Genomic DNA, 56,767 nt, shown 5'->3' with positions numbered 1-56,767 from the left:
GGCATCACAAGGGTTGGTGTCACTCCCATTAACTTTATCAATTTAAATACTATATAACAGTACAGGTCACCCAACAAATCAGTAACCAAAAAAAAGTGACCAATTTGATGACATTCACTCACTTGATGAATAAGAGTTCTAATATTAGATCTGATACATGGAAATAAGATAGCTCTTATTTCCATGTATCAGATCTAATATTAGAACTCTTATTCATCAAGTGAGTGAATGTCTCATACTAACACCTGATTGGTTCCCTGCTGTGTCATAACAGCACCTCATTGGCTCTTTTAAGTCAGTTTTGAGTTAAGAAAACTTTTCTGGTTATAACTTTTTCTGGTTATTTGTCCATAGCTTTTGACAGAAACACATGTGTGCCACTTAACAACAGGGATACAATCTCCAATTCCCATCATTAATCCATTTCTGCCCAATCCACAGGTACACATTTGTACACATGTGTACACATTTGATCCCTGTTGCGTGTATGCAACGTTGTGCGAAAATGGTTTAAGTGAACATTCCGCCCAATTTAGTGCCTTTGTTGTCTAGACAGACACTCCCTACCAGACACTAACTGGCTGCACAGGCTATTGGAGCTAGATTGCCTCATCTTTGATTAAGAGCCTCTTTGTTGTGTAAACAGACACTCTGCTGCAGGCTATGGGGACCTGACTGCCTCTTTGTTGTGCTTTGACCACCATCATATATGCGGTCTGTCATTAAGTGGAAGGTTGTTAAGTGGCACACACCTGTACAGATATTTCAACTTGGTTTGTTTTATTGCATTCTGCATGGAATTCTGCATCAAATTATTCTGCATCAAATTAAATTATATAAGTATTTTGAATAACTATTCAAAAATCCAAGAGTTCTCAATTTTGACCAGTAGTGGTGTCACACACACCCCTGATTGCATCACCCAGTACTGTCCACACCCTTGCACTCCCCTTCTGACACCACTGGATGAGAGACTAAGGCTGAGAAAGGGAAGGTTTGGCTTGCTGACAACTAGCCAGTGAGTCCAGTGTGGCAGAGGTAAGATTTGGACTAGGGGTTCTTGATCAATAACTCAGTTCCCTTGCATTCTTAAAGGCCTCTGCTCTTGTCCAACATAGTTACGATCACAACACAGAGGCTTTGCAGGAATCTAGTAGGCACCCTTTTGCCTTCCAGGAGGAACAGGCAAACAGATTATGAAGGGTTGGTGGGGGCAGGGGGAAGAGACCATGAAGCTGCATACCAGCCGCCAGACATAAAGTAAGTACCATCGCTTTTGAGGTTGCAGTCAAGGCACTCTTGGGTCTGCCATAATTCTGATCTCTGCATTTTTCACCTTGGAGTGACAGGAAATGCTATTGGCAGAATCTCTTGTTTCTATGGAGACAGGTATCCTCCAGGAGATGAGACTGGGATTGAGCCATGGTGAAGGGGGGCAGAGAGACACAGAGGTGAGACAGATGGCTGCTGTTTTATGGAAAGAAGTGCATTGGCACCACTTTGTCTTTCATACATGGTCCAGCACATGATGTTGCTCTTGCACACTGGCTCTAGTTGTGCAGTACTTGTTTCAGATGCCCAAAGAGGCCTGAGAACTATTCACATGACACGGCATCCATGCATGAATGCCCTCCCCTTCTGCTTCCTAAAAGTGGGTTGACCCCAATTTCTCCCTGGGGAATGTGCAGAAATAGGGAAAACAGAAAGGTTTTGAAGTTGTGGCATCATTTTTTCCTAAGAGTTTCCAGTCAGAACAGTGGTCCAGTTAGCTCAGAATTTGTCCTACCAATGGTAGTCAATTAGATTCCTCAGGGAGGTTCACAAGTAAGGCATGATGGGAATATCCCTAATCTGCTGTTAATCCCCAGCAAAGGAGAAAACGAAAGTCGCAGCATTGCACATCAAGGCTACAATTGACACCAGTGTACCATATCTTCATATTCATCTAATTTTCTAAAATCCTATTTGGGGAATGTTGCTGTGGCTGCATCCAGTGCTAGCAAGTTCCATTGAGCAGTTATGACCTGTCTGCAGAAAGTCTTCCTGTTGTTTGCCTTAAACTGCCTGTTATTCCCAATGGTTTTATAGAACTCTATCATCCTCTTCCCCTGCCCCTGAGCCCCGTCAGACATTTTACCAATAGGCAGAGATTAGACGATTGAAAATGGCATCCCCTTCTCAAATCTACTTCCCAAAGTGACTGTACTTTGTTAGTATCTGCACATCTGTTTTATCAGCCACCATCTTTGAAGAGGCATTCCCACCTATGTGCGAGAGGAGGTATGCCTCCTCTAAGATGGTACGTATGAATATCTTATGTTCTTATATTCTTAATATCACAGTAGATACCAGTTTGGAAGAGGCATTCTGTGGGGGAGGAGGATGCCTTTTCTAAGATGGTGCATTGTCACCTGCATTTTAAAAATCAGTATTAAAATTAATACTTTGGAATCTGTTGTTTGATTAATCAGGCCAGCTTTTCAGTTGATTAAAGTGCTTTTAAAATCAATCTAATTGATTTATTAACTTCCCTAACAGCCCAATCCTACCTAACCCCTGTGCAGCAATGCAGTGAGGCCAGTGTGGCTTCTGCTGCACCCTGCAGAGGACTCGCAGTTGCAGGAGGTCTCCTTGGGGTAAGCCTCAGCAAGCGCTATGGGGAAACTTGGACCTGCTCCAGCAACATCACTGGTGCAAGTCTGCATTGCTCCATGGAAGAGGATCAGCCCTGGGAAGGGGGTTAGGATTCAGTGTCGCTGAACCCATTCCCATCCTGGGCCTAATCAACCCATCCCCACCCCATCTCCTTCCCATTCCACCCCTCCCTGGCCCCATTCCACCCTCTACACTGAGCTTACCCACTCCAGCAGACTGCCCAACATCAGTTGGCATGTGTAGGTAGGCTTTGGCCTTCCTAGTGGCATGCCAGCTGCTTGCGCTGCTGCAAAGTGTTTTACTGCTGCTGTGCAGCAGCCTGCACCAGTGGAATGCATTTTCTGCCAGTGCTAGCACTCGTTAGAATCGGGCCATAGATCTTGCATCCATTCGTGGTAATGGACCCCCTGAAGCCCACCATGGACCTCTGGGTTCAGAACCCCTGCTCTAGGCAATGAAAGACACAAGAAACAAGGTCACAATGTTGTGAACTGTGGAGTTTAATGCAAACACAACATCATCATGATGTGTGAGAGGGAGGAAACACTGCACCAGCGCACAGGACACATGAAGGGAACAGTCCCACACACAGACGTCCAAGTAAACATGTGACAAAGATGGCGAGAACAGCTGGAAGAAGGGAAGGGAGACAACTATCAGGCCAGGGATAGTGAAGAATCAAGCCCAAAATTTGTATTAGGTCCTTGCATGGTTGATGCTGAATGAAGTGGCCCCAGATCTCCTCTGCCTCTTCTCTGGCACATGCAGTGCCAATGGAAGCTTCCATTTTCAACAAGGATGGTCTAGATTGAGTTGATGGCAAAAGCAAAGTGTAAAATCTTCCCTCCCCTCACACTAAGGCTCTGATCCAACTTGACCCCACCCCATAACTGCTGTTAAGTGCGTGTGCACACTGAGGGCCATATAATATGTTCAATGTCACACTTAGCAGGCTGACCCATTCATGAGGCCAACTGAGTTATTGACTCAGGCAGTCAGTAACCACCACTCTCCTGCCCATCTTGGCCACTCCCTCTTCTCCTCTTCCCACTTCCTTAATTTTAAAAAGAAGGGGAGAATGAGGTGGAAGAGGAAATGTGGAGGAGAGTAGTAGGCTAGAAGGGAAGGAGCAGCAGGTCGTTTGCCACTGAGGTGGCACTTGACACCCTGGCTTGGGTGCCAGTGCATCTTTGGTTGGTACTGATGTGGAGGCCCAGCCCACTTCCTCTGCCTCCTGCTCTGCCTGCTGCTTCTTCAGAACAGGCCGGATGGGACAAGTCTAGGCGTGAAAGTGGAAGCTCCCAGGATCTTGCCAGCCTTTTGAAAAACCAGAGGGCAGAAGACAGGGTGGTAATGGTGAGGGGCACTGTTGTGTTAGATCAGTGGTGTCCAAAGTTTTTGGCAGGAGGGCCACATCGTTTCTCTGACACTGTGTCGGGGGGCCGGGGCGGGGGAAGAATTAATTTACATTTAAAATTTGAATAAATTTACATAAGTTTACATAAATGAATATATTAAAGATGAACTTATATGAATGAATGAAGCTCTATAAAAGGCCTTGCACAAAGCAAGGCTGGCCTTTCCTTTGCTGCTGCTACTGCATCACAGACGTGAAACAACAAGCAGTGGAGGGAGCCCTCATCCCACAGCTCACGCGAGAGGTCAAACAGTCGTCCTCATGCTGAGAGCAGTTGCGTCGGGCCAGTGCGGACTCCAACAAATCTCTGGAGGGCCAGAGGCTCATTGGAGACTGGGGGCTCCCTGAGGGCCGCAAGTGGCCCCAGGGCCGGGGTTTGGGCAAATATAAGCAAATATAAGCAAAGTGGTAGCAGGCCAGAGGAAGTGGACAAGAGCAGGGCACAAGGGACTCTTGCCTGTCTGCCGCCCCCTCTGGCCACTGCTCAAAGTAGCTGCTTATGGCTGTGCTTGCCAGGCTGGTGCTCACTTGGCCCTTAAATAGAGAAAATGCATGTTCTGCCACCACAGTATTGCAAAATTGTGTACCCCTGCTCCATTTCATCAGATGCTGCCTTGCATTATGAGAACAACACATTGGGGGAGAGGAGAAATAGATAGGGAAAAATACTTCTGGTGTTTTTAGAAGAAAATACTTCTGTACCCAATTCACACAAAAGCTGGATTGGGTACTTTTTACTCCAGTGTGGACACTTCTGGGTGGAAATCAACAGCACTTCCAGGACTTGTCTTCTTCCCCCTACCCCAGTTGTATTTTATGCAAAACAAGGGTTGATTAAGAGGGATACTATGCATTGTGCAGGGGAGACTATACAAACTGCCCTCTGTTCAATCTTGATTAGCCAGGCTGTCCCCAGATAACTGAACACAGAGCTAAGGGGAAATAGCAACTATGGGGAGAAAGGGGTAAGTTGACCCAATCTGGAGCATTGGACAAGAGCTCTGTAAATCCAGATCAGAAAGATAAGCTGAGCAGATTATCTGAGGGGGGAGCTGTGGACTGCACATCTGTAGGGTAGGATATGTGTGCAGATAACAGAATATGCATGCCCTAGGGCAGTATGAGAGAGGGGACTTGGTCAGGAGTTTGAAATCTGGAATAAATCAGGATCAAATGAAGGGGGAACCTCAAATGTGAGGAGGATTGGTAACACTATGAAAGGCTAAGAGCCCAATCCTATCCATCTTTTCAATGATGGTGCAGCCATAATGCAGCCCTGAGGTAAGGGAACAAATGTTGCCATACCTTGAGGAGGCCTCTGTGACAGCCTCCCCACCACAGGATGCAGTGCATGCCCCACTGGCACGGCTACACCTGCACTGGAAAATTGGATAGGATTGGGCCCTCAATGCCTCTTCCCAACCTCCTTGCAAGACCCAGTTCCTCTACAGATGGAAAAAAGGAATATCATCGTTGCAAGAACTGAGCTGCTAGGGCAACCTGGTAGTATCTGCGCAAACCCACTATGAGGTCTGAACCCCTGGCTTATTCTGGAGCTCTTTGCAAAAGCTCTGCCCTTCCATCAGTTCAAACAGACAGGATAAACTTTGCAAGAAAAGAGCTGCCAGAGCATCCTAGAATGCTTCCTCAGTTCTTCAGCGAGCTGAGGGGAAAGAGTGGATAACCCCATAAGAGTCATTGCCTGCCTCTGGAGATGTTGCAAATGAGGAATGACAGCCTGGCAAGGGGGTGTCAGGTGGCAGATTGGCCGTTGGAAGCCAATTGGTACCATTATTGCTTGAAAACAGGAGAGCGCAACATTTGCTTCCCTCTATCAAAATGAGAACCCCAAAGGAACAGGAAAAGATTGTCTGTGAGTTATCCCAGCTAGACCTCTCCTGCAGTCCAGACAATCATCACATCCAGACAGTCTCTTTGGATCAAAAACTGCCCCTCTTTTTCCTTCATGGTCAGCAGCTGCAGTTTGCATTACAAAGTCTGAACAGCAACTGGGTAAAGCAAGGAGAGGTGCTCAGCACCCTTGATGGGTAACTCTTGGGCTGTGTAGTGATGGATGACTTCTGGGATGCTGTCAAAGGGAGCGCTGTTTTGGCCCAAAACATACTTGTTCTCCTTGGTCCGGGTGAACTTCATGTGCATGAATCCTTGGCTGCTTCTGAGGACAAAAGACAGGGTGGAGTCAGAGAGGCAGAGTGTCCCATGCTGTCCAAGCAAAACATCCAACATCTCAATACCTCTGATTTTATTTAACAGAGAAATACCCATCTCGCCAAGTTTTTTAGAGCCAAATCCTATGCATGTCTACTCAGAAGTAAGTCTCATTATAATCAATGGGACTTACTCCCAGGTAAGTCTGCTTGGGATTGCAGAAACTTTCACTCTAAGGGCGCAATCCTAACCAACTTTCCAGCACTGACATAGCTGCGCCAATGCGGTGTGCATTGCATCCTGCTGTGGGGAGGTAGTCAAGGAGGCCTCCTCAAGGTAAGGGCATGTTTGCTACCTTACCTTGGGGCTGCATTGTGGCTAGGTCAGTGATGATGGAAAGTTGGTTTGGATTGCACCCTAAGTTTCTCAGAGCAGGCAACTGTATTCTTGTGACTGTGTCAAGAGCTATGCATGTTTGCAGCATGTGATTCATATTCATAGCAACTAAGAGTGTAGTGTTCATGGATTTTGGTGGAAAGCGTAAAATAGCTGAAAAGTGCTTAGCAAAGGCAGAGCCCAGTGCTTTTCAAACTGGGGCATTACGATGCCCAGCCTGAGAGCCCTGGCCTCTGCCCCCTTAATGGGGGGGAAGGCAGTGATGCGATCCCAAGGATCTGCGGGGAGCCCTCCAGAGCACTCTGCAGGGCTCCCCACAGCTTGCACAAAGTGAAAATAGCTATTGTGACTCATGTCCAACCCACTTCCGCACTACCCAGATCCCAGCAGTAAGTAAGATGTATTTTTTAAAAGCCCCCCCCCCTGCCCCTGCAGTGGTGCGATCTTGGGGATCAAGTCATTGCCATTTTTCTCCGCTTCCTGAGGTTTACTCCTGAGAAGTTTGAGAACCCCTGGCAGAGCCTATTGCACTGATTTCCAGAGGCATTCAAGGAGCGCTTGCAAATCTGAGTGAAAATTACCAGCCCAAATTTCAGTGTCAGATAGAAAATAATATTGTCCAGGTTCTGTGTACTGAAGGAGCAGGGGAGAGAGATGATTACTGAGCTGTGAATCAGAACCACCCCAGTTTTGAATGTTGTCCCTGCCATTAATTCACAAGCTGGCAAATCTCAGGCAAGCCTCAGTCTTCCGACAGGGATAATGATACTTAACATACCTGGCAGGTTTATTGTATGAATTTGAACAAGCTAATGCAAGTGATACATTTTCCATCCTCAGAAAATGTTATATAATTGCTAAAAAAAGTCAGACATAAAAATTATAGCGGTATATAAATTGAAAAGCGGTATATAAATACTGTTATTATTATTATTATTATTATAGCACACGCGCTCTTTCACACACACACACACACACACACACTCAATGTGCTCTACAGTTCAAAATGAACCTTGCCAGCTGCCGTATGCAAGATTGAGGCCCAAATCCTAACTAACTTTCCCGCACAGACATAGCTGTGCCAATGGGGCATTTGCTGTATCCTGCAGTTGGGTGGCAGTCACTGAGGCCTCCTCAAGGTAACAGGATGTTTGTTCTCTTACAACATTGCTGGAAAGTTGGTTAGGATTTTACCCTAAAAGTTATAAATTACCCGGTGCCTTAAGCCCTGTTCAGTCATTCACAAAGCATGGTCAGCTGCAGGGGCTTTAGCAGATATCTGTATGGCTTTGTGGTTAGCATCTGAAGGTGCTGTGCCTGGTATGGTACCCATGTTTTACAAAATAGGACTTTAGTCTTTATGTGTATACATTGATATGCATATGCACTAATAAGGGGGTGCATCTGTCTCTCCTCAGACATGTAAGAGACCCAAGGAAGACACATGAAACCAGGGAGTAGCTACTCTCTAGCAGCAATTTTCAACCTTTTTCATCTCATGGCACTAAACTTTTCAGGGCACGCCATCAGTTTTTTGACAATTGGCAAGGCACACCACACTGCCGATGGGGTGCTCACATCTCCCATTGGCCTTATTAATAAATGACCCTTTCCCAAACTGCCACAGCACACCTGCAGAAAATCAGCACACTGGTTGAAAATCGCTGCTATAGAGCAGCAGTGTCAAACATCAGGCCTGTGTGCCGAATGTGCCCCTAGAAGCAATTTATCCTGTCCCTGTTCTAATTGGGCTCTCTCATATCTTGAAAATATGAACAAGATTTGCATATTTTCTCCTCTATCATTTGCAGCAAATGAGTTTCTATCTGAGAACAAACTGCTTATTTCTGGCCATCACCTGTTTAATGATGTCACTTCCAGCCCTCAGCAGACATCATGAATGCTGACTTCGGCTCTGTGCATGAAAGGAGTTTGATATCCCTGCTCTAGAGCACATGTGCTCATATGGCATTTGTTTGAAAAAACACCTCCCCCTCTCAAACCACAACCAACATCGCTTTATCAGCAACAGATACCAGCCTTGGTCAATAAGGAGAGTGGGAGTTTATGTAATAATGAGCCACATAATTCTGAGCTGGGCACAGAATTCTTCTGTGCCCAGGGATCTTGCATCTCCTGCTATCTGACAGAGGCTTTCTATGCCAGAGAGAGAGAGAGAGAGAGAGAGAGAGAGAGAGAGAAGATTGGTGGCTCAGGAAGGGAGGAGGCCAGGATTGGTGTGTGGTAGGAGCAGCTGTTGAAATGCCACAGGCCTAAGGCTGCAAGAAGGAGATGAAAGGCCAGATCATGGCAGCCGGATGTGTACTGGTGTGATCAAAACACCTGACACCTCAGAGGGGAAGGGGAGGGGTGCAAAGAAGCTTTGACCTTTTCATTAAAGGTTTTAATTCAGTTGATTTTCTATTTTTCTTCCTCCCTGCTGTGGTGTGTGAAGCAGGAATTTGCACTAGAAGAACAAGCCAAGGGGGGGGGGGGTGTTTAGATGCATCACCTTGAGCCTTGGTTATGCACATGGGTTTTGAGTGCTTGCACACCTCACACAGTGGTGGCAGCGCTTTTTGAAGGACTACCGTGGGGAGGCTCTGCCTCACCTGACTCCCTTGCCTCCCACTTTTTCTCTTCCTCTCTGTCACCCTCTTCCTTTTCTGATTCAGGGAATGAAAGGAGGAGGACCAGCAATGGATGCAAGTAGGGGGGTAGAGATGGATACTCTCCACCTCAATCTGCTGCCTGAGGCTTTAGTTTTGCCTTGTGGATGGCCTGGCCCTGCCATAGACATCCTCCAAATCCATGGCTTGCAACATTTATTAAAACTATATTTTTAAAACTCTGTCCTTTCTCAGCACATAACTTTTTATCCTCACAACAGCAGTAATCCAGTGAAATAAGCCAGGCTAAGAGAAAGTGGCTAGCTCAAGATCACCTAGTCAGCTGAGCGGGAATCCCCTTTTTCCCTTCCAAGTTGTGATTTTGTATATATCATACAGGCCAAGCAAACAAGTCCAATTCCAAAAACCTGGTAAAGGTCACAAGTTGTGATTGCATCCCCTCCTCCAGTCTAGGAATGTCTCCTGATTATGCAAAACAAGACTGCACCTCCAGAGGAAAAGGTCTATTGTTCTTTTGTTGTACTCTTAAGCACCTTATGCAGACTGCCCCTCCCCCAGAGTCAGGCTTTGCTGATAGCTGATTTCTGGACCCTTCCACCTTTCTTTCACCTGGGTGTATACTGAGCATGTGCACAGCTCTGGGATACTTCCGGTCAGTTTAGGTCAACTTCCAGGTCAAAGACAACTCTTATAAGAGAGAACTCAGAGCACATGTCGCTCTCTCTCTGATTGCCCTCCTGCAGGAGTGGTCCTACATGGGACTCTTCCTCCAACTGCCCCCCCCGGACAGGTAAATATATCTTGCGTCTAAACTCCCTTCCTTCTTCCCTATCTATTCCTCCCTTCTCCCCCATCTTTAGTCAGCAACTGGGTTTAGCAGATTAATGGAACCCCTAAATACTTCCCTACACCCTATCCGTTTCTGATTCCTTTTCAGATGCACCCAAATACATAGCACATGCAGCCACCACTAGCTAGGTACACTATACACAAGTACTAGACAATTCTCCATGTGTATTATGTTTACCTTTGTGTGTTTTTGCAATAAAAATATAATCCTTTGAAAGTTACCTTTCTCCCAGTCTCCTCATTAAGCTAGGCAAGGGATCTCTTTGCTTTATGCTGTCTTGTTATCCAGCCTATGGTCCCAAAAGTTTCCAAAAGGTTAATATACTAATTCCCCTAAACAAAACAGCCTTTTTGGTAACAGGATTCCCTGAGGCTGAGCTCATTACACCAAGCATCTTATCATGATGGCCTCAGAGCCAATGCCACCCACATGAAAGGACTGGATTTGTAGACATGTTGCTTATACATGTTGCACCATTGCTATGGCAATGGTGGCCCAGAGGCAGCTGTGATGAATATTTGATCAAAGTGATGTGCAGTTCAGAGACATGGATCTCTCTGGCTGGCTCTCTTGCTCTGGTGTCAGAGCTGATGATCAAATACCTATACTGGTGCAAGCAGGTGAGAGAAGGCTTGCTGACTTGCTCTGAGCTCTGCCTTCAGGGCGCAAAGGAACCCAGTTTCCTCACTTTTGTCCTTTGTTCTTCCATCTTGCATGACCTGAGATCAGCAGCATGGATGTAACTTGGCTCCTGCAGGGAGATTAGAGCTACAAGAGGCCAGGCAGAATCAGGGGAGATCTACATGGGAATCTATGATCAAAACCACTTTTTAATTCTAGGAGGATGGTCTGACTACGCCTGTCCAGCAGTGAGGAAAATACACTTTAGACATGCTCAAAGGCACACACTATTATTATTATTATTATTATTATTATTATTATTATTATTATTAAGGTCTCTGATGTTCTTCTGGCAGTGAGGTTGCCAGCTGTCAGCTATTTTACCTCCCCATATGGGACTTGTGCCTCCAGTTCAGCACTGGGTATTCCATGGCATAAACTGTGTACTTTTGTTACTTATTTCAACATGTATACTGCCTTTCAACCACAAGGTCTTCAACGGAGGGGACAGTGGACACTTTTTTAAAAATATTGACACCATACCTTGATTCACAGGTCTCCACCCACTGACCTCCCAAAACACACCAAGCCACCAAAACGTACCAGGTTGAACCCCTTAACCCACCAGTAAGGGCATGGGATGGTAATTCGGTGGCAGAGCTCCTGCGTGCATGCAGAAAGTCCCATGTTCTCTCAGTGGCAGCATCTACAGGTAGGGCTGGGAAGGATCCATCAGAAACCCTGGAGAACTACTGTACTGCCACTTGGAGTAGACAATACTGGGCTAAATGGAGCAATGGACTGAATCAGGATAAGGGATTATTGTGTCCAATACTTGTCAGGATCCAGCCCCTGGCTCTGCACACTGGCCAGAAATGGCCAAGACCATAATTTGGAAACCTACCAAAAAAAGAGGGGGAAATCGGGGGCAGGGGTGCCTCCTCACCTGAGGGAGAGGGAGTAGTCATTGCGGCTGGTCTCGCTGTTCCGTACCAGGTAACTGCCTTCCTTGCAGAGAGTCAGGAGGGCTTCGGCGTCAGCTCGGCTGATTGTGCCATGAAACCACCTGTGGGGAGGGGACAAAGGCCAGTCAGGATGACCTCTTTCACATACCTGTCCTTGCATTTATACGCTTGGAGCCACAGGGGCTCCAGCAGATCCCTCTGTCTTGCCTGAATAAGACCAGGCCTTCACTTTAGCCTGATGGTCCAACTGCAAACATGTTACTATATCTATTTCTTTGGATGTTTTTATCCCACCTTCCCACCTAAAAATAAACAACGAAAAGTATCTGGTGTGGCTAACACAATTGGCTAACATATCTGCTTGGGTCAGATGGCAGGCCTCTTTGGGGATGCAGTAGGAGCCCATCCCCTCCTATGGGCCCCTTAGGTTCACCCCATTGGCTGTCATGGAATTTGCAGTCAAAAAGTGCACTTTCAAAAACCAGAGTCACCATTACAAAGCTTAAAAGCACACATTTTAACTGCTGACAGTTTTGCAACAACCAATAAGGTCCTCCCAGGGGCTCTAGTTTAGAGGGCCCCTGGAAACAACCCCCATTAGTGGCTAGGAAGGGGAGGGAGGAAGAAACGCACATTTTCCTCCCACTCCTGCCAAGGACCAAGTTCTCTCAGGTGGTGATCCTGCCCCCTGAAGCATTGCAGGACAGGAAGGCAGGAGGCGGAGAAACTGACCCAGGTCGCACATGAAGAACCTGCCACCCAATCATCTCCCAGATCAGATGGGGGGAGGTAAGGAGAAGCTGAGCTGGGTAGTGTGTTCCATACAGGGTTCCATACAGCCTTGCAAGATAGACTCACTAATGTTCACAAATTCAATTTTTATTATTGTGATATTTCTATTCCACCTTTCCATTAGCACCATTCAGGTGACTAGCGAACCAGAAATACTGAGCAAAGCCATTGTGGAAGAAAATCAATGCCAAATGATTGTGACAAACACCAGACTCCTAATATTAACGTGTGGGAGGGGCATCTTAGCCTCTCCCCTCAATCCATCAGTTGAGGTTTTCTATAGTGGCAAAATGACAATTTACTGAATCCCATTCATATACCACTTTTTCAATAAGTTGGTCAATACGGCAGCTAATGAGAAAAATTACATGGACAGAAATCATTCTAGCATCAACCATTTCTAGGTGACATGACAGTGAAAGAAAGAAAGAAAGAAAGAAAGAAAGAAAGAAAGAAAGAAAGAAAGAAAGAAAGAAAGAAAGAAAGAAAGAAAGAAAGAAAGAAAGAAAGAAAGAAAGAAAGAAAGAAAGAAAGAAAGAAGAAAGTTTGCCATGTTAAGTGGGGGACATGTTTGGAAAACCTGAGTTCAGTGCCATGAGCCCTGACAGCGCTTGTTCTGGTTCCAAGTGTTGCAAATGCGCTGCAAATCACATCTACATGACAGCTCAGTTGTGGAATTATTTGGATCCTGTCCTGTCTAGGGCAAGTGAAGTACAGAGGTGAATACAGGGAGTAGGGAGGTTGAGGGAGGGGGTGAATCCTCAGACTTGAGCCAGCTAAGAGTGAAAGGATATGGGGAGGCTTGAAAAAGAGGTGATAAGATCTGGCGTATGCCATTGCCACTGGATTCACCCCCTCCCACAACCTTCCCCCTCCCACCCATTTTTGCTCTCTTCCCACCTCCTCCACTGCCTGACCTGTTCTGGAGGCTCCAGGGAGGTCTACTAATGGACAGGGAGGACTGCCACCTCTTTGCAGCAGCACTCCCAAAATGGCAGCTCCCAACTGCATTCTACTGTTGTAGAGCTGGCGCACGTTTGAGGAGACCCATTGTGGAGCGGGAGGCTTACAGAAGGCTAAAGGGATTTAAATCCCCTTTCCCTTCTGAAGCCTTCCAGTCCCCCCCTCCACTGGGTACAGCATGCTTGCTTGTTTGCAGTGTGGCTGCACCAGTGGGGGGAGGAGAATAGGACTGGGCCACAAGGCCACAAGTTTTGAGCCCTTATGGAAAGATATGCTTTAAAGTGCTTTGGACAATGCCTTCTGAACTGTCAGAAGCTGGAGACAGTACTGAACGAAGTCACATTTAAGCAAATCAAGCAAATGCTTGACTTGCATAACCTGTGTGCAAGGTTGCACAATCCATTTGTTCATGACATGGAATTTTATTTGCATTGGAGCTGAATTTTGATTGCATGTTTTAAAATGCAAAGGACATGCATCCTTCCAAAATGACAGCAGCATCTGGAGGTGGCTGAACCCCATTTTGCCCCCACCAGGCTATCAATGTGTGTGCCGAGTGCAATGTGGATGCTGGTGGATAGGCAAAAGCCATGACCCACCTGCCCACCACCAGGGATTCCACTGCATTAGCAGAAAAAGAGAGAGAGAGAGAGAGAGAGAGAGAGAGAGATCATGGCTGATTTCCTTAATTCATAGGCGCTCCCAGCAATTCTCTGGTCCTCCTTATACAATAAGACATGCCTGTGATACTGTAACTAAGACCCTCACTGTTTTGATTGCTTGCCTTGTACAGCCTTGTACAAAGAGCAGCCCTTTCCAATTCCAATTCTCTCTCCTAGAATGCCACAGAGGAAATTGAGACTGTTGGCACAAGGCCCTGCTCTCACCAATGCATTCAGAAAGAGCTTCCATTTGGAAACAAAAAGAAAGTGCAGCGAGATATCCAATGCTAGGAACACAGTTTTCCCTCTTAAAATGTACAACAAAAAAATCCATAACAAATCTGAGGAAGAGCTCTGTGTACTCCAAAAGTATGTACCACACTCTGAACCTTGATGCCCTCATATCTTGTTCTAATGTCCCTACCAATGAAATTCACGCCCCCCCCCAACTGTACCACCCTGAACAAGTGGAAGGTCTCCTCTGCCCTTAAACAACTCTACCTGCTCTGTTTGTGGAATGTGCTGTGTGGGTTTCTGATTACCTTTCCTTTGCTTCTGCCATGACTGTTACTGGCCAGGCATGCAAAAGATGATTTTGCCCTTGTACTGTTGTTTCCTGTCACAAGGTTCCTGTAATAAACTACCAGGATTTGCTGTTGTATGAGTGTAGTTAGTGCTGGCCTATCAATTAGGCCAACTGAAACTATCACCTCAGGCAGCAGATGGGTGGGGGAAGGCCCATCTCTGTTGACCTAAATGCCTCCACTGTTCCTCTTTCTCCTTCCACTCCCTGAACTGGAAAAGGAAGAGGGGGACAGAAAGGGAAATGTGGAAGGGAGGAGAGTGCTCAGCGGTGGGAGGAGCAGAGGCTGGCGCATCATTGGGAAGAGGGCAGCACTTAGCATTTCGCTCCAGGAGGTCTTGGGCCAGTCTTGTACATTTGTGGCTTCACTTGTTACTGGTTGTAGTCCCTCCCCAGTAAAAGGGACAACAGGTCCTTTCTATCAAAAACTTGAACCTTTGTCCCAGGGAAGTTTGGGATACACTAAAGTTAGTCTTCTTCCAAGGATCTCAGGGTGGTGTACAAGTTTTCACCAAACTTCATGCAGTTTGTCTTCACAACTATGGCACTGAGTCATGAGCCTACACTTGTAACACTGGCAGCGTCTGATCTCAGAAGCTAAGCAGAATCAGGCCTGGTTAGTACTTGGATGGGAGACTGCCTAGGAATACCAGGTGCTGTAGGCTTATACCATAGTCTTTTGAGACAAGGTTGCCAACCAACCAACGTAGGGCTGTGAAATCTGTCTTTCCTTGCAGCCATCTCCTTACTGGGGCCATGTTAATGATCCATACATCAGGAGGCAGCATTGCATGAGGCTTATGGGTAATAAAATGGCCACCACAAGAAGGTGGCTGCATCGAGGACATCCTGCAAAGAGCGACTGTGACACATGAGTGACATTTTATCTTTTTTAAAACTCTAAATTAAATGGAACCCCCCATTCATTGCCAGGGTGCATCTGTTCTCAGAATGAATGAAAATGGGTATGAATGAACCCCTTTCATATCTGGTTCCATTTGTTCCCAAAATCACATTGTACTGGCATCAGCAGACCATAGGATAGCTCTCTGAAAGTCTTTGGCATATGCTCTACACAGCTGTTGCTATGTAACACAGCTGGCTAACTCATTGTGTCAGTCCTTGCCTATCAAAGACTCTTCTCCAGGCCCCCAACACTTACGCCTGCTGATCAAGCGGCAGTGATGGGTCCACACACTCCGCAGCTGGGAGGCTGTGCTCAGGGCTGTGCGACCGGCTATACTTGGAATTCCCCACCAGGTGCTTTGGCTGGCACCAGCGTTCTTTGTGCCCAGAAGAGGAGGTCAAAGACGTCCGTTCCCACTCAGGTGTCTCAAACTGCACTGTGTAGGGAGGGAAGAGGAGAAGGGACGAAAGATTGATGGTGAGATTAGACACAAACAGATGACTGAAGAGTTCAGTCCAAGTCAGAGAACACCCAAGATGTTTAGGTGCCTGCAGCAGGAAATCCAAATTTACTCCCTCCGCCCAGATCAATATTTGGCTACTCTCTAAGGGCACCCTGACATCTGCTACAAAGACAGTTTTGCTGAATGTTTTTTTAAGCAGTATTTTACCTCCCCTGCAAGCATTATTTTCAACCTGCATATTGGAACAGTTGGGCCTGGTTGGGCCTGGTTTTCAACCTGCATATTGGCCCAACCTGCATATTGGGCCTGGTTGTAATATTTCTACACTGTTACAAAGATTTTTTTCCAACTTCTCTGAAAAATGAATGCAAAATAATGTTTCTCCTATCAAGCCACACCCATTGGAAACAAAGCAAATGAGAATGTCTATGGGTGCAATCCTAACCTCTTATGTCAGTACTTTCCCGCACTGACATAAGGGCAATGCAAGATCTGAGGTAAGGGAACAAACATTCCCTTACTTTGAGGAGGCCTCTGTGAGTGACACCCAACTGCAGGAAGCAGCACATGTCCCATTGGCTGGAAAGCACTGACATAAGGGGTTAGGATTGCGCCCTACATCATACGATGCAGTTGTTACCCCTGTGATGTTGCTACAATCATATTAGTCATACTTAACTATAAAGGGGGAATTCTGAGGCTGGGGTAGAGGAAGGCTGTGAGGAGGTGGAAGATAGATAGGGGTCAACAGTGCATGAGACATGCTATGCTAAGTAGCCACATGCAAGCCAGCTGTCATGAAAAATGGAAACTGTCATGGAAAATGCAACATCAGCAAGGAGGAAAAACCAAAAAAAGGAAAGATGAAAGAAAGAGAGAGAAGAACAGGAGCCAGAAGGAACACAAAGTGTCAAGACACAATGTTTGTGGTGGGGCGTAAGGATTTGCTGAAGCAATGCTAGTAAGACTTCAGAGGCTCCTCCACCTCAGCCCTCCAACGCTCAAGTGTGCAACTCTTGATTCCTGTTCTGAGTTCAAATACTGTCACATTCACCTCTTGTTTGTCTTGCCCATCAAAGTTTTATAAAGAACCTGCTATCTTCCATTATCCAGATGTGCTGGGTAATGGGTCCCGTTTTCCTGCACCCTGCTTCTTGAAGACCTCAGAGGCAGGGTGACCAGATGCCCCCTTTTTCCAGGACATGTACTCTTCTTTAGCCTCATGTCCTGGAAAATAACTTAAATGTCCTCCTTTTTCCTGTGAACAGGCCCCAGCAGGTAGCACATAGCATTCTTGTAATTAATAACTTATATGTAATAATAACCCCTGGGGGCTGGGGGATAAGAATAGGCCCTTAGCTGTACTTGTCATAAGAGGCAACTAAACAGCCACTGGGTAGATGGGACTCGTCAGCCTGGGAAGGCAGCTCATCTGAGAGAAGGAAAACTCTGATCCCAAACCTCCACTGCCTTGTGGCTACATCCAGTTATGGAAAAGGCTTCAGGAGTCAACCTCGAGGCAAAAACCGGAGCTGGAGTCCCTGAGGTAGTTCATGGCTGAACACAGTCACATTCTGGCAACTCCTGCAACGCCGCTGGAACCAACTGTACTGGCTTCTGCCTTTCCATTGGACCATTTCAGCAACATGGAAAGGGGGATTTGCTGCATGGGTAACAGTCTGTCCTCCATACCTACTTTACCCAGGCTTCACGCACTAGAGAGGACACTCTGTATCAGAACCACCACCACAGAGCGTGATACCATAGTCTTCTGAGACTGAAGGATGCCAACAACATGTAATAATATTTAATATAGTTTTAAATTAATAATAAGTAATATAGTGTTTAAATTAACCACATGAAATATACGTTTTTAGCTTTTATTTTGTCATGTTCTACATTTTTCTTGGATGTCCTACATTTTGAAGTGCCCTGTCCTCTTCTGCACTTATGACATCTGGTCACCCTGCTCAGAGGGCTCACATATGAATGCACATTCCTTTCCACCCATGTGGGCAGCAGATGCAATATGAGAGACACACATACTCCTCCATAGGAAGAATGTTCCCTAAAAAGAAGAAAAAAACCTGAACACACCATAAAAGTTGGCATAGATCTGGGTGATTTCAAACCACAGCTTTTTCCCAGAAACATGAGAACTAGTTGCTTTCAGAAGTGAATGCCGGGGTTTATAGAATGCCAAACGTCATACCAGTTTTTGCACATAGGTAGACATATCATCTCCCACTCACCAACAGGGGTCTTGCACTTCAATTAATACCCACTTCCATTAATATCCTTTCTTACAAATACTCTATGGGTCATAGACTATGGCTTTAACAATTGCATCACATATAGAAATTCAGCAGGTGTGACATGTCCCAAGGACAGAAATGTACTGATGGGAAAACCACACATTTGGAATGTCTGACTGTCATCTTAAAGCTTCTGTCTTTTAAAACAAACAAAACCCTGCCACAACCCCCCACCCCAAGCTGAAAGCCAGCAACTGTGGCTCCACAAAAGATTGCCACAGCTATGCCCCATGCCACTAAAGAGAAAGAATGGGGAGGAGATCTTCTGATAGAGAGAGGGTGGATTGGTGGCAAACTGGGAGGAGGGGAAGAGGTTAAGACAAGACATCACCTTCTGGATCTAGGGGTTCCTCTGTCCCTGTGAGTTGTCCCACCGGCGGTGGCCAGGGCAAACCTTTAGTCTCCTTAATGTCTACTGCAGTGGGAAGGGGTATTGTGGAGGAAGGGAAAGGATGGAAGAGAATGGGGAGGGGGAAGAGAGGAGCAAAGACCAAGGGGAGAAGAGTTCATGGAAAGGGGGAAGGTGGGAGGAAGAAAGAGGAAAAGAGGTAATGCAGAAGGAGAGAGGAGAAAGGGAGGAACAGTGGGAGGGAAAGGAAAAAAGAGGATTATGGGAAGGGGCAGTAGAGTAAATACAGGGGAGAAGATAGTGGCAAGAGCAAGATAGGTGAGGAGAAAGCAAAGGGAAGGAGAGAAGAAAGTGGGAAAGGGTAGGAGACAAAACAGACATGATAAAAAAGAAAAGACCTAATGACAGACAGACAAGGGAAGACAGGCAACAGTCCCCCACCCCTCCTCCCTCCTCCTGTTGCACAAGGGCCATTAAAGCCATTATATGACAGATTTAGAAGGTGCTCCTCTCCTCCACATCCAGAGCCTTCATGTCAGGTTGGTGGCCTGACACAGAAGCTTTTGATTCTACAGTGACCCAAGGGTTCCTCCTTACCCGGGGGAATGAGACAAAAGTCCCTTCCCCGTGGAGCTGCCGTTGGCTGCCCTGTTGCGTGCAGGATGCTGCGGCAGTACCGGCGCAATGGGCAGCTCAGGATTGGGCTGCTCAGACCTTACCCTGTATCCCAGATGCTTGCTAGCTATCTGTTCCTATGAAGTGGCAAGAGAAAGGTAGTTGTCAGATGCTGAGACCCCACGCCATCTTATTTCCTAAGATCCAGGAGTGAATTGTACTGTGAACAACATTCTGAAATGGAGTCCCCTGCTCATTGATATTCCAAACTTCAGATAGCAAAGTCACTATTGTATTCTGAATTAGAACTGGACATATGCTTGACTCTAACTCTTAAGAAGCTTTACTTTTAAAGAGAAAAAGTGTAAGAATTGCTTGCCTACAGGGGAGGCCACCGTTTGCATTTCTAGGTCTCATTTGGAAGGAGGCAAGGTCAACAATGACTCCTGCAGAGATGCATCAGGCAGCCGGACCTTGTCTCTGTGCTGGAGGTGCTTTGATCCAACCACAGCCAATGCAGAGATGGAACTGAGGTACCCATCCCTCCAATGAGGGGGCAGTGCAGTGACTTATGCAGAGATGCAATTGGCAGCCTCTTCTGAGGGTGAATACAGTAATTCTGTTACATCTTTGTATAGGGAATGATTGGTTGAATAGTCTAGTCAGGCCCGGTGCAGACAAGCAGTAGAATGTGTGAAGGTAGATTGGAAGACACCAAGGCAAAAACATATCTTCTCTATTCTTCTGAATGATACAATCAGAAGAACAATCCATTCATATATTATGTATAAAAGCCAGATGAATGTTAAAAGCATAAAATCAACACAATCAGGAAACACAGAGCAGCACTAAAAGCTCAATACAGCCTGCAGAAATATATAACCCCACAGCCCCCAGTATGTCAGGACCCCACCCCAAGTAACGACTCTCAGTCTGAACCCAAGGGGGGAAGACCAGCACTATACCCGCTCACAGCCCCTGCTGATCCAGAACCTGAAGAACCCCCCAATCAGTTGACCTTAGACCTAGCAGCCTTGGAGTTTGAGCCCCCCAAATCTCCTGAGGAAGTGGCCTCTCCATGCCAAGAACCTTGTACTTCCTGGCGCCTTGATGTCAGCTCTGTCATCAGCACTGGTGAGATGAGATTGAGAGAAGGCAAAGTGCAAGGCTCCAGATCAAAAGGTTGCCCCCTTATGGTCACCACTTTCCAGGCAGGGAGGTGGAGTCCATGAGGGGTAGTCTGGAGGAAAGCACTGGAGGCCAAAGGGCACTTTGGGCCCATGTTGTTGCTTAATTGGTTCCCTTTCAGTTGTGACTCTGGCCTGCCTTTTCTAATTTTCCCATTTCAGACTGAGCTTGCCTTTGTGAGCTTCGCTCATGGTACAAATCCAACACAGTATAGCTTCTCAAATGGTCCCAAATGCCTTTAGAAAGAAAACAAGTTTTATTTGTTGTGTAGCAGCCAGGGTGAAGGGGTCATAACACACATCCTTCGGGAGGGAGTTTCAGATCCTTGAGGTCTCCACGAAAAGTTCCTGCCTTGGATAATTCCTCACTCAGGGGCAGCGTGACTCAGAATGTGGCCTGATGCTGTCTCAGATCTGCTGCCTCTGTGCTAAAAAACAAAAACCCCAAACCCTTACCATGCTCCTTGCACATTGCCTTGAAATCTAGAAGTGTGGGGTATCCTGTTTCTTTTAGTGACAGCTCAATCCTCCTGTAAATGAAACAAGAAGTGCTGCACTTCCAGGTTTCACAGCAGCACACAAAGGGGGGTGTTGATCTGCTTCTTGCTCAAGTGAGCAAGAGGTGGATCATTTTGCACTGGCAGCAGGTTGGAGGGAGCCAGAGGCAGCAGACACTGGGTGAAAGTGGATCCACTGCCCCCTCTGACCCCTTGCAATCTGCTACCGATGCAACCTGCATCAGGTGGCTATGTGAAAGGGCTGGCACTATGCCCACTATGCAAAATATGGGGAAAAGGGAACAGCATAATTTCTGCCACTTGCCACTGGTTTTCATTCGCTTTCCATTTTACTGTATCATAGCCCATTCCATTGTAAAAAGAGCCCAGTATCGATGTTGGCATCCTAGATCAGGGCCAAGGGCCCCCGGTCATTTCCTGAGCTCCTGTGCCCATTGCTTCCACAACCAGGAACAAGAGAGACATTCCACCATCACTTCCTTTCTCCAGACCACATGCAAGTGGGAGCATTTCCCCCTGACACAAGGACCTATGAAGGGAAATCCCATTTGTGGATGAGCAGTGAGGTGCTTAGAGGAGGCAGTGATGGAGCCCCAATATTGCCAATATTGCCTCCTCCAAACACAGCAACCCTGCCAATGACAAGTTAAGCCACCCCACAAGCTTTGGGGAGTGCCCAGGTAGGATGTAGCTCATAGAGGACAGTTTTTTGAGAGTCCCCTCCAATTTTAAGCCCCTCCTGGCCAGCTCCTTTAGTCTTTGTGGGCCCAAATCCTATCCAACTTTCCAGCACAGGTGCAGCTGACCATGCCAACAGGGTGTGCTCTGCATCCTGCAGTGGGGGGGCACTCATAGAAGCTTCCTCAAGTCAAAGGAACGTTTGCAACCTTGTGGCTGCATCAGTGCTGGAAAGTTGGACAGGATCGGGTGCTCGGTTTCACATTGCTCTTAGGGTCAGGTGTGGTCTAAATGATATAATCACCTTGTGATGAGTAGATAATTCATGGGATATTGGGGTTCCTTAGACTTCATGATCATGTGAGATTTCTTCCACCTCTGTTCCCTCTTGATTCATTCCTGTGTTACAATAATGGTGTAGCATTCATGGCATTTGTACTATTTAGCCCACTTCTGATTCTACCATGAGGCAAAGTCCAAAGGAAACTGGGTGATCAGGTGGAAAGTGTTCTGCTCTCACTACTCAGCATGAAGGGAGAGGGAAGAGTTGCAGAGCTCCCCCCACTCCTCAAGAAGATCCACTGCTGCCGCCGCTTCCTGGCACTCAAGGGTGGCACCCATGAGTCCCAGGTGCTCACCTACGTGGATTACTTTATTAACTGGTGTTTACACTTCTCTGAGCAACAGCCTGAGCAAAATCGATCATCAGTTGCCATGATAAAGTCACAAGGAGGGAGGAGGGGAAGAGGCTGAGGAGAGACACAAAAGGGAGGGAGAGCAAGAGAACAGGGATGCATTCCAAGGTATGGTTTTGAGATGGAGGGAGGGAGGGAGGTGGGAAGGAGGAAGCCATCCCCTTCTTACCACTCAGAGTGCATTCTGGAAGATGGCAATGTGGCATTTGGGGATGGAGGACACTGGCAGAGTCCCACTGCCCTAACTGGAGGGCCAGCACTTAGGCTCTTCGAACAGAGCAACCAACAAAGTCATGACACAAAGTTGTGCAAATGAGATGTTTTCTTCTGTTATTCCAGTGGTTTCAGTTTTCAATTAAATCCATATTAAATTGTCCATTTTCTTACTAATGTGTTTTGCAATGAATGCCATCCATTTTTGCCACCCCCAATTCATTTTTGTGATGGGGTCAGGCTGTAGTGCAGCAGTGTGGTGGTTGTATTTATTTTGTTAAAGTATTTAGAGTTTGGAGGGAGTGCAGAGGTCCTTTTGGTGGTAGGCTCTGGCAGCCACCATTTTCTTTCTCACAATGACCCAGAACCAGGCTTCTTCCAGGGAAGTACGTTTGGGGAAAAAATAGTGGCTTTCAGGAGATCACCACTGATGCTCCTATTAACTTTAATGTTTTTATAAAATAGCAGAAAAGGTTGTCAGCCTGCAGTGTTACAGTCAAGCCCCCCTTACAAAACCAACAGAGATCCAGCATGAAATGAATGGCATAGATGCCATTCATTCCATTTGCAGTCTCTCAGCATTCATTTCACAATGAATGAAAAAGGTCCAATTTGGTTCAAAGAGCCCAATTTGCCCAATCTCTTATATGGCATCTAAGTCATTCTATAATTTTTGTCCTTTTCCATAATTTATTCTGGTTTTACTATTGGTGGGGAGAGGCAAGGAGCTCTGTGACATGCTGACAACCCATCTCAAAGCCACTGAAAATCATATTCAGCCACCTTTCTGGCATCTAAGCAGGTCTTACTGACTTGCTTTCAATCCTCACTTTGTAGTCAGGACTAGAACTTTGCTTTTCTAAAGAGAGAGATAGAGAAATTCTCAAGAAGCTGAATTCTATAGCCAAGTGCCACATTCAGTGTTTTTTTTTCTAAAGCTCCTGTAGAATCACTGGATACACATAATGCTGGGCTTTCAACAGGATTGTCCACACACTTTCAAGACTCAGTTAATAAGAACTAGATAAGAAATGTCAAGAAATAGTTAAGAAACTTTTTTATTTTTTAAGATTTGTTGATTCTCAGAAAGTTGAATGGATTATTGTGCCTCCCCCAGATCTGCCATTCTCAGATTCTGTATGCTCAGGAACACCAGTGTGCAGGAGACTCACCTGCAAAAGCCCGGGAGATGTGATTCTTTTTCCACTCCCAGGGCTGGTCATATTCATCAGCTGGCCGCTCATCATCCTGTGGCAGGCGGCTTTCACGTGGCTTGAGAGCCATGGAGCCCTCCAGGTCAACTTCAGGGTCCTTCTCCTCATAGGGGGTGTCATACAGCTGGAGTCCTTTCCGGGATTTTTTTTCCCTTCGCTCATCCCGGTCACACTTGCGTTGGAGGTCTAGAAGCCAGACCCAAATGAATGTTGACAAAGGGTAAAGTTATATTTATTTAGAATATTTTTATAGCATGCTTTTTTAAAAAAAACAAAACAACACTTTAAACAGAGTGATTTACAAGGTAAAACAAAGCCATACAAAGAAAGTCAAAGATTAAAAGAAAATACTGATTAAAAGAGCAGACAACAAAACAGCAGGATTAAAACAGTAATGCCATGTAAAATGTGAAAACTGCAGAAAGAAAAGAGTTAAACATCAAATAAAAGTAGGGTAGAATAAATACATTTTAAGAGCCCACTTAAGCACTGTGGTTGACTATCTAGCTGTAATCAGAATAATGGAAATGTAGGGTACACGTTTGACAAATATTGCAGGCAGTTATTGATGATGGTATTTTGGCACATACGAAATTTGTATTTTTCCCAATGGCAGCTGCTCCTCCTGACCCCCAAGGAATGGGCATATGCCCTTATGAGGGAGCAATCCTTTTAAAACTTATTTTTAAATTCATACACTACGCTGGAGTGTAGTTGAGGGGAAGTGGAGGGAAGGGGAGCCCTGGGACTTCTCCTATAACAGAAAGAGTGACATCATCAGCAGGGGTGCTCAGGTGCTGCAGGAATAATTAAGCAGGAAGTGATGTAATTAAGAAGGTGATGACCAGAAATGAGTGTTTTTGTTCTCACATGGTCTCATTAGCTGCAAATGACAGAAAATGTAAGCAAATTTTGATCATACAGTATTTTCAAAATATGGGAGAGCCCAACTATCACAGGAGCCAGATAGAGAGCTTTTGCAGGCCATGTCTGTCCCATAAGCCTTATGTTTGTCACCCTCATCTAGCCCATCCTCTTACTCAGAGGCTATTTGAGAGACAGAATGTAGTTTAATTTATCTGGAATTAATTCTTACTGCACAGAGTAGAACTCCATTATTCTATCCATCTCAGATGCTGTGCCTGGCTCCATAATGACTACTGCTTTGATTTACCATTTCTCCTTTCTCCCATCTTTGCCAACCCAAACTTGGAAGTATCTTACTTACCAACCACCACCTTCTGGGCATCATAGGGCTCCATATAGCCATTATTTTCCATTCCTACTTCCTCACCCACATCTTCTTTTGGTTCCCGGTGGGCATCAAAAGGATCTGAGTACTCGCTTTCTCCAGGGGGCTGTTGGCAAGCAAAAGTGCGTATTAATTCACTGGTTTGATACAATACCCCGCTTTTCAATCATCAGATCAGTAAAGCAGTTTACCACATATATATGAATATTTATAAACATATATAAATATTCATGATAAATTCAAAAACAGCCTTAAGTTCCTCTTATACCTCCCCATAATGCTTTAGCCTTTGCACAGTTCTGCTGTAGAAAGTTGTGTCCTTTCCCAGTACCTTAATATAACCTGTTCCTGCTTCACCGTTCTGTGGTAGATTAAAGAAAGCTGACACTGCTATAGTCTCAACTCCCAAACATAAAAACAGGTGGGGGTCAGCAAAAAAAATAAAACAATCATTATACAGGAAATGCATCATACATTTGCATGTATGCTCAATACATGTATGCACAGGAGGCTCAATATATCCAAACGTACATCACCCAAATGTTTGATGAAACAAAAATATTTTGAGCCCTCACTGAAAAGCCATGAAAGAAGGTGCAGTTCTTGAACACCCTTGGAAGTTCTTAAGGGAGATAGTCCTATAGAAGGGAATTCTATAGTTGTGGTGCTACTACAGAAAAATCCTGCCCTTGCACCACCATTCTCCTAATTTGAGTCAGAAGAGGCACTTGTAGGAGAGCAGCCCCTTTTCACTGTCCCATGATTTAAGGCAGGGAGGATCCTGGCGTTTGTTCTGCTTTAGGTATATTCTGTTAGTAGGTTTGGAATAGCAGTTGCCTGGATTATGTGCTCACTACTCCCTTCCTCCCTGGGCTGCAGCATTATGGGTTATGATGAGTTCAAGGATAACACAGAACAACAATGGGATGATCACAACTTTTGGTATACTTTTCACCAGAACAAGCACTCCTGAGTCGGGCAAAAATTGCAAAGTACCAAATTTGGGCAGGGAGAGATGCAGAAGCATTTCATAAGGATGATTGAGGATATTGTGTTGTTAACAGGTTGATGAGGGGCACGTGCTTCTGTCCACCTAACTGCCGCCACCACTTCCAGGATTTGAAGAGAAAAATGGGAAGGAAGTGGAAGAGGAATAACGAAAGAGAAGTGAGTTATAGGCTAGAGTGCTTGCTCATCTCTCCTCCACACTTCCTCTTTCACTTCATTCCCTTCTTACTTTTGGAATCCAGGGAACAGGATGCGGCATGGCAGAGGCAGTAGCTGGCATGCCACTGGGTAAGGGATGGCAGCATTTGGCATGCCATCTCAGGCACTGGGAGGTCTTGTGCCAGCCCTGAACAGGTGCAAGTTATAGGCAACATAAAAAAAAAAATGAAACAGAAAACCTGTAGAAATTACACCTCCCTAAAAAAAAATTTTTTTTTTACAAGAAACTGAGACTGAGAGTTCTAACAGCGTCACTCTGAAGTCATGCCTAGCTCAGCCCCAAAGTAAATGTTTTTGGGGTGCAAAAGTGAAGTGGCCTCTCCAGTTCTGCTTCAGTTCACAAGTGTGTTTCAGTAGTCAGAAAGCTGGGGAACACTGCTGTAAGTCCAAGGGTCGAACCATGTGAAGTATTACTGTATCTTTGCAGTGTGTGGTAGTAGAGTGGGGATTTGCCCACCTAGGCATCGAATGAAGGCCAGCGCTGCTGAGCTGATGAAGCAGGACAAGGTCCCAGCAGGAGATGCTGTGACTGCAGGTGGATTCTGCAAAGCAGGACCATTTCCCAATCAATCCAAATTCCTGGCCATTTGTCCTTGAGAACAATCAGTGAGTTTCTTTTGCTGACGAGAACGTCTGCAAGGTTGAATAGGTTCTCGCTCTCTTTTCCCCATCAGGCTGCCAGTGCCTCCCAGGAGGACTCCCTCCCCTCTTTTTTCCCTCTCTCTCATACTACTTTTGCGCCTAATTGCTGTTGTCCCCCATTCCCTCCAATAGTGCATTAGATGTGCTCAAATAGCCTGCAGAAAGGAAATGTTTTGAGAAGCTGCAAGAAAGCAAAGGAGACAGACATATGAAAATAAGCGATCAGCCTCTCCTCAAAGCAATTACCCTGTTTCTACCCTTTGGTGAGTGCCAATTGAGTGCTGCAGAAAGGTACTCGATTGACGGGGAGTCAATTCCCCCTCCCCCTTCCATGCGTGCTCCGGTGCTTAATGCGTAATGTTTAGACTGCAAAATGACATCCAATTGTTCTTCGGTGCTCATCTGCCCACATGCACTTCTGAACGACATCACAGGATATCAGACAAGCCAGTGAGGCATTCTGTGGCAGTCAAAAGCTTGTGTACAGTCCTAAACTGACCTAGATTGCATCCGAGTAAGATACTCTCTAGGAGTCTCTCAATTAAGAGTTCTTAGATGATGAATCATACATATTTTGATCAAAGAATTAATCCACATACGTTGGACAATTAATAAAATAATAGTTCTGAAAGAAAAAAGGATTTCTTCCCTTTGTTTTTAGATGATGGAACACAGCAGGAAATGTTTCAGAAGAGGTATTCCCACCTAACTGAAAGAGAAGGAGTTACATTTCCAAAGATGGTATTAGAAGACTCAATCTCTGTCAAGTGAGAGAGGAGAGGAATGCTTATTCCCTCCTGTATGAGAGAGGACGAATACCTTTCCAAGATAGTATTAGAAGAGGCATTCCAGCCCATATGAGAGAAGGAGGAATGTCTCGTCTACGAACACACTACCCATGGATTTATAAGTACTCATATGCAAAATAATTAACAACTTCAAAACAACTGCTGCCTAATTAATCAAAGCACCCATTTAATTAATCAAAACATTTGTTGCCCTAATCTAATCAATCAATCAATTTAACATTGCCATCCTAATATTCTCCCTTCTTTGCAGCACCTAAAAAGAGAGCTGTTAGGAACCACAATAAGTCATGGGCTGGACGAAGATGGTAGGGGATTGTTTTGGAGGTGATGTGAAAGCAGGATTCCTGGGACATATGCTCATCCTCTGTTTCAGGGCTGGCAGAATCATGAGGTGACCTAGTGACAAGTTGTCTCCCTCCAGCCTGCTGCAGACACAAGCCACACCGATCCCCTTTCTGCTCCCTAAAAGCAAGCGAGAAACAGACTGTCCGCTTCGCTAACCCCTCACTCCTTCTTGGCATGGTTGGACTGCATGAGGATGTGAGGGGGAAAAAACCATGCAGCGAATTGAAAGCCATTTCACTACTCCCTTCCCTCATTCCTTCCTCACATTGTCCATTTAAACTTAAACCGCTCAAGGAAGGTGAGGGGAAGTAGCCACTTACCTGGCTCTTTCTTGCCATGCCTTTAAGTAAAACAGAAAGTACAATGCACACTGGGAGTTCTCAGCATGACCTGCACTTCCAGTTTTATCAAGAAGAGTGTGTGAGAAGGAGCTCAGGTAAGTAGCAGCCTTGTTTTCCTGGGTTTGGGGGGAATCATCAGGCGGTACCATTGGTTTGGCTATCCCTGTTCCTTTTGCCTACTGTAAGCAGGTTTCATAGGTTTTTGCCTTGTCTCAAAATCCTGTTTGGTGAAAGGCAACACTGCAACAAAGGACACGTATGCCTCCTTCAGGGAAAGTGATGCCATTTTCAAACTTCAAATTCTTGAACCTCTTTCAAACTCTCCACAAAATGCATTTCAGCTCTCTTATGAAATGAATGCCTGTCTCTAGTCACAGATTCTCCTGCCATCACTTTAGTCTGAGAATACCTGGAATACTCCTACAAAGAAGAAAAGACTAGTAAAAGGAAGAAAAGGTTAAAGACAAGTCATTGGCTGCTTGATTGGGTAGGGCATTTCCATCCTCCATCCTTTCTCTGCCTGATCAAATTTCATGTTCGCTTTCCCTGCTGATGACTTCTCCCTTCTCCACTCTTCCTTCCCGCCCCCAACCAGGATATGCTTGCTTGACTTAGCCTTGGAGAACACATTCATCACAATTTATAGAAGGTTTTTTGATCTATGATCACAAACAAAGCATGGGGGGTATGAATCCTCTGCTGGTGTTAATTAGAATTGGGTGGAGAGGCAAGGATGTGTCTGGGCCTCAGAATGGTTTCTGCAGTCTCAGAAACATGCACACTCAGGATGACAATTTGCTTCCAGAGTGTTTCCCTGGGGAAGAAAATTCACAGGCACAAAGATCACAGCAATGCATTTGGACAAGGTGTGAATGAAGTCATTTTCTTGTGTGCCATGTAAGGCAGGAGACAATCCTTGGAACTGGGTCTTTTCCCCAGGCACAATAAGCATTTCAGGCTTGCATAGATGCAACAACAGTTCCTGATTCTAATACAAAATTTGACCACAGCAGTGCAGCCTGACTTATGGCACTGCAAAACACAACACCATAGCGAGCTACCAGGCCCCTGCCAGAAATAGCGAGCAGTGCCAGCGGTGTGGTAGTAGCCTTCTCCAAACCCCCTCTTGTGCCGATAAGTCAGTAGCAGGGTGAGACATGGGCAGGCAAGGCAGAAAGGAACCAAGGTGGGAAGGAGGAGGGAGGGATGGATCTGGTTGTAGTCATGCATCTATCCCCTCTTTCCAACACCTTCCAGCCCCTTTTCTTTCTTAGACAGAAATCACAAAAATGGCTGGTGTATGACCAAGGAGACCCATAGGTGGCCTGAGAGCTTATCTGGAGATAAGTAAAAATATTTTTTGCTTACCTCCTACTTACTTTCTGTCCATCCCCCAAAGCATGTAGCACACACCTATTTTGCATGGCTGCCTGCACGGGCTCTAAGTCTTAAACATAATATTTTTTGTAATACTGAGTATAAACATTCAATAACATCAAGTTTTAAATGTTGTTAATACTGGCTGGACTGGCCCTGGGAAAGTTGCAAATAAGACTGGCCCACCCATGAGGTGGACTAAAGTACCTGTTCCAAGTGGACGGCTGGGGGAGGTCATGAACCAGTCAGTGCACCTCGCACCCAGTATTTGCCACTTCCCCAGTCCTCCACCTGTTCGGCCACTGTCCCATCCTCTTCTCTCTCATTTTCCTTGTAGAGAGAATAAAAAGAGGTTGGCGGGGCTTACCTTCCCTCCAGTACCATGGTCAAAGAACACAGTGGTGGAGCAGGAGGAGATAGGGGTGGCTGCTGAAATTCTGTTCTCAGCTGCTCTCCAATTATCAGGAAGAAGATCATAAGCCCTCTGCATCTCTCAAGGTCCTCCCTGCCTAGCCAGTTTTGAAAATGTGATGGGTGGAGAAGGTGGAGGCAATGGTGGAACTGGAGGAGGAGGAGGTCAAAGTGGTGGCTGTGATTCTTCCCTCTGCCTCCTTCTCACATCTTCACTAGCCAGACAGGGAGGAGCTTGAGAGCTCCGGTCCCACGTTCCTTTCCACCTGGCCAAGTGGGCAGAGGAAGATGGCAGCAAGGTGGAGGCAGTAGTGCAAAAGTGTATGCATGCCCCCCCCCCCAAAAGGATGGAATCTGGGCACCACTTTGGCTTAAGCCAATCGATGCAGCAATCTATGGCATTGGAAAATTATTCTATATTTATAATATTTATCTAGTAACTGTAAAGGAATGAGGTTGCTGCCTCCCCCACCTCCTCGAAGAGACACAAGAGACACATCAGCAGACAACCACTAGGCTGGAATGAACAGCAGCATTTACTCACCCGCCTCCCCTCCCCCCCAATAAATATGAGAGCCATCATTTTAAAAGGAGCTTCTTTGCCCATTACCAGAAGATAGTAGGGGACTATCGGTCTTTGGTCTGCTTCTTGCCTGCCTCTCCAAAGCACTTGGCCCCCAGCTTCAACCTGACATCCAATAAAGCTTCCAACCAACTCTGGCGCTCTACATCACGCTAAGAATATGCTAAGCTAAGACATTTGAATGGAGCAAAAAGATGTCCTCAGGGGGCTGTACTCAATGGAAGAACATTTGCTTTGCTTGCATAAGGACTCAGATTCAATTCCTGGCATCTCTGGTTAGGACAGAGAAATATTCCTGATTGAAGCCTTGAAAAGCCACTGCCAATCAGTGTCAAGCATCCTGAGTTAGAAGCAATGGCCTGGCTCAGTATGAAACAACTGCCTATGTTCTGGATGTCTGCTTGCATAGTTGTAGGAGAAATTTGCTGGAGAATTCCACACATACATCTGCCTCAGTACATCTGCTGTCTTATGACCCAGTATGTGGTCATTGGCTTGTTCCACATTGGGATTTGTTAAAATTAGCAAAAACTGGCACTAGAAATGCATAGGCAGAAGGTTTGAAAAGCAACCTGTGATCTTGTTACCAGGGTGCAAAAGTCTTTGTAAAATATCAGCCTCTGCCTATACCAAAGGTGTAGAGATTTATGGAAGGGGGGAGGGAGGGAGGCTGGCAGGGAAAATCTCTGCGGGGCAATTAACACCTCCATGTGGATCACTGCTATTCAAAGGAATGAGTGAGAAGAGGGGGAGAGAACCGACAAATGGGCTCAGCGGATCAGCTAAGCTGAAAATATTCACCTGGGAAAAAGATAAATCAAATTCTGGTCTAATTGGTGATGTCTTTCCCTCACACTTATCCATGTACAGCTGCACATCTCTCCTGGGATTAGACCTGGCCAACAGCATTGTCTTATCTAAGTGGTGTATGTGTCAGAGTTGAGCTGAAAAGATTCACTCTGCTGCACTCTGGATGGGAGACTATGAGCATGTATCCTAGGCATGTATACTCAGAAGTAAGTTCCATGGAGTAAAAAGGGACTTACTCCCATGTAAGTGTGCACAAGATTCCAGCCTTAGTGAATTCGGTCCCTGGCCTGTGTACATGCATGGTGCAACAGCTGCATCTTGAATGTTTCAGAATCTCGGATCTGCTTGTCAACATGGCCACCATGGAGCAGGAGAAATGAGGAAACCCATAGTTCTCATTGCATTGACATTGCCACCAAATTGGGAAACTGACCTCACTTATTTTCCCAAGTCAATCCAAATTCACACCCCCTAACCTTCTTCTCACCCAGTCCCAAAGATACCATTGTCAACTAGGGATCATGGACGTTTACAAATCAAATGACAGCTGTCAACCCACAGAGAGGACCTGGTGAGTCAACTCCCTCACTGAAGACCTTGGAAGCAAAGGGTTTTCAACAAGGGGGGGGATTGTTTGTCCCCACCAGACTTTCTGGGGCCACTAATTCTTTCTGTCTCCCTACATAATTCAATTTGCACACATCAAAGGGGGAGCAATAGCTCCATAGAAGAGCATGGCCTTTCATGCAGAAAGTCCCAGGTTTAGTCCCTGGCAACATCTTCAGGTGGGGCTGGGAAGAACCCTTCTCTCTTGGAAACCCTGGAGAGCACCTGCCAGTACCTATACCAAGGTTATGACTTGGCCAAGCCTTCAGGAGCAAAACTATATTGCTATGGTCTTCTGTTGTCCCTCTGGCTAAAAGGAGAGCACATGCTTTCCCAGCAAATGCAACTGTGTCTTTAAGAAATAAATAAATCAATAAAACTTGAGAGTCCTTAATCAAATGTTTAATTTCACAATGGATCTGGCTGTTCTGGGATAGCTGTGACTCAAATGGCAAACACAATGTTTACTCTTTGGAGAGGATGAGAGATATGGATAGTGGAAGCAACACCATGGCATGGTGGGCAACTCCTGTTACATGCATGCAGAGGAGTCAAGAGGCCCTTCCCCTTCCCATTCAGACATTCCACTGTAAGAGACCCTGTAGCAGAGGCTGAAACTTGAAGTGATTCATGTGTGCAATAATATATTAAAAGGGAAAAGAGAGACAATAGTTTGTCAAGAAGTACCAGAAAAAAGAGACTGTCTTTACTAAACAGGAACCACTGGAGTGAATTGTACATGATATGGTCCTTCCCATCTAAGGTTATGAAGTCAAATGAGATCCAAATCTCCTAAATCCTGAGACTTCTAAAGCCCTGATGTAACAAGACTGCTGACCTCTGAAAAAAGGGTGGGGGAAACATGGCCTACCCAAGACTACCTTATTCCAGAGGCAGCACACTCAATGCTGTTCCCTTTATCCAACAATGATGTGTCAACCATTGCTTCTTCCACCCTCCAATGTTCTAACTCAGGACTCTCTTCCCCTCCTCATTTCCTTTTCCTCTCAGTCCCTCACTTCCTTTTCAAATCCAGGAAGAAGGAGGAACAGTAAATGCAAGTAGGTGGACATAGACTGGCACCCTCCATTAATCTGCTGTCCAAAGTGACACAAAAATGGCCTCAGATTAACCCAGCATTTCTCAAACTGTGGGTTGGGATCCACCAGGTGGGTCACAAACCAATTTCAGGTGGGTCGCATAGCACCTAGCACAGCCACCTTTGAAAATACAGAACTGAAAATACAGGGTACAGAGCTGCTGGGCAGGATGGGTTGCCAGCAGGAGGGCTGAGTGGTTGGAGAAGGATTCAAGTCTGCATTCTGCTTTGACTTCCAAGCTGGAATGTTCAAATTCTGAGCTATGCAAAACTGGAATGGGAACTCAAGTTAGATGACTTGAACTAGAGTTGCAAAAATGCATGTTTTTTGCTGACTTGTGGACTCATTAGTTGCGCGTGTGGAAGACTCAGAAAATCACTTGAATTGGGGCCCCTGACTCATGACTTGCATTTCACTCTGACAACGAGTCGCATGCTAACAGAAACAGGTTGCACCACCTCCCTCTCACACCAAAAACCTCTTGCATCCATCCAAGAATCTGGTGAGCCTCAGCACCAGCAGCTATGTTCAGAGATGGGCTGGAGGGGTGGAGTGAAAGAGTTAACTTTTTTGTTTGTGCTCCAAAAATTTGGTTGGATCTCATGATGCTGCACCTGTTGCAGTTTCTCTGCAAAATGTATCCATTTGAGCCAGATGCTGCAAACAACCCAGTCAGAGAGGCACCTGCAGGAGCCTTCTCTGCATCCATTGGATGAAGGATGTGTCTCTCGGAGAAGGAGGGGAACAGGTGGAGCTATTTTTCCCAACAGGAACAAGTGGGTTTTGCAAGGAGAAGGAGGGGCTGCAGGAGGTGGGGACAGCGAGGGGTGACTTATACCACCTACACCAGTGGTTCTCACACATTTAACACCTGGACCTACTTTTTATCTGTCAGGACCCACCGAAAGTGATGTCATGACCAGAAGTGACATCATCAAGCAGGAAAAATTTTCATGGTCCTAGGCTGCAATCCTACCAACACTTACCCAGGAGTAAGTCCCATTGACTATCATTGTTAAAATAATATATATATAGTAGCTTGTTAAAAGTACGAGTCTGTAACATTTCCCCAGATGCAGTCACATACCATGGTAGCATAAAGTCTAACATACTAAAAATAAAATATTGAAAAGAATGGGGACCCACCTAGTTGGTCCCGACCCACAGTTTGAGAAACACTGACCTACACTTTTCTCCAAGTCTCTCCTGGCAGAGTTTTCTTGTAATCCTTCTGCTGTTCTTTCAGCTTCATTTTCTGTTGCAGAAGGGGTGGGCACGTTCTGCTCTGCTGCCTGACAAGTGGGATGGAGGTGGGGACAGCGAGGGAATGTTTAAAGGGACCACTGAGACATGCCTACAGCCTGGCACAGCCCTGTTCTCCTCTGCGAAGCCACGCTGGGCTTTTTCTCGCTTGCTCAGCTCATGCTGCTCCCACCCCACACCCTCGCACCTGTCCAAGCTGGGATGCACCCTCACTCCCTGCCATGCCCATGAAGGGGGGTTTCCTTCATAGTGGCTGGGGTGGGATTGCACAAGGGAAGGAAAGGGAAGGGGTGGGCATGTTCCACGTGCTGCCAGGCATTGGGGTGGGCAGAGATAGCAGGGAAATGGAAGTGGGGGAAATGGAAGTGGGGTTGGAAGGGAACCCCAAAGCATGTACACAACCTGGCAGCAACCCCATTTCCCTCCGCGGAGTTGCAGCAGGCCTTTTAAAGGGGGCACCTAACTTGAGTCCTATCAAATTGCGAAAGGGTGACTTGGCAACTTGGAAAGTGCCCCCATTAGGACTTGTTTTTGAGTCTCAATTTGAGTCACACTCCACTGGACTTTCCCATCGCTGATACAAAAGAACAGCAAAAGTGCTCTGTTTAGTGGGACATTTGGCTGATTGCAGCTTAGGTTTAAATTCTAAATTATGTTACTTTCAGCAATGACATCACTTCCAGGTTAATAGCATCAGTCTTTCAGCAGATTGTCTTTCTAAAAAGTGGGTCCCAGTACTAAAAAGCTTGAGAACCACTGACCTACTCTCAGGGCTGGGCTTAGGGCAATGTGGCCTATGTTGTGACATTGAAACCCGCTCTCTGGGGGCCCCAGCACTGGGGTAGCACGTGAATCTCCCACTGCTACAGCCAGCATCTGGCAGACTGCGAGGGCAGTGAAGCAAGCAGAGTGTGGGCTGTCTCACCCTCCCCTGGGTCTGTTTGGTCTGAAATGGGCCTCCTTGAAGTAGTTGGCGGTGATGTTATGTCACTGCCAACTATTTTTGGGTGCCATGCTCTGGCTTGCTGTGGCTGCAGTTGCCATGACTGCCTGGTAAGTGGAGGGGTGTGCATGTGCCCTGCTTTGGACCCTGCTGGTCCTGGGGCCAGCCCTACCTAATCTATTGGAGAAAAAATACAAATCTGGAGAAGTAAGGTCATTGAGGACAAACAGGCAACCCTGTTCATAACTCCTTTCCCCAACTGCACACATGATGGTGGTTGGGGGTTGAAGTGCACCCTTTGGCTGTGGGCCCCTGATGCTGCTACTTTGCCAAAATTAAGCAAGCTGGTTAACACATGAATGAGAGGTCACCTAGGAACACCTTGATTTCATGCATGAAAGGTGGGGTACAAATGTCATAAATAAATACAACACATAGCCACCATACACACATGTGCTATCCCACACCAGCTCCCCATGGCTGGGAAAGCCCAGGCTGGCTGGCTAGGATTCATAGCTGCTTCATTTACACTTGATTGGGGAGATGTGCCAAGCAAAGATTGCTGAATGAACACAACCAAGACTTCTCCTCAAAAGCCCAGCACATTCTGACTCTCTTCACTACACTGTTTCAGACACTGGCTCCTCCCCTTTCTGCATAATTATAGGATTCTTCATGCACAGCTACACTCCAAATGTCAAGTCCTTCGAAATCTATGGAACCCTGTGATCTGTAGTTCCTTGACAGGCTGAGGACTCAAAGAACTACAGGTCCCATGGATCTCTGAGAGAAGCCAATCTCCGTATTATTTGAATGGGCCCTTTAGACCTCTCAAGATGGGAGGGACCCACATTCCCATTTTACGTAATCCCATTTTACATAAAATAGCATTAAACTCCAGAATTTGCAACGGGTTTTGGGGCTCAGCTCTGGCAGGTTTGATTTAAACCTGGCTATTTTTGGTTTCTCAGACTAGAAATCATCCTTCCCTGCAGTGGTGTCGCTAAGGGAGTGTGGGCTGCACCGGGTGACGCACAAGGAGGGGTGATGCGCTAAAATTGCAGTGGTTAGGAATAATACCATCATGTTATATGCCATTGGATGTGGAATTTCTAGCTGAATGCAGTGAAAAAAACCCAGAATGAAATATCTCCTTTCTATCAAAAGTTATTGCCAAAAAACCAGAAAACAAAAAAATGCATGGAGCCCTACGGAAAGTGAAACCAAGCCATACCACATACTTACTCACGAGTAGGCAAACTTGCCTTAGTCCATCGGAAAGGGCAGGCCAAGAGGAATCCAATGATACCAGAATGGTCATGATCCAATGAATGCAGCCCAAAAAAAACACCAGAGAAGGAGGGAGAAACACCTCCCTCCAAGCTGGCGAATGTAAGTAGCCCTATGGAAAGCAAAACAAAGCCACATGGTTGCATTTACTCACAAGTAAGCAAACGTGCCTTGGTCAGGCCCTGGTCAGGCCAGGCAAAGGGGAATGTGAGGCCACCAGAATGGTCCTGATCTGATGGTCCTTCCTCCCCACATAAAAAGAATGAAAGCAGAGGCTTCACTGGTAAGGTGAACTTTTTTCTTTTTGAGACTTGCAAAGCCAGGTGGATCCTGACAGTGATGTGTTTTAAGCAGAAGTTCTTAAATTGAACTGGGCACTGGGTAGGGCTGAAAACCTTACTGATTTTTTTCAGGGGGGGGGGGGTGTTGCAGGCAGGCTACAGAGAAAATTCACTTGGTGGAACAGGGCTGGCTTCCCCTTATTTAATTATTTGTTTTACCTTTAATTTAATTATTTTAAATTATAAATTTGCTTTATGATGTCACTTCTAGTCAAGACATCACTTCTGGCAGGTCCTGGACAGACTGTCATTCTAAAAAGTGGGTCCCAGTGCTAAAAGTTTGAGAACTGCTACAATAAGGTGCTAATTGGGTAAGAGGCACTTTTTCAAGTGGGTGCTCCTTTTTTTTAGCAGGGGAAGAGTAACTGGTCCACTTCACCGCAGCAGTGTCTGTTCTAGTGGTTATCTGCTGGTGTTCTTTTGCATCTTTTTAGATTGTGAGTCCTTTTGGGACAGGGAGCCGTTGGTTATTTGATTTTTCCCTGTAAACCGCTTTGTGAACTTCAGTTGAAAAGCGGTATATAAATACTGTTAATAATAATAATAATAATAATACTAATAATACTAATAATAATAATAATAATAATAAGTTGACACCCGGTGTGTGTGTGTGTGTGTGTGTGTGTGTGTGTGTGTGTGTGTGATACCACTAGTGACCAAAATCACTAAAATCACCTTTTGTAAGAATAATATATCATGTTATCTGTCAATCAATGCGTAATTTCATGCAGAATGCAATGAAACAAACTGCGTTGAAATAGCTTTGTTCTGTCAAAAGGTAAAGTCAAAAAACCAGTGGGGGTGGGCAATGGTACATCACCATACTCACCACCTAGGCCAGAGGTGTCAAACTCATATCATACAGAGGGCCGAATAGCATTCATGATGCCTGCTGAGGGCCAGAGGCGATGTCATTACACAGGAAGTGATGTCACTAAATAGGTCAAAACCAGAAATAAACACTCTGTTCTTGTATAGGAACCCATTAGCTGCTAATGACAGGAAAGAAAATGCACAAATCTTGATCATATTTCAACATATGGGAGAGTCCAATTATCATGTGGGCCACCCTTTCAGCAGTGTCACCTCAGCATTGCTCAGCAGCTGAGAGCCCGTGGGCCAGATAAAAAGCCTCTGTAGGCTGCATCTGGCCCCCAGGCCTTATGTTTGACATCCCTGACCTCCGGTGTTGCTCCACCAACTGCACAGGGGTGACGCACTGGCCTCCCGCACCAGGTGACGCAAACCCTAGTGACGCCACTGCTTTCCTGCAGTTTCAAACTTTCAATAGCAATTACAATGAAGACTAGAATCAGCTTATAAACCAGTCACCATCTCAGTTACCTATTTTAGGGCTAGTTCTATCATAGTCTTAGGGCTAGTTCCATCACTGACTGGAGTATCAAATGGCATGTGTATCAATAGAACTACACAGATCAAATTCCACTGATGAAACGTTTGTCATCTCCTCAGATGTAAAGCTTTTTAATGGACTTGATTCATATACAGTATTCACATGTCAGTCATCAAGTGTACAGGAATCAAAGGATGTTCATACATGTGTGAACGGACTCATAGATACACCCTTAAGTCACCCTTAGGCATTTCTCCACCTATTCATTACTTCATGAGGGCTAGAAACTCAATATTTAAAAAATGGACAGCTCAATTCTAGCCTGGGCCAGCCCAGAATTTGCAACTGTGCTGGTGCAGCCTCTGCTGTATGCTATGAGCAGGTTAGAGACCAAGTAGAGATGGAAAGGTAATTTTCTTGCCTACTCTGCCGCTGCCTGGTCCTCAATGGGCCTACTTGAATAGGCCCTGCTTTTTGGCTGGTGGAAATCTGAGTGGGCCCAAGGGGGCATGTCAAGGCTGGGCAGGTGGAATAGGATATTGGGGCCCCCATCACCACTGATCACCCTCAGCCTGCTGTCAACATGCCCCCAAGTCAGTCCCAATCCCTACCCTGATTCTCTCCCAGAATGTGCCCTCCACTGACCTATGTTCTCTGTTGGGCGGGGGTCGGCACTCTTTTGGAGCATGCATGGGGCTGTCAACCAGTTGCATTGGTGGCCCTTATTCCATTGCAATGGCTGCCACACCAGCAGCCTGGGCCTTATGCAAACAGAATTCAGGTTCCATCAGCACAAGGCCTGGATAGCATTGGGCTGACAAATAAGAATCAGGATGTGTAAAACAACCCAGCAGGATTGTGCACTGGTTCTTATTTATCTGCTGAGCCCCCACTGCGCTAGACAGTGCTTTGCCAGTTGCTAGCACCTACCTGATCTGGCTGGGTTGGCTCTTCTTCTGCAGCAGTGGCCAGGAGAGCTTTGCTCCTGTTCAGGTCGGAGGCCTCCACTTTAATAAGCCTGTGTTTGGGGGAGCCATACTTCCCCTCGGAGTTGCTAGCAGCAGCCGTCTTGCTTGGGGATCCACCAGGGTCCAGATCAGGTTTGCTGTCACCATCTTCATAAGGATCCTCAAAGTCCAAGCTCTTCTGCGCACGATATGCCTTTAAGATCTCGCTTTCAGTGTAGTCTGGTTTGGGGGGCTGTGGGGGAGACCTCCTGCTCCCAAAACTCAAGTAATCCTTAAGCCACTTAGCCATCTGTCCCCCTTTATCCAACACCGGTAACCAAGGAATGACCGATACCACTTGGCAGAATAAGCCAAGTCTGGGGGAAAAAGAAATTTCAAACCACAACCAGATAATCCTTCATGGGTCAATGTGATTTATAATCCAAATTAGGAATCATCTGTCTTTTTCTTTGCTACGCCTGCTGCAAAGAGAAGAGAAAGGAGGAAATCTTACTTTATCTTAGACTGCACCAAATTGAAAAGTTGTTTGGTTTGTATTTGACTCTGCATTCTCTGTCATATAAGCATATCAAAATGGGGAGTGTGCGCAGGGAGGCAGGCAGTAGCAGCAGCATCCCACTAAATAAATTACTCAACAAATAGAAGCAAATATGTAGGACACCGCTGAGAGCTGGTTTAGGGGTCTGAGCTACAAAACAGAGTGTTCCCAGTTTCAATCTCATCTTGTCCTGATCTGTCAGTGGTTTTTCAGACAAGTCACTCTTTCCTAGCCTCATTCTTTATCTGCAAATTGGGGTTCATAGCATTGGCCTACCTCATAAGGCTGTTGGAAAGATTACCAACAACAAGCAAGTCAAGCAATTTGAACAATCTAAATAAAACGTTGCCTCTGGTTAGCCTCCCACCTCCGGATCTATAGAGATAGCAGCACAGGTCTGCCTTTCAGGACTGTTGTAAAGATTCCCAAAAAAACTGTGTGAGAAGCATTTTGTACAGTACTAAAAAGCTGAGTTATTCTTATCAATCCACAGGAAGTTCTTCTGCACATGCCTAATTTATTTGATAGTGCTTGTGCAAGAGAACTTCCCCTTCAATAGAGAATATGGATTTTAAAATACAGTATTATTATCTGTGTCTAGATGGCAGTGGGAGTGGGGTGAGGAAGCTTAAAAAGGGATTATTTAACAGTGAGTTGCAACAGAGAATTTAATTGCTAAAGCTCCTTCCCCAGGGGCTAAAGCGCATTCTCAAGTCTTGCAAAATACATTACCTCTCCATACCAGCTGCTTAGAACAAAAAGCCTCCCTTCCCACAAGGTCCTAAAGGGGGGACTTTCATTTTTCCCCTTCTTTAAAAAAATTGCTTTTTTTTTTTACACTCTGTGCTAATTGAACATGCAATTGTTAGATCTCTTACATATAACTCAGACCTTACACATGTTTACGTGGGGGTAAGCCCCATTGGCTTCCATAGGTTTACTTCCCCGTGAACCTACCAGAGTTCGGTGCTGCACAGCTGCCGTCCTAATTTACCCGGGAGTAAGTTCCACCAAATTGAGTGGGACTTACTTCAGAGTAAGCATGCCTGAATCGACAGTTCGATGGGGTCCTGGCTGTACAAGAGGCTTCCTGGCACGGAGCGAGCAGGCGCTTCAAAGGACTCGGAGGCTGCAATCCTAACCACACTATCCTGGGAGTAAGTCCCATTGAACTCAATAGGACTTACTTCTGAGCGGTGGCGTAGCTGGAGGGGGCGGGCCAGCCAGTGTGGCAGACAGGCTCAGCGCAGGGGGCGAGCCGTCCCGGCGGGGGGAGCCATACGGAATGGCTCCGAAGAGAGCCACACCGGCTCCTCCGCCCCCTCCAGCTACGCCACCGCTTCTGAGTAGACCTGCATAGGATTGTGCGTCTCCTTCGCGCGGGCTAGAAGAGGGAGGAAGGGTCGCCCAGCGACATTTACCCGCTCTTCCTGCTCGGGTCCGAGGGGGGCTGAGCCCGGGCCGGCTGTCGACAGTCAGACGCATCTCTTCCGATGGCGCGAGAGCAGCGCCCTCGCTCCGGGTCTGGTTTTGTTTGCGAAGTTCGGGGCGCAAAGCGGGGACGAGGCCACGAGGAGGGGCGGCTTCCTCTTGCTTGGCAGCTGGCGCCTCTCCAGCTTCAGGTCAAAGGAGCCGGGCTGCTGCCCTTCCCCGACGATGATGCTGTGAAGTCCGGCGAGGGCTGCGGCCCAGGTCCCGGCACGCGCCACCCGCAGCTCGCTCCCTTCAGGCTGCCGCGGCACCCGGACAACAAGACCGCGGGGCTCCCGGGGTTGAAGAAAGAGCCGAGCAGAGGGCCGCCAGAGCCGGCCTGGCGAACTTCCCTGTCCTTGGCCAGCCGAGGCCCGCCTCCTCCGCAGGGGTCTTGCCTCCCTCCGCGGGGTCAGTCGGGGGCGTTTGCCAAAGTGCCCCCGCGCAGCACCAAGCCCGCCAGAGAAGAAGGCGGGGAAGACGAGGCGCAGGACGGAGCGCGGGGGCGGGCCCCGGCCCCCCCGCAGAGCTCCTTCCCCTGCCCGGCAGGGACTTCGCAGGCAACTGCGGGCTGCCGAAGGAGATTTACAGGTTGTTTGGGGGGGAGGGGCGCGGTGGAGGAGGAGGGGCTGCGCGGCCAGCAGAAGGCGAGCAGGTACAGCCCTGCAGCACTAAACTTCCTCCCCCTGCCTCTTTTCGGGGGGGGGGGCACGGAAGAGGAAGGTGACCGAGTCCTTCAGCACCAGCGGTTGTGGGCGAAGGGAATCGTCCCCCCCCCGCCGCCGCACCTCTGTATTTCTAAAGGATGGGTGAGCACCCCAGGAAAGCATCTGGCCAAACCCCCAAGCAGCCCCTCGAAGAGCCTCTGGCCCCGTCTGACCAAAGGAGGGGGCAAGCCCTCGGCTGTTCCTTCTCCTGGGCTACTTCTGTCCATTTGCATCGCAAGGCGGGAGAGAAGCGGGGGGCTCGTCAGTTGAAAGAACAGGGCTGCAGTTCCCCTCCTCACCCCCCTGCCCAGCCTCGGGAAGGGGAGAGAGGCGGAGGCTTCCTCGGGCGCTCTTCTCTCCCCCTCCAGTTCATATTGCAAGAAAGAAACACCCCCCCCCCCCATCCTCCAGCAAGTATCTTCCGACGGCTGAGAGCCCAGTCCCAGGCATGTCTCCTTAGAAGTAAGACCCATGATAATCAATGGGACTTGCTCCCAGGAAAGCGTGGCTGTCAGCCACTAGCCTGCGTTCGGATTCGGGGAGAGGAGAAGGGGCTGTGAAGCGGGAAGACTGGGCAGGCGGCACGATTCCCAGCGGCCCTTCCGTCGCCAGGCAGGATGGGGCTTTGCAAGCAGTGTTTTTACTGACACATCCCAGTAATGGGACCGGCCTTTGGCGCTTCTTTTCCTCCTAAACAGTGGCGTAGCTGGAGGGGAGCGGAGCACTCAGTCCGTACGGCTCCGTTTTGCTCCCCCCGCCGGGAATGGCTCCGAAGGGAGGGGCCGCTTGCCCACCTCGCTGAGGCTCCCTGCCAGACTGAGTGCGCCGCCCCCCTCCAGCTACACCACCGCTCCTAAGGATGGTTGGAGGAGAAATGGATTTGCAAAGGGAAAAAGCGCGGGGGGGGGGGCGAGCCGCTATTGATTGGATTGTGGAGGTCATTTCTCCCACTTCTCTCTTAACACCAAACCCTGGAGAATCAACTCTCCTCTCCCCCTTTTAACTGCACCATAGTTAATGGCCATTTTGTAGCTTCGATTTCTCCCCGGGTGGGGGGGGATATTGACCAGCAGACAGAAAAGTTGGTTGCGTGTGCGTCTGTGCATTAAAAGGGGGGAGGAAGAGGAGAGCTGATGGATCTCCCTCCCTTCTTCACAGTCCCTACAAATGGAAGCCCTCCCCCCACACTGCCTGCCACGGTTAGGGCGGCAGACCAAATGTGAGCGAGTGCATGGCTCCCTGCCCAGCAGTCCTCTAGGTGTGAAATTGCAAATTGAGCCTTCTGGTGGGGAAGAAAGAAACAGAGCAGGGACTGGAGGAGGAGGGGGGGGGCAGCAGGTGTGCATTTCAGAAGGAGAGGCAAAGGAAGATGGAGTGAGCTGGTTGGGATTGTTCAGGAGAGACCAAGCAGAGGAGAAATGGAACTGAGATGAATTAAGGAAGAGTGATCAAGAGTATTTAACGCAAGCAGGTTTGTCTTATTCACTTGCTCCTCTTGAAAGGCCTTCACCAGCAGAGGCAGGAAAGAGACACCATCTGAAAGACAGGATGGTAATAGGCTCAGGGCCAATTCTATCCAAGTTCCCAGCATCTGTGCAGCCACAATGCAGCCCCAGGGTAAGGGAACAAATGTTCCCATACCTTTAGGAGACCTCCATGACTGCCTCCCCACCACAGGATGCAGTGCATACCTCATTGGCATAGCAGCAAGGGCACTGGAAAATTGGATAGGATTGGGCACCAAGGCTGCAAATCGATGTATAATTTCCTGGGAGTAAGCCCCACTGAACACAATAGAATTTACTTCTGAGTAGACGTACATAGGATTGTGCTGTTAGACTGGGGAACCTGTAAGCTTTCACCTGAGAGGCACACACCAAAATGTCCCATTTCCTATGAACAGTGGTAAAAAGAAAAAGAAAAAAAAAGGTTCTCCCAGTGCAGAGTTTGGGACCTCTGTGATCTCAGCAACTGATAGACAGAGGTGGAGAGAAGGTCAATTTTGGAGCTTCTGATAGATATCTGCAGTAGATCAGCCTGGGTTTCTGTTTCCAAGTAGGCTAATACAGTGTTTCTCAAACATTTTAACACCAGGACCCACTTTTTAGGCTAGCAGTCTGCTGGCCAGCAGTCAGCACTTCCAGCAGTCACTGGAAGTGATGTCATGGTCGGAATTGACATCATCACTTTAAGCTTCAAACCGAAGCCAAAGGTCCCATTACACAGCACACTTGTGCTCCTATTGTCTATAGCTCGGAATTCAAACATTCCAGCTTGGAAGTCAAAGCAGAACAGACTTGGGTCCTCCTCCAACCACACAGCCCCCCCTGTCCAGCAACCCATCTTCCCACCTATACAGGGCAAAGCACCAGGCCTCTCTACTGGAAGCCCACCCTGCCCACCAGCTCCATATTTTCAATGGCAGCTAAGCTAGGTGCTATACAACCCACTTGGAATTGGCTTGTGACCCACCTTGTGGGTCCCAGCCCACAATCTGAGAAACAATGGGTTTAAATAGCTCATTTAAAAAGATTGTCAAGATTCGGCTTGTGCTAATCACCACCCCTTTACATTAACTAGTTGCTTTGATCTTATGCCTTCACTGGCTAGTATCCATTTTTGATCTTCTGATATGACAATAGTTCTGATAAGATGTAGATTTGTATATGCAAATCCCTTCCCAGTGTCTTAGGGCCCAATCCTATCCAATTTTCCAGTGCCGGTGCAGCCATGCCAGTGGGACATGCACTGCATCCTATGCTGGGGAGGTAGTCACAGAGGCCCTTTTAAGGTATGGGAACATTTATTCCCTTACCTTGGGATTGCATTGCAGTTGCACCAGTGCTGGAAAATTGGATTGGGCCCTTAGTTGTGGAGTTCAATATGTGATTGGCTCCACTCCCCTTAGCCACCATTCTTTTTATCTGTTGCTTCCCCAGCTGCTATTTTACAAATGCTTCTGATGCTTAGTTGGATTGTTATCCAGCTTCTCTGGAGACCTGGAATCTGGCTTGCCATAACACTGGCTCACTCTCTAAGTAACGTTCCCCCATTTAAGAACATTTTCTTCTCCCTTTTAATTTTTTACATTGTCCTTTGAATTTACTGGTGAAATTGACTACCTCAGAAATTGTATGGGATTCTGGTCCAGACAATTACAACTCCATAGATTTGTATGGAACCTGGAGAACTTGATGTAATTTGGAAAAAAGGAAAAATGTAAATAATGGTAATACATAGCGTTTATACAGTGCCTTCTGAGTTGCATAGGGTATCTAGTTGTTATCCTTATAACAACCCTGAATAGTAAGTATCATTACTTCCATATTGCAGCTAGAGAGTTGAGAGGGCATGGCTTGTCCACTCTAAGGCCACTTACGCCCAGGGGAACAGCAGCACTGAAATGGCTGCTGCTGTTATCAATGGGCAGTAACAGCCCAATCCTATCCACACTTTCCTGGGAGTAAGCCCTGTTGACTCTAATGGGACTTACTTCTGAGTAGACATGCATAGATTGGGCTGCTAGGCAGCAGCCAGAGTCTCCTCAGGGTAAGAGAGCATTTGCTCCCTTCCCAAGTTAAGGCATGTCATGGGGTTGGGCAAGTAGCCTTTTCCTTTAAGAGAGATTTTGAGTTGGTTGCTAAGTAGAAGAAGGTGTGGCTAATTTGTAATTTGGAGTATAAAACCTGAGTGTGGGTTCAGAGAATGAAAAGAGCAGCAGAGAAGAAACCTTGGGCTAATAGTTCTTATGCTACAGCATGTTAGAAGGAAGTTGACTGTCCTGTGGTTTTGGTAACTCAGTAACCTTACTGGGGGCCCAATTCTATCCAATTTTCCAGTACCGGTGCAGCTGCAATGCAGCCTGAAGGTAAGGGAACAAATGTTCCCATACCTTAAGGAGGCCTCTGTGACTGCTGCCTCACCACAAGATGCAGTGCATGCCCCACTGGCACAGCTACACTGGCAGTGGAAAATTGGAGTGGGCCCTAAGCCAGCTAACTTTTCTTGTTTTGTATGCTACTGTAAATGCATGTTACTAATGTTTATGGAGCAACAAGGGCTCCCTTAAGTGATAATGCAGAGGTGTCAAACTCATTTCATACCAAGGGCCAAACAGCATTCATGATACCTGCTGAGGGCCAGAAGTGATGTCATTAGTCAGGAAGTGATGTCATTAAACAGTTCATAACCAAAATTAGCACTTTTTCTCACTTAGGAACTCATTACTGCAAATTACAGAAGAGAAAATAAACAAATTTTGATCATATTTCAAGATATAAGAGAGCCCAATTTTTAAGTGGGCTGCCCTTACAGCAGTAACACCTCCTCATTGTTCAGCAGCTGAGAGCATGAGGGCCAGATAAAAAGCTTCTGCATCCGGCCCCCAGGCCTTATGTTTGACACCCCTGTGCTAATCTTTTCTTGCAATAAAGTTCTTCTATTTTGTAGATTAAGTGCAATACATTTTATTGACCAAGGGAATGTATTTCAAAAGAACCTGGGTGCTAATGGTATTATAAGCAGACCACATTATCCTTGAGGGCTCCATGGATTAGGCTGGTGAAGGAGGGTGCGGGCTGCATCCTGCCAGGGTTTGGAATTTCCCCTAATCTCTCCTTGATTCTCTGAGTGATAATTGTGACAATGCCACTGCAGCTCCAATAGGTCTCTTCGGCTCTGCACTTGCTATTGAGTGGGCAGGGAACTGAGGAGACCCATGTAGGGTTCTTTGGCCAGGGAGAAAGCACAGGATACAGTGGCAGACTCTGCTGCCACCTCTACCCCCTCCCAGACCTAATCCTCCCCTCCCCCTGTCCAGTTGTGCCCCTCCTCCCCATCCCAAGAAGCCTCACTGCCAAAGGTGGTGTTACTTACCACTGGCTGCTTCTTGGCAATATCTTCTTGGGAGTGAGGCCCAGTGCTGACCCAGCACTGGCACTCTTTGTTCTCCAGGAGCAGCAAACATGCTTTAAAGCATATTCACAACATCCATAGCTGGTAGTATGTACCAGGCAGCAGCCAGAGTCTCAGGGTAAGGGACTGGAACTGGAGAGCTCAGGATTGGGCTCTTAGTGAGTTCATAGCAGAGACAAGATTCAAAGCAGGGAAGTTCTGATTCACAGATGAATCTCTTAGCACCACCAGTAAACACATAAAGCAAGTTTCATTCTCTGGATCAATAAATGCTAGGAAGAAGTCTCTGAACATTACTCCATAGGTGACCATACACAGTGCTATAGAAGTAGTGAGCCCGCCCTCCAAAGTAATGATTCTATGCAGATGTTCTAATCTACAGAGGATCTTCCTGCTTCAAACAGTGGTTGGACTAGATGGTCTTGAAAGGTAATTCCAATTCTATGATTAATAACACAATTAACTTATGTCACACAGTTGGGGGCTGTTTGTAGCCAGTGGTAGATTACCAAACATTCACCTATCTCCAGATTAACCCCCTTTTAACACACTTCTGGCAGTGTGTTAGCGGAGACTGTCCATTTCCCCCCACCCCCCCACACACAGGATTCAGCATCATTGTTACTTGCAGGCTTGTAACTGTTACTTGTAATTGTTACTTGTTACCAAGGGCCATGTGCTAGCCTGAGGTATTCTGCTGTGACAGAGAGAGTGGACAAGCAGGGCTCATCATGTCCCCCTCACTTATGACCAGAGGTGTGATTTTTTAGTGATAACACTGCTTTCTGCACTTTTCATTTTTGTAAGAAAACAAACGGAAAAAAACCCCAAACCTATGAAAAAATAAAAGCATTTTCTAACACCTAAATGACTGTGGCTGCATCTGCTGACAGTATAACAGCTGTATCACCTAGTACACTTTTAAAGCTATTATAATTTATAATTATAATTTATAAAAATGCACCCTTTGTATAAAAACACACAACGTTGCTTTCTGCACTTTTTTCCTTTGGGGTGGAATTTAAGAAGACATCTACCTATGACATATAATGAAAGTAAGAACCAAGATATTACATGAGTGGTTGAAAGGAGGGAAGAAATTTTGAGTGACACCTACAGAGAACCTAAGCCAAGGGCAGCAGCCATTTTGAGTTTCTCGTAAAAGTTGCACAGTGCTAAGTGAAGTTAAAATAAAGCATTCTGGACATGTTCAGGGGCCCTTGGGCCGAGGGCTTCAGATAACAAAAATGGTGGCAACCATGGTGTGTGCTCACACAGAACCAATGAATGAGTTGGCTCCAAGGAGATAGTCTGCTTTGAGCTGAAGCTTCATGAAAAATATTTTTCACAGGAGTCACTCTGAGAGAAGTAGAAAGATTTCCTGCCAAGAAATCATGTCATCTGTGGTGTGGTGACACATTGGACAATGATGCTCATAACAGGAAAAAATGGCAAATGATGATTTATGAAGAGACATCAGTGCCTGAAGGGAGATGTACCCAGCCAAGCAGAGAAAGAGCGAGCCAGAAAGGGAATGATGCCGAGGCAATGCCACCCTCAGCACCAGACTGTTGCCTCATATTCTGTGCAGGGGAAGACATCCTTTGCAGAGAAGGATTCACAGTTGGGGCATATCATTTTATAAACACAGCGCTCCAAACAGGGCAATGATAAAAGGTTGTGACATTGCAAACATGTTGTGCTGTGCAATGTCCTCTCCCCCTTGGGCGCCCTCATCCATGGGGAGGTGGGTGTCCAGCAGGGCCACAAGGCCCTCTCTGCCCACTTACTCTGTCCCTGTGCCAGTTGACCACCGGACTCAGGGTAGGCTTATGTTCCTTTACTCTGCAAGCACCTTTAGCATTCACGTGCAGGCATGTTTCTTCACAGCCCAGCTTGTCATAGTCTCTTGAACACAATTGCTAGCTCTGTCTCTCTGCAGACAGTGCCAGCTCAGAACCAAGTGTCAGAAAAGTTGCTCTCCAGGTAAGTTTTTGGGTGGCTCTTGTAGGGTGGTACTGGGAAGGTGGTAATGCAGCACCCCTGGGTTGGGCAGGGCAGGGCAGGGCAGGGACCTGCTAGTCCAGGCCATGAGTATAGCTGGCTCCACTGTGTCTGTCCCCAGTGCCACAGGGTCCTCAACCCAGTCCTGCCAAATGGGATTGAGACCACACCCACACCAGGAGAGGGACCAGTGGTGTTGGCCTCAAAAGGGGAAATCACTTAATCAGAACACTGACTAAGAGCACTGACTGACTGACCAGTCACTTTCAGTCTCACCTACTTCACAGGGTTATTCTATGAAGAGTGCTCCCTTCATAGAACAACACTGTCAAGTAATGAGGCTGAAAGTGACTGGTCCAAGATCAGCCAGTAAACTTCTTGCCTGAGCTGGGATTTGAACCCAACTCTTTCTGGTTCTGCCTCTCCTGGTCTGGGTGTGGTCTCAGTCCCTGGTTCACCAAATACTGTGCATTTTGAGAAATGTGCTCATCTTCTGAGTTTGTTTGTTTTTTTAATGTGCCTAGGACTGAATCCAAAGATGTCCTTCTGCACATGGGAAGTGTCTTCCACTCTCAGTCAGAAGGGCTGTTGAACAGCTCATGCTAGGATGTTGCATGGGGCTGGTGCAAAACCTCATACAAGCTCACTGTTCACACTAACTGACAGCAACTGTTCAGAATTTCAGATAGAAAAGACTCTTTCTCAGCTAAACCTGAAGTTGTCAGGGACTGAAACTATACAGAGCATAGAAAAGAGGCTACCTTGGAGAACAATAGATTTGAAATGTCATGAGAGACAATAGTGGACAACAGACAGTGCTGGCCTGTTTGTCACAATCCACTGAGTAGTTTCACCACAATCCACTGCAAAAGTCCCACAGATCAATGGGTGCCTGCCCAGCAGCACAGCTGTTCTTTTCAGTGAAGAACTTCTCAATGGAGGTGACTTAAAGAGACGGTGGAGTTGTTTTTTTTAAACTTTCTCCTTGCCCTGAGATGCCTTGGGCCAGCCTTACCCTTTGCTGACTCTCACCAAATCTCTTGTCAGTCTTCATCTGTTTAAAACAAGAAGGAAATCCTTCATAAGCCCCATTGGGTTTAATGGGACTTAGCCCCAGGTGAGTGTAGGAGTGCAACCTCATGTGATATCCAACAAGGACTCATATTTTAATAATGTGCCCACATAATTGTTGGTCCAAATAATTGTTTACTTTCTATTGCAAAATGGGGTACATTATTTGGAAATCATCAGAAATAAACTATAATTTGAGAGTCCTTTATACGTTATATCTGCTGACCTGCACTGTGTTTCTTTCATGGCCAAAGGTTTCTTGCAAATAAAACAGCACCTGTTTAACCACAGCAAAATAATCTTTCCTGGCTCATATTTTATAAAATAAAACAGAAGATGCTCACTTCAGCAACAGTGTTCCAAAAAATAAATCTTTTCCAAATCTCCCCCTCCCCCTGCTTTCCAGATCACAAACATATCCTTTTTTGTTTCTTTCTAAGGCAGATATACCATCCTTAAAAGAAAACCATCACAACCTTTTTTGTTCAGAGTATCTCCCTTACACACACACACACACACACACACACACACACACACACACACTTGCCTTTGAGCAATCTGGCTTCTGTATGCCTCAGCCACGACCCCCATGTAGCCTTTTGTGTTTTGCATTCATAAAAGAGACTGTTCCCTGTCACCCCCCCCACCCACCCCCAAGACAATAATATATTCTCCTTTTCTTTTTTTGCTATGAACAAAAGAGGCACCCCCTCCTTCTAGCCCGACAACAGTGAATGCAGCACTAAGTGTTCTTTCTAGGGGGAATAACCATAAGAGCAAAGCTAATTGTTCCATTTTATGTGCTCAGTTGGAAATGAAGTGGGGGGGGGTAGAGAGACAGAGAGAGAGAGAGAGAGAGAGAGAAGAAGACAGAGCTGTATCCATAGCCTTGTTGACAGACCTCATCAAATATAAACGCCAGGCCTTGGATAAATACCCCAACTTCTAGCACATGAATATTTGAAGGGGCCTCTAATTATAATGTGTACACCAAGAATGCTAATCGCTCAGCTAAAAGGAAAATCAAGAGGCATCTAAGACTTCTCCTTTTATCTTTCCTCTCCTTGCTTAAACGTGAGAGGTTAACATGGCCTCCATTGCAGCCTCCGAGCACCCGCCAGCATCTGTTCTCAAGTTGTTCCTGAAAGGGATCCCTGTTTGCTGGGGGGATTTTACACAAAGGTTAATTAGTTTTGGGTTTTGGATTCTCTCTCTCTCTCTCTCTCTCTCTCTCTTAAGGAGAAAAATCCGGCTTGTTAATTAGAAACCTGGCCCCTCGCTTTGGGAATCTGGGGCCTGATTCAACCCCCCATCCATATAAGCATCAATATTCTGCTTCAATGGCATTGATCATTCTGGATCAATTCCACATGCAAATCCGACCCATCAACCAAGCAGCTGGAATTGTTGGAGAGCCAGCCCTGATGAGAAAAACTTGGCATGCCAAGGGGGAAAAATGGTTTACGTTCATTATCCTGGTAATCCTTACATCACAACAGCCTTGTAAAGCAGGGGCGCTTACCTTTCAAACTTTCTGGAACCTAGGATTGAGCACCTCTGAGCATGTGCAGAATTTCTCTCTCCCCCAGGAAAAGGTTGGGGGGGGGAAGAGAGAGAGAGGAAAAATCAATGCTACATCTACTACTATGTCTAGTTCAGGGATGGAAGGAATGGTAGACCTAGATGATCCGGAAGCTGGAGCACCTTCCCCTGTGAGGGAAGGTTGAAGTGTCGAGACTTTTTTGTTGGGGGGGGGGAGAATTCAGGGAGGTTTATAAAATTATGCTTGGAGAGGGGAGAAAGTAGAGAGAAATTTTAACACTAGAATTCGCGGTCACCCCTCCAAAACCTGATGAGAACAGACGAACGCTGTGGTTTTTAACATGATGTATCACTAATGTAACAGGACTCATCGTCATGATGTGGTGATGACTACTAGCCTAATTGGCTTTAAAGGGGGAATTAGACAAATTCATGAAGGCAGACAGGTGCAATTATTAGTCATGATCACTGAAAGAAAAATAAAATTTCCATGTTCAGAAGCAAGATACTCCAAGTGCCAGTTGCTGGGGACAAACTACAAATTCTATATACAGTATGTTGTTATATCTTTTTTCTTTTATCTGCCTTGAATTTACTGCTGATCCATTTTTTTGTAATGTTTTTATAAAAAAATTTTCAGATGTAATTCTACAAAATTGAAGAATGACCAAATTCTGAAAGTACAGAAAGTTATCAAAGTAACATACTGTATGCAGCTCTGGGGCAGAATTTCACTGGGTGACACCCAAGTTCTAATATCAAGATAGAAGAAGAAAAACTAATCTCTACTCCCCTTTTCCACACTATGCATATTATTACAGATTTCAAGCATGTCTCCTTCTTTATCCCCTTCCCCCCCCCCCAAACCATGAGTTCCATGATGGAAGATGACATCTCAGTGTAATAGAGCTGTGGTCTTCAACCATTTTCGTGCTGTAACCCAAATAAATAAATAAAGGATGAGACTGGGGACCCCACTATCGATTCTGCACCCCCTCTCAGGACCCTATCAGTCCAGCCCAGCCCAACTGCTGTGCATTCCACATCCCCATAATGCTCTCACAGCACTGTTCACTGTAATCAAAAATACTTATTATAGAGAACAGAAAAAGTTACCATGAACCCTGGCACTAGTGAAAGCTATTTTAGCACAATTGCTAAGAACCTGATCAGGACTGGGACACAAACTCTTGGTACTTGAAGGGGCACACCTGGTGCCTTCCCCAGTGGTCTTCAACCTTTTTCATTCCCATTACAGCCCAATCCTGAACTTCCTAGAGCCCGCTGGGGCAGCAGTGTCAAAGTGGCTACCACTGTACCCAGTGGGCGTTGGGAAGCAGATGGAGGTCTCCTTGGGGGAAGCCCCAAACCCTGCAATGGAGCTTATCAAGTCTTGCAGGCTGTTTTACCAGCCCAGACTTGAGAGACTTCATGTCGGGCCTTCCAGCCCAATACGGAATTCAGGATACGGCAGAGCAGAACGGCAACAATCCCACCCCTACCCCTCCTGCCCCGTCACCATGCCCTTGTTCCACCCTCCCCAACCCCCCAGAGGCCACATCGCCACCCAGCGGTTGCACTTACCCCCAGCGGCAGCGCATCTTACCAGCTGTGGGCCCAGTGCCTGACTGGTGCAGGCCCAGCGCCAGCACTACCTACTCACTGGGTGCCATAAATGTGCTTTACAGCACCCAGCATCAGTGCCAGGACTCAGAACTGAGGGTTCCTGACCACATTGGGCTCCCAACCCCAAGGTTGAAGAACACAGTAATACGGTATATACATACCTCAAATAGCCCCAACAACGTTTGCTTTTTCTCTTAGATAAGGTGTTCTAATCCTTCCCTTGATCATATGAATTGCTTCTTCTGTACCTTTTCCAGCTCTCTTTTTTGAGATGGATCAACCAGAACGGTATATGGATCAACCAGAACATTATATGCACCTGGATCCTATTCTCTCTTTTGATCTAATCATTCCTTCTCTGACCCAGAACAGCAGCTCAAGGGTGGTTATGGAGTACAAGGACAGCACACAATGGGGAAAGGCTCTTGTCTTTATCCCCTTCTTGAAGCATCTGATCCAGATGGAAAGGACATTGGACTAGATAACTCCAGCAGAGTTTTTTTACATGATTTACCTTCCACAGGGTCTCCAATAAATAAATTAAATTTAGGCCCAGATCCTAACCAACTTTCCAGCACTGGCATATAGCTGTGCCAATGGGGCGTTTCCTGCATCCTGCAGTTGGGTGGCACTCACAGAGGCCTCCTCAAGGTAAGGTTTGTTCCCTTGGAGCTGCAGTGCCCTGACCTCAGTGCTGGAAAGTTGGTTAGGATTGTGCCCTTAGTGTACAAATTCAGAGAGGGAAGTTGTAGACTGGACTTTTTTAATTTTTTCTTCTGAAGCGGGCAGAACAATGTGCAAAATCTGCCTTGCATCAGAGAAAAATGCATTAATAACACAGAACAGCCTGAAGTGAGCACAATCGCATTCTGTCTTGGCTAATATGAGTTTTATCTTAATTGTCTCTTGCTTGAAGAACACTGTTGTCCCTCCTGCTGTTTTAATTTTGTTTTTACAATTGGATACAAAATATTAGCAAAGTATATTAAAGTAATTTCCCATGGGGAAACCTGGAGATGGATGTGACTGGTGCTCACAATGAATTGATTACAAGATCCAAGGACAATTTTTTTTAAAGGATGTCTGGAAGACCAGGCAAGCTGGATTTTATTTTTCACTTCACTTTACTTTGGGATCACAGCAAAGGATTCCTTTGGGAATCACAGCAGGAATTCCTGCTCCAAGCCCTTGTCTTTCCCTGAAATGCATGGAAATGTAGGAAATGTTATTTGGCAGGGCCTGCTCACTAGGCAAGGTGACCTCCAGTGGGCAGCCCTCCCCTCACCATGGTCCTGGTTTCTTTCATTCTTGCTAGATTAGCAGTTGCAAGAATGACATTCTGTCCGGCTGCCGCTGCCTGCCATGCTCTCTCCCTGCGCCTCAAAGAGTATAAACAGAGCACTGCTGGATCAGCCAATGGTCCATCCAATCTAGCCTCCTGTTTTCCAGAGTCTTCTGGGCCACCCACCAGCAGGTGAGAAAGGCTTGCCTCTCGCCTGTCATCGCTTGCCTGAAGTTGTTGTTTGGAGGCACACTGCCACTGAACCCAGAGGGTATGCATAGCCCTCACAACTAGTAACCATTGCTAGACCCTTCCTCCATGAATTAATCCACCCCCCCTTTAAAGCTATCCAGTGGCCAACACCCCAGCTTGTGGTAACCAAAGTGCGTGTCCCCCATTATAATTATTGAATTTTTCTCCTCAGCCTTTTCTTCAGACAGCACCTGTCATTCTTGCCCTCCCACTTTATCCAGACAACAACCCCATGAGGAAGATTAGGCTGAGAGAAAGCAACTGGCCCCAGATTGCCTAGTGAACTTCATGGCTGAGCAAGGATTTAAACCTGGATCTCTGCAGTCTTAGGGCGCAATCCTACCTTGCACTGGAACAGGCAAGCCAAGAGGCTTGCACTGTATCCAGCGCAGGATAGGGGCCCAAGGCGGCTCAGCTAGAGGCAAGGTGAAACTTTTTCCCTTATCCCTGGGTAAGGCGCCCTTGCCCCAATGGGTCTCCTCGGACTCGCGCCACCTCCTTAGGTGGCACAAGTCCGAGGAAAGTGGATCGGCTTCATGCCACTCTGATCTCCCCGAGAATGGGGGTTGGGATCCGGCATAACTGCTGGATCTCAGCCCCACCTCTTGCTCCCCACTCACCCACCCCGGGGATGCCCACTACCCACCCAGAAATGCTGGGCTGACACAAGACTCGCGAAGGAAGCCGGCATGGAGGCTTGTGTCAGCTTCCGCAGGCCGGTGCACTTCTGAGCACCAGCCCGGCTTCCTCCCAAGGAGGCGCAACCATTTGAGACCCTCCTGGGCCAGCGCAAGGGACTTATGCCAACCCATGGACACCTCAGCATTATGCCCTTAGCCCAACACTATAACACTGTAGCCCAACATATTCATCATCCACATGACAAGGACTATTATGTGTGGGGAGGGGGACATGTAAGGCAGCTGTAGCTAGCTAGAATAATGCTGGCCTGCTGAGAATAAAAGAAACCCACATCTGCCACCAAGGTAGAGAGAGGGGGTGCTTCCCAGCTAGTGGCTTCTGGTTGGACCCAATCCTCCACAGGGGACTAGGGCAGATGTCAGCAGTAGGGCTCCTGGGATGCTAGGCTCTCAGCAATTGTTCAAGCATCCTTATGCTGATGTCAACTCTGGAACTGGGATCAAAATGATTCTAACATGGGGAAACCACTTAGCCACTATTTTATCTTGATGCCACAGTCTTTTTGTATTTTATTATTATTATTTTTAATCATATTGTCAGGAAGTTTTGATTTGAAGGGCAAAGTGCATTAATAAAACAGTCTCATAAAAATGAGACTCCATTGGTATCAACACTGGAATAATTATGGAACACACACACACACACACACACACACACACACACACACACACCAACAACAACAACAACAAAACCCCTGGAAATTGCCTCCTGGAACATTGCTGGTTGGTCTTGATGTAAAAGCCTGGATTTTCCTTTTTTCCATCGAAATTATGACCTAATTTTGCTTCAAGAGACCTGGACAGCTAACTCAGAGTTGATGGATATCATTCCTTAAGTAATAGGCCAATCCAATGGGCAGCGACAGGGAGGTTGAAGGGGGGTTCGGGTATCTTGGTATCCACTTCTCTAAGTACAAAATGTAGTGAGTTACACCCCTTGGACCATCAGGCCATGGCTGGCTGTCTTGAATTAGGTGCCATAACGGTTCTAGTTGTTAACATCTACCTTAACCCCCAGCAAGTAAAAGTCCACATTAATAATACCTGGGCTGATTTGGAGTGGTACACTGAAGATTCAAAATAAAATATTGAAATGAATGGGGACCCACCTGAAATTGGCTCACAACACACCTAATGGGTC

At 46.5% G+C, this 56,767-nt stretch overlaps 1 protein-coding gene across 1 annotated transcript; it reads right to left on the bottom strand.

Moving 5' to 3' along the window:
* Positions 1 to 3,154: 3,154 nt before the first annotated feature.
* On the bottom strand, positions 3,155 to 41,875 carry SHD (Src homology 2 domain containing transforming protein D). The gene is made up of 7 exons (XM_066635583.1): positions 41,479 to 41,875; positions 39,482 to 39,980; positions 25,086 to 25,215; positions 23,816 to 24,043; positions 15,866 to 16,046; positions 11,685 to 11,804; positions 3,155 to 6,248 (listed from the first exon to the last, which is right to left on the bottom strand). The coding sequence occupies exons 2-7, from the start codon at positions 39,806 to 39,808 to the stop codon at positions 6,062 to 6,064; spliced, it is 1,173 nt and encodes a 390-aa protein (XP_066491680.1). The 5' UTR covers positions 39,809 to 39,980; positions 41,479 to 41,875; the 3' UTR covers positions 3,155 to 6,061.
* Positions 41,876 to 56,767: the final 14,892 nt, after the last annotated feature.

Source organism: Tiliqua scincoides, chromosome 8 (assembly GCF_035046505.1).
Source record: "Tiliqua scincoides isolate rTilSci1 chromosome 8, rTilSci1.hap2, whole genome shotgun sequence".
Classification (NCBI taxonomy): domain Eukaryota; kingdom Metazoa; phylum Chordata; class Lepidosauria; order Squamata; family Scincidae; genus Tiliqua; species Tiliqua scincoides.
Note: the sequence above shows the minus strand (reverse complement) of the source record. Positions and strands in the feature narration are given on the sequence as shown.

Bases quoted from the DNA above. Each gene is read 5' to 3' on its own strand.
- SHD (XM_066635583.1), bottom strand. From the start codon at position 39,808: ATGGCTAAGTGGCTTAAGGATTACTTGAGTTTTGGGAGCAGGAGGTCT. The intron at 24,044-25,085 runs GTAAGTAAGATA...TCTGGCTTCTAG, and splicing joins TGCCCAGAAGGTGGTGGTTG to ACCTCCAACGCAAGTGTGAC. The intron at 16,047-23,815 runs GTGAGTCTCCTG...CTCCCTACACAG, and splicing joins CATCTCCCGGGCTTTTGCAG to TGCAGTTTGAGACACCTGAG.